Consider the following 72,089-nt stretch of genomic DNA (forward strand, 5'->3'; position numbering starts at 1 on the left):
TTCCATCCCCTCTCAACATTATATATTCTAATATGGCTTCCCCGAAAAGAATGTTTGTTCCAAAAAATATTTAGTAAAATTCACAACAAATACAATTTAACTCCATTTCCCTAATAACTTGTGAATTTCCCATATCCTATCCCAACATAAAGCTATAAATAAAGCACCTAAAACCTAGCCATAAATAAAGAGTCGTCGGCTGAGAATTGTGAGACATAGGCCCAGCTAGTCATCTGGTCAATAATTGACTAGTAAATATCTACCAAGCATATGACAACGATTAGCTGCGGAGAACCTCCCCCTCCTGAATAATTACTTTTTGGACCCGCTAACATCTTAATTGTGGAAACAGGCAACACCCACTTCCCAAGTGTCACTTGGGCTAGGCTTTCATGAGGCCTTCATTTTAACTTCATGACTAGAGAAATTTCATGATCTAAATTGTTCAATGATTTGTTGGATCTTTGGCAATTACTGCTTTCATTTCTGGTCTTGCCTCCGTCACAATGTTCAGAATCAATCCCCAATCTACTCATGGCATATCCCATTACCCATTTTGTCTTCCAAGTTGAATCTATTTGAGCAGAAGACATTATCAATTGAAGAGATAACGGTGATCATTGGAGGAAAATGGTCATCAGTGGTCACGTGGTAATGTGACTAAGGTTTGGTTCAAAGTGAACTAATATATATTAACGTTGGAGTTAAATATATCATTTTGAATAGTTGAAGGGTTTCTTTTGACCCAAAAAAATTTTAAGGGCTCATTTGATTTTTAGTTAATGGTTTAAGGGTTCAAATGGGTCTTTTGCCTAATAATTATCATGGTAAGTACTTATTTTTTTGGTCAAAGGTACAAATAAGCCTCTGAATTATACTCAAAAGTATAATTAAGCCCTTAAAAAAAGTTTGGGCGTAATTGAGCCCCATAGTTTTTAAATAAGACTTCTAAACTCATGGTATAACCAATTTAAAGATCTTGACGACGAAAAAAAAAAGAAGAATCAGAAAAAAGTTGAAAGGGATGGCCTACTCATCAAAAATTCATAAATTGGCAAAAAAACAAATGGTTTAATCTCCCATAAAAACTTCATTTATTCAAGAACCGGAATCGAAATGGAATTTCAAAAACTATAACATACAAATTTCAAATTCAAGTCATTTTGTACCACTAACCAACATAACAACACAAAGATATTAGTTGATTGTTGAAGCAAAACAATTAGCAAAACCTCATATAATCAAATGGGCATAAAATCTGATACCCAAACATATACAGAAGAGCATTTTAGAGAATAGCATAAATAAAATGTTTCCTCTAAATCCAGTTGAAACCATTGCTTATGCTTCTCAGCTGTAATAACAGGTCGGCAAAAAAATGCACAAGTAAGAATTTCAATCTATTTTGTTTACATTGCAAGAAGCACACTGCATCAAGAGAATAACCTATGGGCATATACTTGGATTAAATATATGCAAAGCTGTAAAACAATCTTTGACCTAGGATCTGTAAGAGCTTTGGCTTTTGAGCCCTTCCCTTTCCATCTTGGTGTCATTTAGTTATCCTTCAAACAATTAAAGGAGCTAAAGATCAACAACAACACAAAGAGAGAGAGAGAGAGAGAGAGAGAGAGAGAGAGAGAGAGAGAGAGAGAGTGTTTGTGTGACACCAAAGCAATAATAAAAAGTCGCAGAAGTCAATTAAAGCAAAAAATTAGAAATTGTAAGGAGAATTGCAAATATTGGCTTTTGATTTCTTGGGGAATTTTGGAGAAAGTAAGGCATTTGGAGATTTTGGATTTAATTTGAGAATTTAATTTCTATTTTGCAGAGCCCATGTATAACGGAGTCTAATATCCGTTAACCTAGGGCCTCTTTAGTCTATTTAAAAACTATGAGGGCTTAAGTGTACCCAGACTTTTTTAAACGGATTAATGACACTAATGAATATACTTCTAGGGTTTATTTGTACCTTTAACATATCTTTTTTAAATATCATTACTATTTTCATTATTAACTCAATTTTCATAATTTAAATAATTATTTTATTTAATATTTGATTACCAAAACTCAAGCCCTATGTAATTAAATTTATTACATTACTTTTAAAATTTACTAAAAATATAATTGTTATTTCTTTAATGTTCACATATCTCATGATTTATATATTTTTAATCATAGATATTTTTTTTCCATTTTCACAATTCTTAGTATGCTATATGAAATGTTATACATTAATTTTATAAAATTGATGACTAGAGTTTTATTAATGTCACTTAATCATATTTTATAGAACTAATTTAGAAAGGGATTGATAATTTAATTTAAAATAAAATAATTAAAAAAATTTACAATTTGTTAATTATTATAAAGTGTGATAGATGAATAATTAGTAAGATTATTATAGAAATAATTTAGAAGTGATTGATAATTAATTTAACTTAAAATGAAACAATTAAATAAATTTGAAATTACAATTTTACAATTTATTAATTATTATTAAATGTGATTGATGAATAATTAGTATATATATATATATATATATATATATATATATATATATATATATATATATATATTATTTGGATTAAGGTGAGACTATCAAAATTATAATGTGGCTAATTTTTATAATTACTAAAAATTTATTAACATTAAGATGATTTTAGTTTGAAGAGAATATTAGATATATTTCACTAATGCTTATTTCAATTCTTAAATTTTGATAAATTTCTTTTTAAACGTTTTTAAAATTTTTATTGTTTCATTTTATTATTAAAAAATTTAAGAATTATATATTTTATAATTAAAAAAATTGAAAATTATATTACAAAAATTATAAAAAAAAGATATTTGGATAACATGAGTTGGCCATTCTCTATATTGCTAAAAATATTTATGCATTAATTAAATTACTTATTAATTATTGTGCTTAAAATTTTTTTATCATAATAAAATATAAATAACATCTTAAATATATGTTATGAATATTTTGTTTTAATTTTATTTTATCTTAATTTTATATGAATTTTCTTTCTTATTTAATAATTTAATTTTCATCTATATATTAATTTTCAATTCAATCAATACATATTTAATTGTTAATTATATTAATTGATAATATCACATTACTTTGAATATCTCTTTACATTTCTCATAATGGTTTGGAGTCACTCCCTTTATTAGTATCGATTTTACCCATTAATTATTTTAAAAAAATTTCGTAAAAAATTACTCATAAAAAAGGAAATTGGATGAATTTTTCAAAATAATTTACTTAAATATTAATTAAGTAAAAAATAGAAAAAATAAGGCAATTAGTTTTTAAATAAGAGGTAATCTCATATTTATATGAGTGAATGTGCATTATTAGGGTTTATTATATAATTGCTCTTTCTCATTAAGAATTTTTAAATTGTAAGAAAAAGTTGATTACATAACCATTTAAGGATGAAAATGAATATGTTTAGCCATTGAGGGGGTCAGCGTACAATAACAAAAAGTTTAAGGGCCAAAAAGTAGAAACAAAAATAAATAAATAAATAAATTTATGATATATTTTTTTTGCTATTTCTCTTCCCTCCACATCGATCACAAACTAAAAATTCCCTCTTTCCCTCGTTTTCTGCTCTCTCATCTCTCGGCGCCCACTTTCCCTCAAAAACCCTCCACTCCCACCCTAAACCCCACACCACTTTCTCTCTTAGATCTCCATTATCTCCGTACCCGATTGTCTTGGGCTCACTAACCATGTCTGGTAGTGCTCGAGCCTCCACTCACCCGCCGACTGCGGCTGCTGCGGCGGCGGCGCCTCCGGGTGGTCCGATCCTGCCCCCACTGAGACGGCACCTCGCCTTTGCCACAATGAAGCCTCCGTTTGTCCCTCCCGATGATTATCATCGTTTCACGTCCCCTACTACTAATAGAGCCGCCGCTGATCGGGAAGCTGAGGGCATTCTCGTGAGGTCTCCCGTGAGTGTCGTTTAATATGCCATTTGGTTAATGTGATTTTTGAGAAGTAATTCTGTGGACATTTGATGTGGGTAATTTGAGTTGGAAATGATAGTGAAATCGTTTTTTATGCTGTTTGGTTGCTGAGAAATCGAGGGGAAGTGGGAAAATTAGGAATCCGACAAAGTCATTTGGGGTTAAAAGCCTTAAACGGACCATCACCTAATACTTTTACTCCCTCTATATATAAAATTTTCGCGTTCTTTTAATTGTATTTGGTAGCTTTTATTTGATAGAATCTTATTTTTCATATCAACCTCGAATCCTCGATGAGAACTTAGCTCTTGTGAAATGTAGCTGAGTTCTATAGAGCGCTAATTAAATTTCAAATTTCTGCTGTTTTTCAAGTGAATTTCTGTTCCATGGGAAGTAAGGATTGTGTCTCAACGGCACTGGTTTCTCAAGTGATATCAATTAGTTTAATAATCCTTTTTATATTCCTTTCTTTCTATTAATCTTTCCTATTTGATTTGGTTCTAGATTCTCAAATTACTTATGCGTACGTATATGTCTATACTGCGTGCTTTGATAAGTGCACATTCCTTTTGGTTGAATTGTAATGGATTTTTCTTTGTCTTCTATTGGGGAGAGCTTGTATGCCCACAGTTTTTTCATTTCTGTTTGCTGCATTTGTTTTGGATTCCAAAATATGATTACACCTTAATACTTAACCAATGGGGGAAGCTTAAGTATCCATCATTTTCTTAGTTCCTCCTGCTTGGATGAATTCCTGATTGTCGTACATAAACTCTTCTGTCAGTGATTTCAGCTGCTTAGAAAACATTTTTAATGGGGTCTACGGTTTCTTCTTCGTCATTCAGTTGTCTGGCTTTCTGTTAATTATTATTGGACGTATGTTTCATTATCATAATCTCAAAATGAAACATGTATCCACTAGTTTTTGCTTATGTATTTAAGTAGTATCATGATTTATTTGTATTTTTCTTGTCATTTAACATAATTCTGCATTTCTTTTAATGTTTCTTAGCTCTTAAAACGAAAGAGTGGCTCTGATGAAAATGGAGGTGACTCTAGTGAGTGGGCTAGCAGTTCTGGATTTGGTGATGTATCTAATAGTCCCTTCAGAACACCTGTGTCTGCAAAAGGGGGAAGGAAATACAACAGATCAAAAGCCTCAAAGGGCACTAGGTCAGGACCTCAGACCCCAGTGTCAAACATTGGTGAGAATTTTTATTTCCCTTTATGTGTTCTTGTTTCCTCCTTAAAATCTTTTACATGAGCTTCAAGAGAGCTTAGTTTTTGGAGATAAGGTGTTGAATCATTTAAATTAATTTTCTTCAACCCTTGAATAATGTGTTCGCATGCTGCAGGGTCTTTACTCTGCTGAAGATCACCAGCAAAGGAGAAACCTAATGATTTAAATTTTTGTGAACTTGCAGATTCTCCCTCGCCTCTTACACCAGCCGGTAGCTGCCGTTATGACAGTTCCCTAGGTAATCTTGGAAGTGTTAGCATTATAGTTGGATTATATTTAATTTAATTTAATTAATCTGGTCATCTTAGTTAGCTGTAACTCTTATCTATGCTTATAGAGAAAAATGTGTCAACATTTCAGGTCTTCTGACAAAGAAATTTGTCAATCTAATTAAGCAGGCTGAAGATGGTATTCTTGACCTAAACAAGGCTGCAGAAACTTTGGAGGTGAGCATATTTCTGAAAGATGCTTCCATTATTGATTACTTGTATACATATTGAGGGCTTTTCATTGAAATAGGTGCAAAAGAGACGGATATATGACATAACAAATGTCTTGGAAGGAATTGGTCTCATTGAGAAGAAGCTCAAGAACAGGATACGTTGGAAGTAAATTTATAGCAATAAGCTTCTCAAACATTCACAATAATTATTTTTGTTATTAGCATTTGATTCCACCAGACGTTTTCCGTACACTGGAACTAATGTGAGGATTGATTGAATGGTTGATCAGGGGTGTTGATGCTTCAAGGCCAGGGGAGGCAGATGGTGATGCTTGTTCATTACAGGTAAATGGAAGTGGATGATGCTTAATCATTGTACAGACCAGATTAGTTTTCTTTTCCTGTCCTTATTATCATGGGCTTTATATTTCTGTTCCTCTTTATTTTGACTTCAGAATTCAGACTGTTCAGAGAATGTTAGTTGAATTCTGGAATATCCCCTAATTTGTTGTCCATAAGTCCATGCAAATGATGACATGGAAAATGACATGAGAATTGTATAACGGCCTTTCTAGAGTGACAAGATTTTATCTTGTGATTTTTTTGTGCAGGCAGAAATTGAAAAGCTTTCCATGGAAGAGCATGGACTAGATGATCAAATAAGGTTACACGGTCCATTCCCTTAGAGCACTTCATGTTGCAATCTTCAATCCATTGGATGGTGCTGACTTTCATTAACTTTTGCAGAGAAATGCAGGAAAGATTGAGAGAATTGAGTGAAGAAGAGAACAATCAAAAGTAAAATAATCTCCAACCCAGCCCTGTATCCCATAAATTAATTCAACTGGTATTTGTGTGCTAAACATCACTACCATTTTTCATTTGCCAACAATTTCAGGTGGCTTTTTGTAACTGAAGAAGACATTAAGAGCTTACCTTGTTTCCTGGTCAGTTTATTCTGACCATTTGTTTTTTTAAAAATAAATATATATATTTTTTTTCAATTGTGGCGCTGATTTATTTGTTATTCTTTACTAAACTTCCAACATTCGTTTTGACAGAATGAAACCCTCATAGCAATTAAAGCTCCCCACGGAACTACCCTGGAAGTCCCTGATCCTGCTGAGGTAAGTCAAGAAGAACACACACACACAGAAAAAAAAAAAAAGAGAAAAGTTGGCTATTTTATGCTCTATATTTCATTTTCTTGATGCATATGCTGACTAGCTTTTGTAATCCAGGCTGTTGAATATCCACAGAGGAGATACAGGATAATCCTCAGAAGCACAATGGGTCCTATTGACGTTTATCTTGTAAGGTGTGACCCCCTTCTGTATATCCACTTTCGACTTATGTGTATTTATGTATATTGCCTCATAAATAATAGTGAATTACCATTTTGTGTGAATCATGTGATGGAAATCTAGAGACTTGTATGTTATGATATTCTTTCCTTTTCTATTCTGCCTTCCTTTCTTAACATTTCCATCCCGTTCTTACAGTCAATTTGAGGAAAGCTTTGAGGAGATGAATGGTGAGCCATCTACCAGGATCCCACATGCTTCTAGTTCTGGATCTAATGAAATCCCAGCAAAAGAGATAATCAATGAGCAGAGAATCCAGAAGAGGGATGAACTTCAGGTGCAACAAGTTAACAATTCTTTCCTTGATCTTGATGCTTCACAAGAGCTGACTGGGGGAATGATGAAGATTGTTCCCTCAGATGTTGATGTAAGTGTACTTCTGCTGATTGGTTTTTCTTAATACTAACTTTTTTTTTCACAAAAGAGATTGGTCATGATTTATAGATAATGGTGAGTGTAAAATGGCTTCATATGAATCTCTGGTTTCAAGCTCAGTCATGCGTCAAGCTTTGTAAATTCATGGCTGGAGTGATCCACATTAGAATAATATCTTATTAGAAGTAAACATGACTGCATGATTTCAAACAAGCTGATTAGAATCTTCTTTGCTGTTTTATGAAATTCTTTCAACCTGCTCAGGTACAAATTGTAAAATCTGTCATACTATTTTACATTTAATCATTGTATGTGAAACCTATCTATTCATAGTGCCAAATCCAAATTTTCTTTTGTGGGTTGTGTGAAAAAAAGGGACCCGGATGTGTTGTCAATGTTCGTATTGAAGATTTTTGAGACAGTGATAGATAGATAGATCCCAATGGATTAAATTATTAGTTTTTAGACTTATCCTAGTGGATACGTGAATCCTTTCCAAATTTTAATTTAGTTACCTTTGCAGAATGATGCAGATTATTGGCTTCTTTCGGATGCTGATGTTAGCATTACAGATATCTGGAGAACAGACTGTATCCTGCTCAAAAATTTCCCCCCATTACCATTCCAATCCCCCAATCAATTTTGTTTTTATTTTGTTGAGTTAAACGATCAAATCCTTGACTAATATTTTAGCAAATGTTGAATGGAGTGATTTTGAAATCCCTGATGTCCCCCAAGGGCACAAACCTCACCATCTGGGATAGGCGAATCACCATCTGCTGGAAACTCTACTCGGAGATAAATATTGATTTGGCTAATGAGCTAAAACGAGAAACTCATGTCTCTATAAAGCAGCACATTACAATGCCATCAGTTACTGCTTAATGTGCCAATGAGTTGCCTGTGGAGCGGAAACTGGAGAAGCATTTTGGAAGAAGTTGACAAATGGTAAGCTGTGAACTAGTCCTATATAGTAGTGTTTTGTTTTTCTGAGCTTAGAGGTCCATCTGCAAATAACTTGAAAATATGAAAAATGAATACCGATTAAAATGGAGGAATGATCATTTGTGGATTTGGATGGTGGTAATGGACATGATACACAGTTGAATCTACAAGCTGATCTGCTATAAGAAGTGTTCACAAGAAGGTTGGGTAGCAATATCCCCTCCTTCAGAATTGATTTAATTCAATTGTAACTTCAAATAATTCATTGGACTTCAATTGTAAACATTGCATACCCCTTGGCTATAGGATTATGGCCTTTTTTTTGGCTGATTTGACTTTTACTTTTACTGCATTTCATCCTTAGGTTTTCAATTAAAATTTGATGATTGATTGAACCTTGGAAAATCAATTTCTGCCTTTTTTTAATTCATCATCCTCATCCTCATCCTCATCATCACTATTTTGAACATGTCGAGCACAAAACACTGGTCTGATGCCCTAGATTGTTATGATACCACGCTTTCCTTGAAGAAAATATAAATTAACCATAAAAGCAAGTCCTAATGGTAACTAGATTTGCTTTATAGTCTCATCATAGTTCAGTTTTATGGTCAGTATTCAAAAGATAATTCTTGAAAGTATAGGTTGAGGTCGAGTCCGTGGCGAAAAAATTGAGGTAGGTCCATCTATCAATGGACTAGTTATTTGGGATTTCATAATTAGTTGTGGAGTATGCATGAGTGTGGGTTATATGAGAATAAGGACTCCCTTAAAGTTGATATAGTTTTAATAGTTGTCATGGTTTGAACAGTAGTTTGTTTTTATTATTAACTCGTATATGCGCGTGTTCTACCTCAGATAAAAAATAAAGTGAAAATACATTGTAAATTTGTTTAAAGTTGAATTTGTTTGTGTGAAGCTGATTCTAACTTTTATTGATTATAAATTCAAAAAAAATAAAGAAAAAAAAATATGGATTAAAATTTTTATCACAAGGTTTTGGTATGTACTATTAGAGTTATTCTCAAATTAAATCTCCTTTTTATGAAATTTTAAGTTGATTTTTCACATTGACATAATGTATTTAAAATAAGTAAATTTGAAATATTTTTTTTAATGAAATTGAATTTTAAATAATAAAAAAAGGGAAGCTTTTATTTTCATTAACTGAATTAGTTCTGTTAGGTGATAAAAATATTTTATTTTTTGTTGAGTTTCTACCACAAGATGATATGGTTGATAAAGAAAGCCACACACAAACTGGCAAAGGAAAGAGGGCCGCAAACTAAAAGCAAACACAAGTAGTTTTTCTTTCTCTTTTGCTTTTGTCCTTTTTAATGATTTTTTGGTGACCAAAATATGATGATTTGTAATTTAGTGTTGTTTCCTTCTCATGTACCATAGCATTTCTTGAGGGAGAATTGGCTGTTGCCCATTTTCCTCTTACAACTTTTTCATATGAAACTCGTACAAACTTATCCGCCCCACAGTCATTCTCACATGGATCAAAATTTTTGAAGAAAGCCTTTGTTCATCCAAACTTTCTTCACTTAAAATTCTATGAAGTAGAATATATTTTTTTTCTTTGTTTTTTTTCTCCTTTCCCTCTAATTCAATAGAAGGGCTTTCTGTTGGCAAAAAAATTTGAATATATATAACAATTCAATTTTAGCTCAGTGTATTAGAGCCGTCTTTAAAACTTTGAGGTATTGAGTTTGAATTTTAGTAGAAATTAATTTTATATATAACAGTTTGATGTAGTCATTCCATAATGTGTAGTTTTAATAGAGATATTTTCATTAAGTTTAAAGGGAAAATAAAAAATCTTAATTTTTTTATAATGATGCTGAATGAATAAAATCTGCGTGAGAGTCTGCACATGATGGCAAGAGACGATCTCACTTCAGATCTTCTCACCAGACTTCAAATATTCAGCTCATTATTTTTATTTAAACTATTCTTTCTTGTATATATTTCTATCATGTTAAACAGGTTTCCCTACCCTTATGTATATCTATGCAAAAACTCAAACTAAATATAATTCTTTAAAATTTCGTAAAGGTTTGAAAAAATACATGTAAAATTTAAGTAAATAAGCTTAAAAAATTATCATAAAAGATATGTATAAATAAGTGCCCAATAGAAAATTGACCTAAAAAAAATTGACCCTAAAATTTGCAGACACATTCATTGCCTAGATATGTACATAACCACTAGGGATGTCCCAATCGGCCAAATCAATGAGGGCTCATTTTGTAATGTCTCAATTGGGTCAAATCAAAAAGAGCCATCAACGCGAAAAGTAAAGGCGAGAATACAAGGCAAGATCATTAGAATTGAAATATTGTTGATTAAAATGAGAGTGGCTGAAAATTTATAGAGACATTAGAAAACAAATCTCGGATGAGACTGGATAAGCCTCTTGTCTCATTGACAAGCAAATGCACCATGAACATGGAAAATGAAAGCCGCTCAACTTAATTGGCCATTCTTAGTCATCAAGGGAAAGTGATGCTTCGTTAAAAACAATTAGTCATCACTTTTTCTTTTTTGTCCATTTCCAGCCCTGCTTCTGCGAACTAACCATGCAATGTCTTTTTTTTTTTTTTAGCGAAATTAAATAGTTGGATTCTCGAATTAAGACTTTCAAGTTAGTGATATACTTTTAATCACTGAATTAATTTAAATTAGGCTTATTTAATTGCATTATTGAACTAATGATATATCATGCATATATAAATATTTTTATATTTTAAAAAAATTATCAAAATTCAGAAAATGATTTCATATTAGAAGTCATTTTTTTTGAAAATTAAATTTTTTTTAATTAAAAAAATATTTTCCGTCATTCTATTTTATAATTAGATCAAATGTTAGAAAATGTTAAAGAAATAATAATATTTTTTGCAAAATAAACAGATTCTTAAATATGGTATAAATTTTTTTATTATAAATAATTTTAATTAAGATTTAAAATTGAGATTTTTATTATAAATAAATAAATATGATATAAATTGTTTGCAAAGTAAACATGCAATTTTTTTTTCACGATATTGAAGAAATGGAGACTCAAATTTAAATTTTTTAAATGAGTAATATATTTTTAATGATTGAATTAATTTAAGTTAGGCTTATTTAATTGCATTATTAAACTAATAGTATACCATACATGTATAAGTGTTCTTACATTTTAAAAATAATTATTAAAATTCAGAAAATAATTTTTTATTTAGAAAAAAAGAAGTGGTTTCTCTTAAAAATTATTTATTTTTAAATTAAAAATTTTTTTTATTAATTTATTTTATAATTAATTTAAATGTTAGAAATGCAAAAAAGAAAAAAAAACTTTGGCAAAATAAATAGAATTTAAATATGATATAAAATTTTTTATTATAAATAATTTTAATTAAGATTTAAAATTGAGATTTTATAATTTTGAAGGCCATTTTAATATTATTAAATTAAAACTTATTAACATAATTTATGAGAAACGTAATATATACATATTGATAATTACAAAATCATAAAATAAGAAGATTATATATATAAATGGTGATACATAAGAATATTGTGCATCCCTTTGGCACGACCATCCGTCCATATTAGGGGTGAGTATTTGGTTCAAATAGAATTGAATCGAATCAAACTGAATTAAATCATAAAAATTGAATTATATAATTTAGAAATTAAACCGAAATGGATGAAAAATCAAATCCAACCGAATCATTCTATTTCAATTCGGTTAGGTTCAAACCGATCGATTTTAATATTTGATTAATTTTTTAATTTAGACTTGATTTTCAAGTTATTTAATCTAATTTTGACTTTGGTTTGAACCTAATAACCATTAATCAATGAAATTAAACAATTTATATATATATATAATTACATATAATTCATAAATTCCCCATAAAAATAAATCAATTAAAAAATCGGTTCGATTCGATTTGAATATATAAAATTACTATTCGGTTCAATTTTATTTAACCAATTTTTTTCTCTTCAAAACCAAACCGAACCGAAATAACATAAATTTTTATAATATAAAACCGAACCAAATTGTTTTAAAAACAAAACCGAATTACCAAATTAAAGAAATTCAGTTCAGTTTATTCGGTTTGAACCGAATAATGCTCACCCCTAGTCTACATGGGTCCATTACTTTATTTATTTTTTTTTTTCAAGATCCCATTTGGATTTGAATCTGGTCAACATGTAAATGTTTATCTTTCTGCTTAAATTATATAATATTTATTTAGTACATATTTGTCACGACCCAACCTATGGGCCGGACCGGCACTAGGACCTGAGCCAGCCTAAAGCCCCCGAGGCCCGTAGTAAGCCTTAACTATTCATTAACCCAACTCTAAGGCCCATTTGGGCCCAATATCAAGAAAACAAGCGGATGAGTCCCCATAAAATGGACTTTCCAACGGGGAGTTTTCGACTCACCCGACCTGTAAACACAATAAACAATCCATTAGGGAGCTCAGCTCACCCTCCACATACTCATCAACATAATGATAAATGGGAGCTCAGCTCCCTCATCCAATCCATCAAACAGACTTAAAATATTAAGTTTACAGGTCCAACATGAATATAATATTACAGACCAATTTCAAATAATTACTGCTAACACATGCGGAAATTCTAGGAGTAATTAAAATTACACAATATTGATACACAACTGCGAGGTAAAAAGCGAGTTAACCTGAACAAAATATCCTCCTGTGGCTGTAAAAATTTTTGAGCAGGAGTGAGCGTTCGACTCAGAGAGTAAAATATCAATCTTAACTATAATCTCTATAACTATCTGAACTAATGCAACCTGTAGAGTGAAATGTAACATCAACATCATATTCACATCATAGCATCAAAAAGGTAATTTGGAGCACTCACACACCCTGTAGTATCAATCATAACATATGGGAGTGATCCCCTATCTGACTCTCTTAAATCCAACGTGCCGAATTACTCAAGCTCGGACTTCCACTTAATAACCAAATCGAGGGTCCCAGAATTACTCAAGCCGTGACTACCCCTCGAAGGAACAGGTCCCAATTACTCAAGCCGTGACTACCCATCCTGTCCATAGTCCACACCACATCACACGCACGCATACTGCTCCAAATTACCACAACAACATCCATAGCATATTAACAGTTATGAATGCAACATAAATCGTGCCTAGAGTTTAACTAAATAAATATATGCATATAAGTGATGCATGGGCATGCTGAACATATAATAATATCGAAATTATAATTAAAATTAATATTTTACTCACAGACTTGATGACAAATTACTGTGTGGCGGAGGAAGAAGGCATCGGCTCACCTGACAATCATATTACATTTATTTAATACAATCTGACTCAATACAAATAAAGAAAAAGACCAATTACGTCCTAAGTCGTGCCGAAAATCCGGCAGAGTCTCCCCTATACCTAGGACCTACCCAACCTGCAAAAGGGCTAAAAACGCACTTCTATACTCACAATCCATACATCAACAGTTCAATCATATCACACAGCCCCTCCTGGGCCCATCAAATCAATCATCCATCACAATACGCAAAATTTCAATTTAGTCCTTATTATTGATCATTTTTGCAAAAGCGCCAAACAAGCTCTAAAAATTATAAAACTTTGCCTCATGTCCTTAGCAATATTACTAAGCTATTGCAAAAAGAATCGTAATTTTCTAAGCTACCACGAATATTTTATGGATTTTTAATCCTATTTAAGCACTAGAAAATTACGTAAAAACTAGGTTCGGGTTTACCTTTGCCGATTCCGACTTCGGGGACGCGCTCGGGACGTCTGACAATGGGGGGCTAGCCAAAACCTCGGCCCAATTCGGAGACTTTTCCGGTCACTGGTCTGTCTGGCCGGAAATTCACAGATCCGGATAACTGTCGAATTTCCGTGAATTGAGGATACCTACACGAAGCCCAATAATAATATATAAAAAAATCAGGGGTGTTACATTCTTCCCCCCTTACAGAAAATTCGTCCTCGAATTTTACACAAGGTAGAATAAAATACATTATTACACATTGAACAGATAAGGGTACTTGCTACGCATGTCCCGTTCTAACTCCCAGGTGTACTCTTCCACTGACTGGCTCCTCTACAAAACCTTAACCATAGGGATCTGTTTTGATCTTAGCTGTCTCACTTGGTAGTCACTATGGCTACAGGTTGCTCCTCAAATGTCAAGTTCTCCTTTAGTTATATTACATCCGATTGTAGTACATGAGAAGGATCGGGAATATATTTCCTGAGCATGGAGATGTGAAACACGGGATGAACGTGAGAAAGGTTGGGTGGTAGCTCTGGCCGTGAGCAAGCTGCTCCAACTCTATCAGTAACCTCAAAAGGTCCAATATACCGAGGTGCCATACTTGCCCTTCTTTCCAAATCTCATGACTCCCTTCATTGGAGAAACCTTCAAGAATACATAGTCGCCTACTGACAACTCCACATCCCTTCGTCTGGGGTCTGCATAACTCTTCTGCCTACTGAAAGCTGTTTTCAATCGTTCTCTGATTAAAGGAACTATCTCTGAAGTGTACTGCACTAGGTCTACATCATGCACCTTCGCTTCCCCCATGTCTGTCCAACACAGAGGAGACCTACACCTTCTTCCATATAGTGCCTCATAGGGTGCCATCCCTATGCTGGAATGGTAACTGTTGTTGTAGGCAAACTCCACCAAAGCTAGCTGATCATCCCATTGACCTCCAAAATCCAAGACACTCATGCGAAGCATGTCTTCCAGTGTTTGGATCGTCCTTCAATTTGTCCCGTGCATGCGAGGGTGGAAGGCATCTTGAAGTTCAAGCGTGTGCCAAGTGCCTCCTGCAACTTTCTCCAAAACCGAGAAGTGATCGGGGCCCTTTGTCGGATATTATGGGCCGGAACTCCATGCAATCGACTATTTCTCGAATGTAGAGCGGGCATCTTGTGCCAGAATATGTTGTCTTCACGGTAAGAAGTGAGTGATTTGGTCAAGCGGTCTACAATTACCCATATCGAATCATATCCTCGCGTGGTGCGAGGCAACCGATCCACAAAATCCATAGTGATCATTTCCTACTTCCATTCGGGATAGGGAGCTCTTGCGACTTCACGACGGTCTCTGGTGTTCAAACTTCACCTTCGACCGCGTCAAGCACTTGGACACAAAGTCCGCTATGTCTCTCTTCATGCCATTCCACCAATAGCTATCTTTCACATCATGGTACATCTTGGTGGAACCTGGGTGGACACTGTACAGTGTATAGTGTGCCTCTCGCATGATTTCATTCCTGAGGTTGTCTACATCGGGCACACATATCCTAGAACCTTGCACTAGGGCGCCATCATTGGCAAATCCAAACTCACTACCTTCGCCTTGCTGTACTCTTTCTATGATCTTCATCAATTATTGGTCTCTGTGCTGGGAAACTCTAACTCTGTCCCTCAAGTCCGCCTCACCAAAAGTGAGCCAACAATACCCCCTCATCTGACAGATCTAGGATTAAACCTTGATCCATCAACTCATGTACCTCCCGAATCAACGGTCTCTTCTCTACTGAAATGTGCGCCATGCCTTAATTCTAAACAAAATACTTCATGTGTTCATTCTCCTTAATATAATCACATATACTGCCTATAACTTTCCAAACTTCAGCCTCAACTTTTCCCATTAGAAACAATTTCTTCTATTGAAACTCATCCATAAATAGTACTTCCTCTAGCTCATAATTTAAAACGATTGCAAACCTTGGTAGCTAACTCCATTTGACTCCTGTCACAATTCTGATCGTCCTTTCATACTTAACACTAGGTATGCACTTACTGTCATTCTCATATCAGGAAATTGTGTATGAATTGGTGCCTACCAAACTCTCAAATAACTAGGTCTCCTTGACTCTGTCTCCGTTCCTTATATAACCCTCTAGAACCAATAGCACAAACTAAACTTGAAAAGAAAGAAAAATATCCTCTTATATTCAACTACGCCCGATTGTGCATATAATAACGTTTAATCTATGTTTCTTGGTCTTTCTCTTCAAATTTCATCATCTCTTAGCACAATTGTGCTCTACCTATAAGATATCATCTGCATGAACACTTTACCGTACCATTGTCCTTCCTGACATAATATTTTATAATTTATTAACTTTACTTATACTCGACCAATGATTCATATCTATCATCGTTTATATTGTGCCCTTAACTTTTGTTGATTCCTGAAAGATTTCTCTCACTAATAAATTCTTCCAACACTAATTCCACCCTTATCTAGGGTCATTAATTTGATCCTTGAACTTTCTAGTGATTTATAACCATCTAGACTTGTCACTTTTCGTTCTACCCCTACTATTGTCCTGTCGTTATTGCTTCACTACAAAGTGATTCTGATCACACTAAAAATGTTTGCCTGACATTCATAACGAACCTCTAACTACCTTCTCACTATCTCAAAAGTCTAACCTAAAACCTATGTGTCATTATCTATCATTCTTTTCCTCTCATCATACCTATTTGATCCCTTAGACTGACTTTTATTCAACTTACTGCTTACTAACTTCTCTTTCTCTACCTATTTAGGTAGTCTGCAATACCATCGCACACCTTCTAACATTTACTCATTATTATTGTATTTCATACCTCCATCACTTTTCTCACTAATGTGGTCCCATTTTGGATTTTCCATCCTTGTCATTCTCCTTACCAAGAATAACACTTAGCCTATCCTATATCTTAACTTTGTTCCTTTTATTATGCGCTCTTTAGGTTGTCCTTTCATTTATTTCCTTTGTCTTACCCAAAATAGAACTTGACTATTCTATCCCTGGTTCCATTCTTCTTCCTAACATAATAGCTGTACTTGCTAACTATATCTTTCAGAGTCTCTATCGCGTTATCATATGTCTGTGCTACTCAAATTTGGTCCTTTGACCACTCTAGCTAGTACTCCCACTAGCACTTAGATTATATTGCATCTGTAATCAATTATCCCAATTTTCATTCTACACTTTCTCTGTCTACTGGCCTTCTGTGATTTATCTTCGCTAATTTATTACTCTTAACACTATTATAATTAGATTATACTACTGTTTGAAGAATATGAAGTCAGAAAGGAACTCAGGAAATTGCAGTCATACCTTTATCGTATGATTTCTATTCTTATCCTTTAGCTTACATAATACCCTTACTACCTCGAGAACTGATTCTGCAGTAATTTTATTTATTATTATTTTTATTATTATTATTTTCCATGTTTACTCAATTCCAAAACTTAAGATTTCGGGCACCCAAACCCGTCATCCAATTCAAAGGATTTACATCCATCGTGATCTGATTATATATGATTCCTATAATGGAACTTGTATCCTCTCCGGATACAGAGCCAACTACTCTCTACCACACTCTACGGTCCATCCGTACTATTTTGTGGGTCACCATTATTAGTAATAACTTTGATCCCTTACGAAAGATAGGACTATACCTAACTTGTCGCAACAAAGGTACTACATTTACCACCTTGCCCAAAACCATGTCAAACTAATGTCTCTCTTATCATATCATAGCTCTGTAAATCATAAATTCATAGTTTCGACCTTCTCTAGGTAGTAGGGTTGTACTTTATTCCATACTGATACACACAAGGTATACTATTCTCACTAAACTCTAAGCAAAATGTTTGTCATACTGCAAAAACCATCCAAAATTCCATACCGAAGACTAGATGGTCCCACTCTATAGGTGTCACCTTTACATTGCAACTCTTACTGTAACTCTAGCTCATGCTAGGGTATCAACTCTAGTTACCACCCAAGCTGTAACCTTCGATATTCTAGCTCTAGATCCCTAACCAGAGTTCCCAACTCCTTTGCGGATATAGAACTGCTCGGCATTCTTGTACCAAAGCAGTACTGCAACATCCTCATCATAAGCACTCAGTGAAGTACGCAACTCTACACAATAATCTCATGTCGATCTGTAATCTGCGACGAGCAGGACATCGAGAATATTGTATAGTTACTACGATACGTCTGGCGGACTAGGTCTCTTAATCTCTTATCTCTCTTGAATCTTCTATTATCATAAACTTATTACATGCGGGTCATTCACCGATGACAATGGTATCCTCATCCTTATCTAGGGCATTGTACTTTCAAGACTCACTTTTATGTACTCGTGCCTTGCGAAATGGGCACACCATTTAAACCCATCTTGTGAAAATATAGTATTTATTGGATACGTGTTTCCAAGGTAGATCTCAATAAGTTTGCTAAATCTATTTCATGTTTCTATGTACTCCACGAAAATCAAGACACTAAGCGAGGTAATCTTATATTTCCGAGGTATAACGTAGAATCTAGAAACAAAGAATTACAGGAAAAGAAATGTAATCCTATACTCGCATGTGACTCTAGTAGACTCTTCCCAACACTTTAGATGAACATTCCCTAAGAATCTGGAGCCTAAGCTCTGATACCACATTTGTCACGACCCAACCTATGGGCCGGACCGGCACTAGGACCTGGGCCAGCCTAAAGCCCCCGAGGCCCGTAGTAAGCCTTAACTATTCATTAACCCAACTCTAAGGCCCATTTGGGCCCAATATCAAGAAAACAAACGGACAGAGTCTGGCCATAAAATGGACTTTCCAACGGGGAGTTTTCGACTCACCCGACCTGTAAACACAATAAACAATCCATTGGGGAGCTCAGCTCACCCTCCACATACTCATCAACATAATGATAAATGGGAGCTCAGCTCCCTCATCCAATCCATCAAACAGACTTAAAATATTAAGTTTACAGGTCCAACATGAATATAATATTACAGACCAATTTCAAATAATTACTGCTAACACATGCGGAAATTCTAGGAGTAATTAAAATTACACAATATTGATACACAACCTGCGAGGTAAAAAGGCAGGTTAACCCAGAACAAAATATCCTCCTGTGGCCTGTAAAAATTTTTGAACAGGAGTGAGCGTTCGACTCAGAGAGTAAAATATCAATCTTAACTATAATCTCTATAACTATCTGAACTAATGCAACCTGTAGAGTGAAATGTAACATCAACATCATATTCACATCATAGCATCAAAAAGGTAATTTGGAGCACTCACACACCCTGTAGTATCAATCATAACATATGGGAGCTGATCCTATCTGACTCTCTTAAATCCAACTGGTGCCAATTACTCAAGCTCGGACTTCCACTTAATAACCAAATCGAGGTCGATGAATTACTCAAGCCGTGACTACCCCTCGAAGGAACGGGTCCCAGCGAATTACTCAAGCCGTGACTACCCCGTCCTATCCATAGTCCACACCACATCACACGCACGCCAACGCACGCACACTGCTCCAAATTACCACAACAACATCCATAGCATATTAACAGTTATGAATGCAACATAAATTGTGCCTAGAGTTTAACTAAATAAATATATGCATATAAGTGATGCATGGGCATGCTGAACATATAACAATATCGAAATTATAATTAAAATTAATATTTTACTCACAGACTTGACGACAAATTACTGTGGCGGCTGGGTGGAGGAAGAAGGCATCGGCTCACTGACAATCATATTACATTTATTTATTACAATCTGACTCTATACATATAAAGAATATGACCAATTACGTCCTAAGTCGTGCGAAAATCCGTGAGTCTCCCTATACCTAGGACCTACCCAACCTGCAAAAGGGCTAAAAACGCACTTCTATACTCACAATCCATACATCAACAGTTCAATCATATCACACAGCCCCTCCTGGGCCCATCAAATCAATCATCCATCACAATACGCAAAATTTCAATTTAGTCCTTATTATTGATCATTTTTGCAAAAACTGCCCAAACAAGCTCTAAAAATTATAAAACTTTGCCCCGCGGTCCTTAGCAATATTACTAAGCTATTGCAAAAAGAATCGTAATTTTCTAAGCTACCACGAATATTTTATGGATTTTTAATCCTATTTAAGCACTAAAAAATTACGTAAAAACTAGGTTCGGGTTTACCTTTGCCGATTCCGACTTCGGGGACGCGCTCGGGACGTCTGACAATGGGGGGCTAGCCAAAACCTCGGCCCAATTCGGAGACTTTTCCGGTCACCAGTGCATGCGGCGGAAATTCACGAATCCGGACAAGCCGAATTTCATGAATTGAGGATACCTACACGAAGCCCAATAATAATATATAAAAAAATCAGGGGTGTTACAATATTCAGCTGAATATATATAAAAATAAAGGATGTAAATTTATCTAAGAGCATTATTAGGAGAATCAGAAAATGCCCTCAAAGAGCCATATTATAAAATAATTAATATATTATTACTCTTAATTGCTATAACTTGGCAGCTTGGTGTTCCACAATTTTGTGCTTACAAAGAATAAGGAGAGATGTTTTAATTTGATTTCCACTCATTTGGTTCATTTTTTGGGTTAGAGCACATGTCTTTCTCCTCTATGCTCTATGGTGGAATTTCAAGAATCCTATATCAATAAGACATGGTAAAAATCACTAAATAAATTGAGTGAATATTAGTCGGTCCATTTTCATCTCTTTTAAATATAACTCATTTCATTTCCTATTTCAACTATATTATACATTATAAAGAATATTGTCAACTACATAGATAAGATCCCAATATACATGCAAATTTCGTGTCTGAAATCTAAATACAAGAAAATAATGAATAAATATCAATTTTATATGGAAAAAAAAGGATACAATTTTTATTGTGGAATTTCTTAGATAAAGAAATTCAATCCTTTGATTCTTTCCTTTGGAGAGTGTGATTCAAGAGCTTAAGAGCTTGTTCTTGAATATGCGGGGAAGACTTCTTTGATTTGGGGAAGACGGACTTATAGAATTTTGGTAATCTTATTGCTTGAATAAAAAATCTGTAGAGCTTATAATTTGTAACTTGGATAAAGCTTCCATAGTTTAGACTTGATCTTCTGATATTCTTTTAATCCTCTTTTTGAAGAGTAGGCATCTTTATTTATAATAAATTTGGGAGGAGATACTTAATTATTAAATGTCACTATTTTATTGGTCAACTTGTTATCTTTTTAATAAGTGACATGCATACTTTAATTAGCCATTTATCACATTTACGATAATAAGTAAATGGGCTTAGAAATTAATTTTAAAAAAATTACTAAATTAAATTTGTGAGTCCAAAAACCATGTGACAATTTGTATTTAAAATTTAAAATTTTCATTCCTACGCCCTGACAAGAATTCCTTTCTTTTAAATTATATATTCTTTTTTTTTTCTTAGATCGAATCTTTTTTTTACGCAATAGTCCTTTATTAATGAGCATAGCCAAATAATAATTTTATTTATACAGTGTTAATCATCTCAATTCTAATCTAATTAGAAACTTAACTTAATTTAAGAATGAAACTATAATAAAAATTATATTTTATCTAGATAAATCTCCTATTGAGAAATATTTCTTTTACTCAATTTTATTAGAGAGAAATAATGAAACGATTTTTTTTTTTTTAAATAAATTCTACTACAATTTTTTAATCAACAGAGCCAGGATAATTGATTCTCATGATATACTAAATATTTCATAAATATTTAAAAACAACAGATGAATTTCATGTAAGTGCAATTCTACTCAATTACAATGCGACTGAAAATGATATATAAAGAAAGGCAATGGGAAAATTAAATTAAGATGATTAGTCATGTGCCCAAACTCCGATAAAGCTTGAAATCTCTAGAAAATTGGATCAACTGAACACCAGCAACCAGCTGCCGTGCTGGGGTCACTTGCCTCATATATCAATTAGTCACGTGTATTCAAATTCACCTACTTCGCATGATGGTATTGGAAGAAACTAAATAATTAGAGCATATATATATATATATATATATATATATATATATATATATATATATATAGGAAATTGGGAATTCAAATTTGATGTAGATCTGACTAGATCATCACATGACCTAGAAATGCTTCTTTGAAGCCCCTTGCAGATCCACGTCCTAAAATCTTGGCAGATTTTTTTTTTCATTTTGATATTTTAAATATATTTTAAATTATATGCAAATCTCATTTTTTAAAATTATAAAATTTTGAATTCAAATTTTAATTAAAATTAAAAAAATATATAACTTTTAAAATTTAATTTTTTTATTACACAATAAATCAATTACAATTGATAGATTCCACAATAAGAGGTAGCTTTTAACTCATTCCTCTACAAAAAACTTTTGATTTAAATTCTAGGATTTTTCCTACCTAAATCCAATTTGTAACACCTACCATTTCTTGATATCAGAATTTCTGTCTTAAATGAAAAATTCTAGCGAATTTGAAGATTCCACGAATAAGGGAATGGGGGTGGAAGTGTACGAGTATATATTTATATGTGTGTGTTTGAAATGTTCAAAATGTGTTTAAAAAAATAAAAAAAAATGTTTTAATGGTTTTGATCAAATAAAAATTTTCAAGTTCATGTTTAGGCAAAATTAACTTCGGCAGCTGAATAATGAACTTTTAGTAGTCGAAGTCCCTTTTTCGGCTTAAATTTCTTTTTGGATAAAATGGACTTTGGCAGCCAAAATTAAGGCTTTCGATAGCCAAAAGTCCCTTGACATTGAGCATATAAAAGGGACCAAAACCCATTTTTCTGCCAAAACACTTGGATTTTCTCTCCTTCTCTCTCTCAACTGCTGGAGCATACAAGGAGCTTTGGGGCTTTGATTCTCTCACCTCCAAGCTCCAAAAAAGATGTAATATTCTTTTCTTCTTAATCTATTATGCAAATCTAAGAAAATTGATGAGAGATTAAGTTTCTATAACTTTAATTTCATGTAAAGTTATTTTTAAGATGAGTTTTGGGAATTTTATGCATGTTAGGGTTAGGATTTTGTGATTTATGTTGATATTGTATGTTTTTATTATTAGTTTAGTCATGCTTAAGTGTTATGGACCTTAAATGGCAAGTTCCCCTTGATGGATTTGAATAAATCCACGAATATGCTGTGTTGGATTTGGGGAAAACTTAGGATTTGAGTTTTTGATTAATTTATATGGTATTAAACATGATTTTAAATTGTTTTAGGCCCTAGAGATGTGTATATGTGTTTAGATTGAGTTTTGAAACTTTAGAGTGAGTTTGGGCGTTGATGGGAGAAGGATTCTGCAGGTTTTCAACTTGAAATTTATAGAAATTCTTAGGTTTAGCTGCCAAAAACTAAAGGTTTGGCAGCCAAAGGGTGCAGTTTCTCAGAAAATTTAGAAACTTTCTAGGTTTGATGGCTGAAACCCAAGACTCCAATAATCGAACTTGATTATGCCCTTTTAATTTCTTCTTCAATTATGAGATTCCAAAACTTAATTTCATGGTTCTTAAGGGCCTAAAATAAGTTGTTTATTATGTGTATAAAGTTTTAGAGCCATGTATAACTCTCTATGGTTTGATTTTATAGGATTGGGCTTGAGGGACTCGCGATGTTAAGGATCCGATGATAGCTACTGTTCGAGTTAGTTAGTTGATAGGCTACAAAAGACAAGTAATTATAACCTTAAAAAATGTAAATTTTTAAATTTAATTTATGTCATCCTTATGTATCATGTCATATTTTATTTAGGATGTATGTATCTAGAATACGAATATGTTACATAATTGCATATTTGCTTTTGGTACATGATGGATTATGGATGACCCGCTAACTCCCCCCATGTTTATGATTATGTTATGTTATGTATGTTATGGATCCATAAGTAAATCCCATGGGGAGATCTTTACAATGCCCCATCAGGGGAAATCTATAAGTTGCTCTAGGTGCATAACACATGTCATGTTTTAAGCGAAAGTCCCGAGGGGCCTCTATATGAGCCGGGCACATTGGATTTGGAGAGTTACTGGTGACAAATCTATCATAAGTGAAATATTTATATTGTGAAAACCCATTTAGATGATGCATTGCATATGTATGAAATGAATGATATAATTAATGTTAGTTAGTTTACTCACTTAGTTTGTATAAGGGTACCCCTTTCCCCTAACCCCTAGATGTAGGTTTGCAGGATTAGAAGAGATCTTTAAAGAGAGGTCATCAGAGAAAGTTTTAGTGCTCTTCTTTATGTATGATGTATGGGTAGATGGATGTGTAAAATGTGAATGGATAGTACTGTACTGGTAATGATAAAAAATTAGAGTTATGTAATATTTTAAATATGAATATTTATGTTAACTCTTTTGGGAGTGTATATATTGAACCATTACGCTTTAATGATTTTCTATGTATGTTAAGGTTCAAATTATAAACTACTTTTATATTAAAGATGTTTATATATGAATGAAAAGACTAAAGTTTAATGGTTTGAAATATGTTTAGATGATAAGATAGAATATGTGTATATTTTATAGGTTTTAGGCTTATTATGAATTCCGACAGCCTTAAGCTGACCCGATCTCTAATTTTGGTAACGGCTTCTATTTTAGGTTGTTACATGGTCTATCATAAACTCAAGATATAAAATATATGATGAAATTCATCTATTAAATATATAAATCTCACATATTTATATTTTGGATTTATGATAAATTCAATTTAGATAAAAATCTCCCTAAATTCTATATTGAGTAACACATTCATATTTTATTTTGTTTTTATCTCTACACACTAAGAATTTATTTAAATTTTTTAAATTTAAGATTTAATGAAAAAAACTAAAAATAAAGTTTAGTGACTTCAATTTAACATTTTTCTCAACAGTATAATAATAATAATAATAATAATAATAATAATAATAATCGACAAACTCTAAAAAAAGTTTGAGCAGGGAAACCTTAAATAAAATTGGGGCAGCAAATAAGAGAGAGGCAGCCAATTCCAAATTGTCAACAATGATTTCCATTATTAAAGTAAAAGATTTAAAGGTGTTTTTTAACTTGCTTTTTGTAGCTTATCATACGTTTCTTGCGTGTCCATAATTTCTTTTCTTATTAGCAGCTTTACCCTCATATTATCCTCTTTTCTATATTTTCCCCATAAATTTTTGCATATTTAACTATACTACTATAGCTTATGAGAAATTTTCAACTCTAGGGAAGAGAATGATTTTATTATTATTATTATTATTATTATTATTATTATTATACTTTTTATTTTCCCTTTAAATAATAACATTAAATAATAATATGAAATTGTAGGATACACAACAAGTCAAAGAAAATAACATAAAAGAAAATTATTATTTAATTTTTTTATTTTAATAATATTAATTATTTGATTTTCTTATTTTAAAGAATACATTTGTTAATTTTTATATTTTTATCTTATTTATTCTTTAATCTCTCTAATTATTTTAGATATTAAAGAAATATGAAAAGTCTAAAGTGTCCTAAATTTATAATTTACTTTTATATTAAATTGCTTGAATTTCGTTTAGTTTAGTAATTTAAAAACACAATTATATAATTTTTTTTATTTTTAAAAAATTAAATTATTTAATTTTTATAATAATAATTTCTCCATTCTTTAATAATATTGGCTAATAAAAAATTTGATTTAAATTGAATGAATGAAATAAAAAAAAAGAGACTAATTAATATATTTTTTAAAATAATTAATTTCGTTAAAATAGATTAAAGGGATTAAATAGTATTTTTTATTAAAAATAAAAAGCTAATTTCACCCATAGTCCCTCAGCTTAATTGGTTATATCAGTAATGTCCCTCAATTTTAATTTATATCATAAAAATTCACTAATTTTGATTTGAGTATGGTTAAAATTTTTGTGACTTATTATTACAAGTTTTTAGGTTAACTTATTATTAAATTTCGTTTATGGTCTCTTAACTTCGATAAATATACTGCATACATCCCTCAATTTTAATTTATCTTAAAATATCTATAAATTATACAAAATATACTAAATAATAATTAAAATTGGATATATTATTTTGCTAATTTAAAAAATAAAGACCAAACTATATACAGAATCAACCTATATAAAAAAATTCACACTTAATTAGGGTTTAGATATTTTCAAAATAAAGTAATAAAGTAAAATAATTATATATTATTAAATTTTTCTATAAATTAGACATAAATCTTTTAGATATTAACTTAAAATAAAATTAAAAAATAACATTTTTATCATAAATTAAATAATTAATTTTAAATAGCATGATTTTATTTTAAATAAATGAAAAATAAATGAAGATTTAAAATTTTAAATTGACTATAAACTTGAGAGACAATTATTAACCTATTTAAGATAGTGTTTGGTTTGATTACTTACTTTTAACTTTTGACTTAAAATATATTTTTAAATTTATAAGTTAATTTAAAAATAAATAGTTAATTATTTAATAAAATTATTTAAAATTAACTTTTAAATAGTTTAAGTATTTAGTTAAAATGTATTTAAAAGTAATATAATTTGTTAAAATGAAAAAAAAAAGAATATATCATTGAATATTGTGGTTGGTAAAATAAGAATAATATTGATATTTTAAAAAATTATTAAGATAAGATATTCTTTTACTTGGTTAAAATATAATTTTAAAATAAATAAATAAATTATAAATAAGTGAATATTATTTATAATTTTTAATTTATTTTAAATAATTTTTTAAATTTTAAGCCAAATTAAATGCTAATATAATTATAATTTTTTTTATTTATAAGTTAATTTAACTGACTTATAAGTCAAATAAATACTCTTTAAATTGAGAGATAATGAGTAAAATTTAGTCATAAATTAATCTAGAAGTCTATAATAGCAAATTATAGAGATTTTAGTGATAATTAAAATAAAATTTAAAGATTTTTATGGTATAAATTAAAATTAAGGGACGATATTGACATATTATCTAAGTTGAAGGATTATGAATAAAATTAAACAAAAACAAAAGTTGGTACCAAAAGTAAATATCGAAAAACTTATGGGGCGGATGGAAAAAGGCCCACATGAGATAAAAGACGAAGGCAACAAACGCCAACGATTGGCGGTCCAATAGCATTCGCACCTCACCACTACCAAAACGAGCCGCCGTTGCGACAAAAAGAGAGAGAGGGGGTGTGTGTCCCTTCTTCTCTTCTTTGAAAATCTTTCGCCATTATTTTTAGCGGCCCCCTTTCTCCCTCTCTCTCCATGGATAAAGCAGGGCCTCAACCAGCTCTACGCCGCCGGAACTCCATTGCCACATCTGTAGTCATACCCAGTGAGCTTGCTATCCCTTCCAAACCTCTCCACACCTCCAGCCTCCCTCCTCACCACACAAACGGCAACGGCGTCGCCTCCTCTCCACCACTTGACTTCGAGCTGTCCTCTTTCAAATCCTCCTTATCTTACACTTCTCTTAAGGACATCCTCCCTTCCACAGCCGTCAACTCCCCCACTGGCGCTGCTTCCGCCTGCGGTTCCGCTTGCGAAATTTCTATTCGCAACCGCCTCGTCAAGCAGGCGGCGTGGGCCTACCTCCAGCCTATGTCGTCGTCACCGGATTCATCGAGCCAACACTTCCTCCGCCGCCTCTGGCTGCAATTTTCTGTGCGCAACCCCATCACTTCTTGTATTCGGTTCATTAGTCTCCATGTGATTCCTAGTATTACCAGAACCTTTGATCGGATTCTTCGTGCCATTCGGGTCCGGATGGACAGATAGCACTGGCTGATGGTTTTTTGTAGTAATTCAAATGCTGTAGCAGTTCAGTGTGTGCTCTTAAATTTGTACACTCAAAGATTACAAAGACGAGCAAAATCATGAATATAAATCAAACTGGATTCAGAAATGAAGAAAACAATTACAAAGGTGTTTTTTTTCTTTTCCTTCTATCTATAAGGTTTGACTGGTTTTTGTACAATTTGGTTTCAATCTTCAGTTTTGGATTGGCTCCTAACGGCGGAGCCTCATTCGGGCCCGTTGGAGCTTGTCACTGACATCAGATTCAGGGGCGGTGCTTGGGTCCACCGAAAGTACAACTTCTGTTTGTTCGTGGAGGTGGACTTGAACGTGGTTGGATTTTGGTGACTCCGAAACTGCACGGTAGATTGTGCTGCTGAACAGCTGTGGTTGCTACTTCTTGTTCTTGTGCTTGCTCATTGAGGGCAGTTCACTTATTAGACCCGGTGGTGCCGGGGGTGCGCTGGGTTCGTACTTGCTCGCCTTCTGCAAGGTTGGTTAACAGTATCGCGTTTAGTACTCTTATTGATTGATTTAGTTTTGTTTTGTATATTATAATCATGATTGATTACATATTGAATAATCCAAGCTCTGTTTCTCAATGTGTGGGATTTGCTTGATAATGGGTAATAAAATTTGCTAAATCACAATTCACAATCTTCAATTTGCAGATGAGGAAATGAAATAATAAAATCAGTAGTTGTATAATTGACAGGCTGAGGATTGAGGAAGAGTGTCAGGTTGCTTATCTGTGATGCAGGGGATATCGGAAAGGAATGATGAAGCTTATAAGCTTGAAAGACCCAAAGAAAGATTGGGTCGAATTTGTTGGGTGCAAATGAGAATAAGCAAGTCTTAATAAAGGAACCAACCGAAGGATTCCTTATTGAATATAGCAAGTTGTTGCTTGCAGATATCAAAGTTGTTGCTTGCAGCTAGGTTTTAGTGTATATTTGAATCTTTCCCTTGTGTCCACTAGGAGTAATGGGATGATCTTCTGTGCTTTTGTATAGTTTGTTCAAAAATTTTTTACCTTGGCGCGTTTGCCTGAAAATTTTCCTGGTTGAGCAGTCAAGTACTCAAGAACTTGAAAGAATGCACTCTGCCCCAAATCTGTGCAGTTTTGCCAATAGTAAAGTGCAAAGTCCCAGGCTCTAGCTCTCAACTCCAGTAGCTTCCTCTCGATATCGGTTTCATGCCTTGTTACAAAAGGCCTCAGCAAAGTTTCATAGATGTAGCCAGTTCCCTACATAAGCAAAGGTTTCCCATTTCAAGTTTTCGGAAACTAAGCTAATAAAATTATTCCCTAGATTACAAGCATCTTCTTTTACATACCTTTGTTTTTGGATACCACAAGCAGATAAAGAGTGCCAGCTTAATCTCACCATACATTGGCAACCTTCACCATAAGATGAGCCCAAAATCAAGCAAAATTCATGTTAAGTTGCTATAAACACAAATTTACAGAAACAGAACTCTGCTTACCATGAAACAAATGTATCCCCTATCCTCTCACATATAGTAAGAATTGCAATAATGACCCTGCAAAATCAATGAGAATCACACTTCTAAGAAGACCGATGCAAAAGAAAGCCTTAAAAGTCAAAAAGCATGCTAATTATGAGACACTAGTGTGGATGAAGTATGTTTGCCCATTTCCTCATTATGACAATGATATATCAAACATTTTCACAAGGTCAGAAGTTGGAAGTTAGAACTGAATTAACTGATCACAACTGAATTAACTGATACATAATTGCAATGAGAATTTATCGAGAAATCATTCTCATCCGTTATAATCCATAACCCCATCAAGAATAAGCCTAACATGCAAACGGTGGAATCCTCAATGGCTACATGCCCTTTCTTATAATATTTGACCAATTCTATTGCAATCTTGGCCTATCACTGGCAATTTAGAATGGCAACCTAGAGAAAAATATAGTTGAAAACATAGAATATGTTTGCAATTCCCCGGCCTATTACTGGAAAATTTGAGAAAGATATTGTTGGTCAAGATTGAATTGTATTTCTTGAGTGAAAACTTAAACAAAACCAATTTCAATCTAAAATTCCTGGCTTAAATGAATAATAAGGACTTACCAATATTGACACCAAAATCGAAGTTCTTCTTTTTCAACTCTGTTATTCTCTATAGATTTGAAACATTCAAAAGCAGGGTAGGCATACCCAAAAAGCAACCTGGCACCCCATAAATCATAATAAGCATCAAGAAAAGAACATCAAATCCCAGAAATATAATTTAAAGAAGAGAAAAGGGTAGATAAAGTTACACAAAGAAAACAAAGAATCAAACCAAAACCAAAAAAAAAATAAAAATGAAATGAAATTGGTGATCAGTGACATACAGAAGACATCTGGTGACAATATCTCCTAACATCCTTAATCTCTAAAGTATGCACCTGCCAAATTCCTGTACAACACCGTTAAAAACTTTTCTCATCCAATCCATAAACCAGGCAAGAGGGAAGAAGAAGAAGAAGAAGAAGAAGAAACAGACATCCATCCGAAAAAACAAAACAAAAAAGAAAGAAGTTTCACCTGTATATTAATATAGACCAGAATGATGAAAGAAACTTTCGTTTGAAGAAATCAAATTACTGCGATCAAATAAGAAGAAAAAGAAAACCATAAAATCAGTGACCCGAGTTCTGATAGATTAAAAAGAAACATCAAGATTACAAAGATTCTTGAGAAAAGAAATGAGGTTTAAACCTTCTATTGTTTCCTGTGAAATGCTAGTGGAGATGGATAAAAAAAAATTTCGCAGAAACGTGAGAGCAGATGACGGAGAAGGCAAGAGAAGAGGTCTAATAATGAATGTGCATAGAATAAACTAATTCAAATCTCTTTATATATATGGTAGTGGGTAGGGGATTTCTTGGCTCGGACGCCTCTGCTAGTATTTTACACGCAAGTCAGGGGAGGTGATTACCTGGGAATTCTTCTAATGGGTTTAGTCAACGACTTAGAAGTTCTTATTTTCTGTTTGGGTAGTTTTGTCATTTTACTCATTCACATTTAAAAAAAAAAAAAAGCCGTTGACCGCAGTTCTTATGGGTTTTTATTTACTTTAATTGAATTATAATTTTTTTATATCAAGTATTTTCTATATTGGTTTCTCGACTCACGAAAAAATCCTTTCAGAGTTTTATCTCTGCATCTAAGGTTGAACATTCGATTAATTAAATTGAATTAAATTAAATTTTTAAATAATTAAATTATTAATTAAATTATATCAAAAAAAAATAAAATAAAATAAATAAAAAAATAAAATATTAAATCAATTATTGATTATAATCGAATTAATTGTAAAAAATAAAATATATATTTTATATTATTAATTATTTAATAAAATATTAATAAAAAGATATTTATATTTTTTTTATTTATAAAAAAATTATAAATATAATTTAATATTAATAAGATAATAATTATAAGTTAAATATTATTATAAAATTATAAATTAAATATTATTATAAAATCATTAAAATAATAATTATAAATAATATAATATTAATAAAATTATAATTAATATATTAATTAATTGAAATTTGATTATTTCGGTTATTAAATAAAAGATAACTAAACCAATAATTAAAAATAAAAAATTTTTATTATTACTAACCGAACTAAATTTATTCTTACCGAAATAATTGAATTTCATTTATTCGGTTTGATTATTTTGTTATAACTGAATAATGCTCACCCCTAAATGCATCTAATACTTATGAATAATTAAATTATGATTTTTAATTTATAAAAATATTTTTAAAAATATATATATAGTTCTAATTAGCATGCCATGTAGCCTAATCTACATTCTGGTGTTGGATTGATTTCCATTTAATTTTGGTTCAATTTATATGGGTTTCTAGAAGTTTAATTAAATAATCCCATCCGCCATGCAAAGTTCTCAACAATGGGCATTACACTGCCAACTTTGAATCTTCAGACTTGTTCATAAATTTCTAATGTAATTATTATAAAGAATCCAGATTTTGGTCTTCATTTTTCTTCTTCCCAAATGTGTATTAACTTTGAGGATGGCAATTCCGATCCAGATCATATATGCGTTTAATTATTAGTCAATAATTAAATTATATTTAAAATGTTTTCAAAAAGAAATTATGTTAAATATAATATAATTTTAAATATTTAATTTAAAAATATTTTATATATTCATAACACTGACTTGATTTAATTTTTATTAATTAATTGACTTGACTCAATAAATAATAATAATAAATAGAGACGGTTCGGAAAGGTCACGTTCTCTTCCTTAGCTTAGAATCTTCAAATGGCAGAAGGGTAATTTGGATATTTAGTCATTCGTTATGACTTATTGGCAGAAGGGTAATTTGGATATTTACTCATTCTTTATGACTTATTCCTTATGAAAGAAGTATTCTATTATATATATATATATATATATAGAGAGAGGGAGAGAGATTTTAATTATTTTTATTATAAAACTTTTATTAAAAAGTTTAAGTGGTAAAAAAAATAAAAATTAAAATTAAAATAATTAATAAAAATATATAAATTAAATTACTAATAATTAGGTGCATCAACATAAATAATTTTTTTTTGATATTTTATTTTATAGTATTCTCACATAACATTTTTTATTATATATAATTTATAAATTATTTAATAATTATTTTATTAATATTATAATGAATAGATATTATTATAAGGTAGTTTATAATATATTAATATATATTAATTATATATATTTATATTTATATTTATATTATATATAGTTTGATTTTAATTATTTTTATTAGAAAATTTTTATTAAAAAGTTTAAGAAATAAAAATAATAAAAATAAAATTTAAAATAATTAATAAAAAATTTAAAATATTATGTTATTTTTATATATTAAAATTAAAAAATATATAAATTAAAATTATTAATAGTCACGTGCATTATTAATAGCAATTTTCTAATTATAAGATAAAATTGATACACATATAATAATTTTATTATAATCATTAATTATGATAAATTTCATGTGAATCTCAATATGATTAATTATTATAATTAAATTATTGTATGCATATCTTTTTATGAATTTTCTTTTTTTAAAAAAACTTTTTTAATATATCAGAATTATAAAATAATTTTATATTCAATCAAGTAAAAAATCATATAAATATATTTATAATAATACGTTTCATATTTTATAGTAGGACACATCATTATTTTAAAAATATATCAATTTATAATTAAATGAGTATATGTACCATATGTATATAAATGTCACTTTTTTTTAAGAAAAAGATTAAATAAATCCTTATATTTTTAATAGAGATTTAAATAAATTTAAAATTAAGTTTTAGGCTAAATAAGTTTGGGTACTTTCTAATAAGGTTAACTAAATTTATACTTAATCAAATATTATTTTTTTAATAATAAAATATTATTTTTCTTAATTTTAAATATTAAAAATTATTTATTAATTTTAATTAAAATTAACAAAATAATAAAAATTATTTAAGATTAAAATTATTATTTTTAATATTTTATTATTTAAAAATAAAAAATAACATTTTATTATTAAAAATAATATTTTATTAAATATAAGCTTATTTAACCTTAATTAAATATATATATATAATCTAAAATTTAATTAATTTGACGCTTAACTAAAAATACAATTACTTTTTTTTTCTTTGGAGGAGAATGGAGCAAGTTGGGGACTATGACGTGGTTCTTAAATAAAAAAGTAGGACCCATGTTGTCACTCAACACGCCACCTTCAAAGTGCAATTACAATAATCTCCTTCATCCTTTGTTTATTTGTTAATAATTATTATTAAGATAGATTACGATCAAATTTTTATGTGATATCAAAATTAGTTAATTTCACATTTTTAAACTAACTAAATTTTAAAAAATAGAGGCTGACTAATTAATTTTGACATTAGTATATATTCAAAAATAATAATTCTCCTGATTTAATTTAAATTAATTTTTAATGTAAAAGATACAATTCATTAAAATTAAAATAATTTATCATTAGTTATAATTTAGGACAGTGCTCACAAATAATTGATTGAACTTATTAACATGGAATTGATCTGAGAATGTTTGAAAATTCTAGTTTTTGGGATTTTCTAGAAAGAACTAAAAATCAAATTAACTTGGAAGCGACTTAATAACTAATTTCTAGAACAAGCAAAGTCTTTTTTTTTATATATAATTTTTCTTTTTTTTATTTTTAAAGTTGATGTTGATGCCAAGAGAGTTGTTATGTTAGGTTCAACCCTTTAACCAACCAATGATCAAACTAATGCATAGAAATTGTGAATTGAAGTCATGAACCAGTCAACATTTTAGCAAAATAATATGTTATGAAGAAAGAAAATGACTCAAATGGGTTTTCAAAGTGAATAAATTTTAATATGGACCTGGTCATCTGATTATACTGTTTTTGTTTGGGTTAGTTTGCCTTGATACCTTGGAAGCATCCCCTTGATTCCTTTGCATAATCCACAATCTAAAAGTCTATTAATCATTTTATTAAATTAAACCACACCCCCCACCCCACCCCCCCCCCCCCCCCCTTCTCTCTCTCTCTCTTTTCTTAGTGGGTAATAGTATGTACAATTAAATCTTATGAACAGCCGACCCTAACTAGTAAATTACTTGATTATTTAGAAAGAGAGAATAGAGTACTAAATGATGTATTGGATGGCCAATCCAATTTCCATCCCTAAAATAATATTTGTTGGAATAGGAAACAAGTATCAGTATTCTTCAATTATGTCATTGTGGAATCTTTGTGATATTGTTTGGGATTCTTGACTCGGAATCGGATCGAATTATATCTGAAATTAAAGAGAAAAGAAGAGATCGGTGGCCTGAGTTAGGCCACTCTGAGGCTCGAGTCAACTAATGTTAAGAGAGTAAATACCAATTAAAAAGAGTATATAGAATTACGAACCTTGAATATCATTGTGACCCCTATTTATAGAATATAAAATAGTGCCTTTTTTCGGATTACTCGGAATTTTATCTGTTTATGCCAACTCATTCCACTTTGCCTTTTATGGATGTACTACCTAGCATGTCTTACATTTCTTGCGATAATATAGGACACGCTTCTTTCATGTAACTAACTCGTGCTCGATCACTCTTTTACCTGTTACAACTGTCCTAACTGAATAAATATTTTATGCGAACTATTTGAACATCTGATATCACATCTGAACATTCTGTAGGTTGTTCATATACCCAATGTCTCATCTGAACACTCTATGAACTTGTCTGAACATGTGATGTTTATCCGAATGCGTACTTAACAAGTGATCTATCTTTTTCCGAACTTAGAGATCCGAACCATTTATCTTTTAGAAATCGGGTCGTACCATATTATTAGTCCCCCCAACAAGTTCGAATCTTTCAGTTTGAATTGCCACTTGTGAAAGCATGTCGTTATTAATTGTATCTGCCAATTGTACCTTGAAAAGCTAAAAAAACAAATGTTCTTTCCAATTTCCTAGGTGAATTTTTGGCATTTATTTTGAATTTTAAAATTTTTTCAAAAATGCCTATATAATTACCCCTTACGGAAGTGACAACCATTTGCCTTTTACTTCATAGATAATTTCTCCCTCGTTCTTAAACAACGCAGTCCTCTAGTGATCTTTCTGATGATGGGCAATAGGTCTCCTTTCTTTCTCCACCTTTATTCTCTTCTTCTTTTCCTTTTTTGAAAATGAGTGATAAGAACAGCCAAGAAACCTAAGAGATACCTACTGAAAATACTAGGTTCGAAGATTCCTTGTTAGCAGAAGTGGCTAGCAGCCCTTCCCTATCGATGAAAATAGAGTTGGAAACAGTGTAGGCGATGGTGACACGCAGGCACCAGTTGTAAAGGTGGTAATTCATCAGCTCCCACCTTTCCTTCTAAATAAGCAAAACCCAAAAAGACCGTGACTGAGCTCCTAAGCATGATGAAATAGCCACTGAAATTGATCCTATGGAGCTACCAGTTCTAATGTTTTGATACCATATCCCCGAAGAGCAATATGAAGTGGAAGCGTGTCAAGATCATATCTGAGCCAATCACCAATTTGAAGGAGGAGATCAAGTAATCATCTATGAAGAATAGCTCAATGATGGACTAAGGTTCCCCTTGGATCCTTTCTATATCAAGGTGCTACAATAATATCAACTGTTGATAACTCAACTTCATCCAAACTCCTAGCGACTACTAGTAAGTTTCTGAGCAATGTATTGAGCCAAACACCTAGCAGCGATAGAGAAAGTATTTGCCAACTTATATCATTTGGGAATAAGTGAAAATGAAGAGGCAAAAAGGAATGACAAGTTTTGGTTCTTCCAAGCACAATTGAACTATTAGCTATTTGTCGATCTTCCTTCCTTACTGAAGAACTGGAAAGGGAGATTTTTTATTCTCCACAATTGAACCCGAATTGGGTGGGAAGGAATTCCACGAAATTGGAACTATTAAGCAGATAAAACTAAAAATATGCCCCACCTGAACCTAACTAAAGATATATCAGTAGTAGAGCTAAAGGAGCAAGGGAAGAAAGAGTGCTTTAAAATCGCTAATTTTGTAAAAGCCAAGCTAAATTGGTGGTTTAGTACTTATCTAGCAAAAATGGACACCCCTATGGAGTTGGCTGATTTTGGTCCTGCCCATGGTATTCCCGAAAACTACTTATCTCACAACTGTGATGCTTACTAACTGCTTTTCTATGCAAAAATGGCAAGCAATCAAAGGTAAGAAACTGCACGATTAATTAGAGAATTAAAAAAGAAAATGGTGGCCAAGCTTGGTCGAACTCCTCTAGCAAAGAAGAGCCGAACTAAAGAACCACCACCTCCTACCATGCCTACTGCACCTAATCTCATAGGTTTGCCAACTGGCCTTATTCATTCCACTAGTGAGCTAGCTATGTCTACCTCCTCCTTTGAACATGTGCTCAATGGGAATTTACTAGTCTCTCTCGGTTCCCAAATTTTAATCCAATCACTTAGGCAAAATCGCTCTGTGAAGAACAATAAGGATTTTGCCTAGGTTCTGAGTGCTTTGGTATGTTTATTTAAAGACTGAAAGTGATTGGAGAAAGAGAGCCTACAGGACATGATGCTCTACTCCAACAGCTTGAAACTAGAAGCTATAGCCACCGATCACATGGCTCGAGAAAAAATTTTCCATCTTAAAGTCACCTTCCAATAGATGGGTCAGGAAAACATGGGGTTAAAAATCCAGCTTGTAGCTTAGAATTCTCAAATGGAGGTGCTTTCCAATAACGTCAAAGCATCTGAAGCCACTGTCCACAAACTATAGGAAGAGTTGGAAGCAGAAGAATTAAACTTAGAATCGGAGAAGAAAAAGACGATCAAACTGGAAGGGCACTTGAAGTCCTCTGAGACTAAAGCAAATAAAAGGGTAGCCACAAATTACATGGATGCTCGTAATGATTTGCTAAAAGAGCTGACCAAGAGATGCCCTAATGAGGACTTCACTTGGATGGACGAGCTAGCACCAGAAGAGAGTGAAGGGGAGGGAGGAGCTAATGGCTCACAAAATCCATCTATTTCTGATCATGTTAGGATTGATCACCCCACTAATTAATCTTGTAACTTTCTATTTTGAAATCAATGAAATATGTTTTCTCGATCTCTATTGGTTACCAAATTCTTAAGTTTTCATTTTGTTTATTTTGCTAAGCAAGCTACATAAAAATTTGAATTCGACTCATTAACTTGGATATCACTTCCTTTGAAGTAAACTCACCTAATGAGAATTTTATTCTAGTGCCTTAAAAACTTTGAATGGACAAGATATCGCATGTAGTGTCTTTTGAAGGCTTGGGGCAAAAAAAATCACCACAGCGCTTTTTAATGCATTTGAGAGATTATCTTAATATTCACAGGCAAGAGATCACCATAGCGTCATGTTATGGCATTTGTGGGCGAGAGATCACTTTAGTGCCATATTAGGGCATTTGTGGGCAAGAGATCACCTTAGTGCCATGTTAGGGCATTTTGTGGGCGAGAGATCGCCTTAGTGTTTAGTCACATCAAATAGGTAAAAGTTTTTATTGATAAAATTTGCATAAATTATAGATATTCCATGCCCACGATAGATCACCACCATTAAGGTAGGCAATCTTATAAGAGCTCGGGTAGATGATTTTAGATATAACATAGGGACCTTCCTAATTACTGTCGAGCTTGTCGGCCCTGGTTACTCCTCTTAAGACATCAGCTCTTTTCATTACTGAATCGCCTACTATGAAAGATTGGCACCTCACATTTTCGTTATACATTTGAACCATCCTCTGTCTATACTCTGCCATTCGGATGTAAGCACGCTCCCATATGATTTCAACTTGGTCGAGATTGAACAGAAGATCATCTTCATTTGCAGCGACCTTAGGGTTCTTAGTCCGAGCACTGAGCACAGTAATTTCTATAGGAATAACAGCTTCTGAGCCACATGCCAAAGAGAACGGTGTCTCTCTAGTTACTGATCTGGGAGTAGTTCAATATGCCCACAAAACATGTGCCGACTCATCTGGCCACCTTCCTCTTATAGGAGCGGAAGCATGAAAAACACAAGTTTATATCATTGAATTCAAAAATTTTTCACCTAGGGTCATATGCATCATGCAAGATTCATTTTTATCTATTTGATTTCAATGATAAACAACATATTAAAACTCTTTTAATATGTCTTTGGATCTGTAGTTGCCATTTAAGATTTTAGAATTAATCAGATTAATTTTAGAACCCTAGATTAGATCAAGAACAAGTGCACTAACCTCTTGATGCACTGCAGTGTGTTTGGCACCTTTGGGATGCGTCTTTAGAACACTAGATGTTGTCCCTTTAGCTTGTCCACACCAAGATCACCTATGATAGCCCTTGAACAGCTTCTAAAGCTTTTTCTATGAATTAGAAAATCAAGTTTTGCCTTTTGAGAGATTAGAGATGTAAACAGAACACTAGAAATGATTTCTAGCAATTTTAATTCAAAAGAATGTTGGCCAAACTCTTTGAATTGATGAGAGATGAAGAAGAAGAGAGGATGGCAGCCTCAAGGGTGGCGGCACAAAGGGAGGCAGCAACTGGTTGTGTTTTGTTCTTTCATCCTTACACTTATATAGCTAGGTCATCACTTAAAACCCTTACCACATGTCACCTTCTGATTGGCTCTAGGTTTAATTGACCCAATCACATTGTGCCAAGTGTCAAACCTATATTTAATCTTAATTTTAATCATCTTACATGATTAAAAGACATTTGGCAAGCTTATGTATAGTGCCATGTGTCACCATGAGACCATCTCATGGTGCCACATATCACCCTATGAATGACCAAAATGCCCCTGTGTCTTAATTTTGAGTTCTCAACCCAAAATAATTATTTCTCTTCTTCTAATCAATTTATATCAAATATAAATTAATTAATTAATCTCTATTAATTAATTTCTTATTAATTAAATTCATATTTAAACACTTTAAATATAAATTTAACTTATACTATACATCCAATAACCTAGATTTGGTTTCAAGTCATGCTAGGGACTTTGCAATCTAATTGCAAACCAAACATATTTAATTAATCAATTAAACTCTTTAATTAATTAATTAAATCATATTTAATTTGATGATTACTTGTATATGTGTGTGACTTACTAGGCTCATTACTAATTGGCAATGAGACATGATATCAACTCTTAATATCATCAAAACTCTTTCTTACCATAAATGATTTCTCTAAATCATTTTATGCACCTCATAGACCATGGTTAACACCTAGCATAGCATGCCATGGCCACCCTGGTTGTTCTATGAGGAACAGCTATAAATGTTTCATCAACGGGTGTAGGTTGACTAGATGGATCTATAGCTATCTGATCTATTGGTTGGTCAGAATTCTCCAATTCTAACTCTATTTGCCTTCCTTTGCCTCCTTCTTGAACAAACTGTTATTCAAGAAATGTGGCATCTCTACTCACCACAACCTTTTGTGATGTAGGTAAATAAAAATAATATCCAAAAACTATCTTTTGGATATCCAACAAATCGACCATTTTCTGATCTGGTCTCCAATTTATCAGTGTTCAGCTTTTTGATATAAGCTGGACAACCCCAAATCTTAACATGCTTAAGACTTGGTTTTCTTCCATGCCATATCTCATAAGGTGTGGAAAAAACTGATTTTGATGGAATCCTATTCAGAATATATAAAGCTGATTCTAATGCAAATCCCCAAAAGGAGATTGGCATATTAGTATAGCTCATCATACTACGTACCATATCCAATAGGGTACGATTTCTCCTTTCAGATATACCATTCAGCTGTGGTGTTCCTGGAGGAGTCAGCTGGGAAACAATGCCATGTTCTTTCAAGTATTCATCAAATTCAGTACTCAAATATTCACCTCTATGATCTGATCGAAGAGCTTTAATACTCTTTCTTGTTTGATTTTCTACTTCAGATTTAAATTCTTTGAACTTTTCAAAGGATTCATGTTTGTATTTCATTAAATACAAATACCCAAATCTTGATTTATCATCAATAAAGGTAATAAAGTAATGAAAACTGCCTCTAGCCATTTCCTTAAATGAACCACGTACATCACTATGTATTAGCTCTAAAATATTTTCAGCTCTTAGCACTTGTCCAACAAAGGGTGATCTAGTCATTTTGCCCTGAATGCAAGATTCACAAGTTGGAGTAGGCTCAGAGCCCAATGAGGATAGAATCCCCATTTTCTCCAGTTTTGCAATCCTATCTTCTGCAACATGACATAACCTTAAGTGCCAAATATATTTTGAACTTGAGTTGATTTTCACCATGGCATTGCATTCATTTAGATCACTTGCATTCATTTTGTGTTTGTCATTATTATCCAAATAATAAAGGCCATCATTCATATAACCTGAACCAACATATTTATTTCCAAAATAAATATTGCAAACATCATCTATGAATTGAAATTCATAGCCATTTTTAGTCAAACTAGATATAGAAATGATGTTCTTAAAAGCATCAGGTACATATAAAATATTATCCAAACACAAAACATGTCCAGACATGTAAAAAGATTTAGATCCTATGGTTAAAGCTTCAACAGTTGAGCCATTGCCAATCCGGACTCTAACATCTCGAGAACGTAAGCTGCTATTATTTGCTAGTTCCTGCATATCATAAGAAATGTGAGAACTGGCACCAGTATCTAAAACCCAAGCTATAGATGAACTATGAGTATCATCAGAATGTAAATAACAAGATATGGACCTACCTTCCAAAGGTGTATCCTTCTTGTTCTTCAGAGAAGCAAGATGCTCTGGGCAGTTCCTTTTTCAGTGCCCATCCTTCTGGCAGTAGAAACACTTTCCTTTGCCTCCATCAGCTTTAATTTTCCCTTTCTGTTTCGCTATTTTCTTGGAAGGACCAGGATTCTGAGGTTTCTTTTTCTTATTGCCCTTCTTCTTGTTGGATTTTCCAGCAGAAGAGGATGCAATCAAAGCTACCTCCTTTCCTTTATTGCCCAGCATATTCTTTTGGGCAATAACTAGCATGTTGAGTAAACTAGCCAAGTTGCATTCCTGTTTAGTCATATAGAAATTTGTCACAAAATTCCCAAAAGACTCAGGAAGGGACTGAAGGATCAAATCTGTCTGTAGTTGGAAATCCATGTTGAAGTCAAGATGTTCCAACTGCTTAATCAGCCGAATCATCTTGTGGACATGATCCCCAACATTTTGTCCCTCAGAGATCCTCATACAGAATAACTGTCTAGATATCTCATACTTAGCATTCCTGCTGTGCTCACCATACAACTCTTGTAGGTGAAGGAGGATCTCACTCGCACTCTGCATGTTCTCATGCTGCTTCTGTAACTCATTACTCATAGAAGTAAGCATGTAACACTTAGCTCTCATATCATGCTCCTTCCACTTGTCCAAAGTTCCATATTCCTCTGGAGTGGCCTCTGGAGGTAAGGGACCAGGAACATTTGAGTCTAGAACATATCCTATATGTTCAAGGTTCAGGACAAGTTTTAAATTTCTTAGCCAATCAGACAGATTAGGTCCTGTCAACCTATTGCGATCAAGTATGCTTGCAAGGAAATTGGATGGTGGTGGTTGTTCTGTGCTCATTATTATCAGAAAATTAACTGCAGAAAATAACCAGATTAATTAGTAAATATATCATGTAATTAACCAAAATGATTATGGTATTTTAGTCAAATTGGTCATCCCACTAACTTAGCAAATCCTACACTTCCAAAGTAGAAAATAAAAATCCTAGTTGGATAGATTTCTAGTGGGTGATTGAATTCTTATAATTCTATTGATCATCCTTAGGTACATCCATTATTGGAATTACAATAAACTATAAGTGAGCAACTCCTTGCCCATCACATCTCATGTGAGGTTCAATCCTTCACCTAGCCCCTAATGCTCAAAATCTCAGGTACATTCATTATTGACTTATCTTGCATTAGTTATGTTAATCCCATTGAGCCAGTAGTTATGCAAATAATTTTAATGTCCTCAGGTACTTCCAATATTGGCCACCAAACCATTTACATATTTATAACATCTCATGCTTAACAATTATTCTTAAGAAAATCTCTTAAATTAATTGTATCATATGCAACTATTTAAAATTTCTTAAAATAATTGCCCCAATAGAGGCCCCATGTTATAATTACTTTAATTATAGCATATCCAACTTAATCATTTGTTTGGAAGATTTTGTAGTCGTCCTAATTACTATTATGGTCTCACTTTGTATATTATCCAATTAGCATGCATATATCATATAATTGCATACATTCCCATACATCTCATGCATTTATGGATAATAATTAAATATAGTATGATCATGGACTTTTCTAAGGGATTTAATTCTGAGCCACCAAGAATTGAATCAAGGCATTCCTAGGTGCATTTCATTCATTCATTTTATAAGAGTTGCTGAAGGAGTACATAATCAATACTTGATTATGAATTCCTCCCACTGGTCCCACCAATGCTCTTGACCTCCTTAATCTTCTTACAATCCAATTACATAGTAATCCTTGGCATACCAAGGCGAATTTACAAGAACTAAATAAATGAAATTACAACCCAAAAATGTTACAACCTTTATAATACATGCCCCAAAATAAATTAAAATAAATTAATTAATTTATAACCCAAATAAACATAAAAGAAATAAATCCAATCACATTGGTCTTTTATAGTCCATGATCATCCATCATGCATATCACTTTTTAACAATTAAATAAAACATACATACTTAAATTAAATTGAATATGTCATATTCAACTTAAAAATCCAGATTTGAATATGATTCAAAGAAATTTAAAAATTCATATTTGAATCACATTCAAACAAATTTAAAAATTCAGATTTGAATCATATTCAATCAACTTTTAAAATTCAGATTTGAATCACATTCAAACAATTTTAAAAATTCATATTTGAATCACATTCAAACAACTTTTAAAAATTCAGATTTGAATCACATTCAAGCAACTTTAAAAATTCATATTTGAATCATATTCAAACAACTTTTAAAATTCATATTTGAATCACATTCAAACAATTTTAAAAATTCAGATCTAAATCATAATTTAATTGTGTGATTAAAACTCCTAATTAAACATTTTAATTAGTCATAGGATGAGCCTTAAATCATGTAACAATTGTAGAATCCAAGGCCAAACCAAGAGCACACTATGGGAGGAGCCAAACCATGCGCACCCCATGGTGCACTCCACCATGCCGCCACCTTGTTCATTCCAACCAGCAATGAATTGAACAACTTTTGATCAAATCACACAATCAAATCTCATATTGAATAATCTAAATGGCAAATATAGTGGCTCTGATACCAATTGTAGTAGTGGAACCATGAAAAACACAAGTTTATATCATTGAATTCAAAAAATTTTCACCTAGGGTCACATGCATCATGCAAGATTCATTTTTATCTATTTGATTTCAATGATAAAAAACATATTAAAACTCTTTTAATATGTCTTTGGATTTGTATTTGCCATTTAATATTTTAGAATTAATCAAATTAATTTTAGAACCCTAGATTAGATCAAGAACAAGTGTACTAACCTCTTAATGCATTGTAGTGTGTTTGGCACCTTTGGAATGCGTCTTTAAGACACCAGATATTGTCCCTTTAGCTTGTCCATACCAAGATCACCTATGGTAGCCCTTGAACAGCTTCTAAAGCTTTTTCTATGAATTAGAAAATCAAGTTTTACCTTTTGAGATATTAGACATGTAAACAGAACACTAGAAACGATTTCTAGCAATTTTAATTCAAGAGAATGTTGGCCAAACTCTTTGAATTGATGAGAGATGAAGAAGAAGAGAGGATGGCAGCCTCAAGGGTGGCGACACAAAGGGAGGCAGCAGCTGGTTGTGTTTTTTTCTTTCATCCTTACACTTATATAGCTAGGTCACCACTTAAAACCCTTGTCGCATGTCACCTTCTGATTGGCTCTAGGTTTAATTGACCCAATCACATTGTGCCAAGTGTCAAAACTATATTTAATCCTAATTTTAATCATCTTACATGATTAAAAGATATTTGGCAAGCTTATGTGTAGTGCCATGTGTCACCATCTCATGGTGCCACATGTCACCCTGTGAAATGACCAAAACGCCCCTGTGTCTTAATTTTGAGTTCTCAACCCAAAATAATTATTTCTCTTCTTCTAATCAATTTATATCAAATATAAATTAATTAATTAATCTCTATTAATTAATTTCTCATTAATTAAATTCATATTTAAACACTTTAAATATAAATTTAACTTATACTATACATCCAATAACCTAGATTTGGTTTCAAGTCATGCTAGGGACTTTGCAATCTAATTGCAAACCAAACCTATTTAATTAATCAATTAAACTCTTTAATTAATTAATTAATTAAATCATATTTAATTTGGTGATTACTTGTGTATGTGTGTGACTTACTAGGCTCATCACTAATTGTAATGAGACATGATATCAACTCTTAATATCATCAGAACTCTTTCTTACTATAAATGATTTCTCTAAATCATTTTATGCACCTCATAGACCATGGTTAACACCTAGCATAGCATGCCATGGCCACCCAATCAGTAATAAGGTTTACCTTAAATGAACCTATAATCATATGTTACCATGCACTAGAATCTCTCTGTTACAAAATCCCAACTCAAGCTGGAGTCATGGTTTATGTCAAACCCCATTTGCTATGAATATTATGTTCTCTTTTAATTTCAGTTCTTGATTAAAAAGATTTTCTCATCAGAAACTCTTTTCTGATTAAATCTATCTGTCCTGGCTAGGAACTTGAAACATCAAGAACAATTAAATGAACATAGGATTTTATCCCTATTTACTTAGAGGAACAGATTCCATCTTGATCAACGCCTACCTCCATATATAACTAGTAGGAGCCAACACATGCCCATATACCCATACACAGTACAAGTATGAAAGTAGTATCAAACTCAAACCACCTATATACAAGATAACTGTGTTATCTCAGGCCTAAAAATTATATGCACTGATATGATTTATGACAATGCATTGACAAGAGTAAACTCCATGTGCTTGTCATAAATGTCACTGGTTCGGCCTACTTATCATGTAAAAGTGCCTATCATGTTGATGCATACATTTTGCATAATCATTTAGGTTTAATTTCATAGCCATTTTATTTGATTATTAGTCACTTTTAGCTAATTTCATTAGTTATTTAGTTAGTTTTTCATAATTGTTAATTTTGGATTAATTTGTAATTTTTACTTTGTTTTGTAGGAAAAATGGTGTTTTTGAAGGACTAAAAAGAAATTTTGCCATTGAGGAGTGACTTCTACAGCCAAAGATGTTAAAAACAAGTTTTCAAATGGAAATATGCATTGACAAAATTGCGCATAACTTGCCGCATAAGCTATGCAAATCCGCATGAGGAGAAGAAACACTGTTCCAACACTTGCCGAATTGTGCATAAGGAGAGTGCATAGCTTATGCAGATTCGCGCCTCCCTTATGCAATCTCACGGAAATGTGCATAACCTATGCGCCAAGTCATGCAGTTTTGCATAAGTGAACGAGAATACTGAATCGCATAAGGGACTGCATAACTTATGCAGTCCACTTATGCAGTCCCACAAAGGTTTCATTAATGAGCTGGCAGAAGATTCCCTCGGAAAATTCCTCCTAAAACACACCATTTTAGGGCTCCATGTCAAAAAAATGCTATAAATAGTCCCATTTCCCATTTTAGAAGTGGGGAAGCAAGTAGAGGAAGAAAAGGGATAGGGGAGGCAGCAGCTGAAGAGTCACAATCATCTCCCACTCCATTTCCAACCAGATTTGGAGATTTCTTTCTTTTCTTACATTTTTTCTACATTTCTAGTGTTTAGTTTCTTGTTTCTTAGCTTAGATTAAAGCTTTATTTCCTTATAAACTTAGAATTTCTTGTAAACATTATGGATAGTGAGTAGTTTTACTTTGATTCTGGAGTAAGGGATGTAATATTTAGTTATTTTTGTGGATTTGAACTGGGTTAGTCCCAATTTAATGAATTTATGAGGTTTAATCCATTTCTTGTGTGCTTATTCACATGCTTAATTAAGGGCCCCATTAAGTTATGTTCTTAATCCTTGGTTGAAGCACCGAAAGGAGAAAACCAAGTGATAGTTAATCAAGAAATTGGACTTAATTAACTTATATCTAGAAATAGACTAAGGGTTAAGAGGGTTTTAATAGATTGATTAAATAACCTAATGGGTCTTGGTTAATTTTAACTCCACGAAAGTAGGATTAAGTTAATTAAGGCACTCTTTGTCTCACTCGAAAGAGTTTTCAAAGGATTTTAGAATTAATCTCCTTTAAACCCATAAATTTCATGGATTGGGCTAGCTAGGGAAAATCCCAAAATGACTTAAATATGAACTCTTAACTCCAGAATCGTCTTTCATCAATTATTGCTTGAAATTTTACTTTTGAGTGTTTAGTTTAATCTCATTTTATTAATTTTCATTATTATCAATTTCTTTATTTTGCGAATTATTAAATTAGTCATTGTTTGAATTTAGTTTTGCATTTTCATACCTTATGCTTCAATTTCCTAAATTTCTTTTATTAATTTGATTAAAATACAATTTTAACATATTTTATTTTACATCAAAAATTCAATCATTAACACAACTCCTCGTGGGAACGATATCTTTTTCTATACTACTTGAACGACCCGTGCACTTGCGGTTGGGACACATCAAGTTTTTGGCGCCATTGCCGGGGAGTTGTTTGTTTAAGATTGAATTCTTGATTATTTTAGTTGTTTATAGTTTTATCTTTGTTATCTTTTCATTTTGTGTTTGTTTGTTTTTTTTTTAGGTACTCTTAATCTTTTATGAGAAGAGCTAGAAGCACAAGTGATACATCCATATTATTTAATACTGAAATTGAGAAGTTTTGTAGAGCCAACAAGAAAGAAACTAGAAGAAGAAAAGAAGCATTGAGAGCAAATAAATCAACAAGAAATGGCTGAAGAAAGAGTTGGAATTGGTGGTGGTAATGCTGGAAATAATCGAAACAATGAAAATGCAGCTCATGGTGAAGAAGTTGTAAATGCTAATGTTCCTAAGGGAAGTATGATGGATCATGCATTTCCTCATTTTGATGACTTAAGAGAGAGTATAGCAAGACCAAGAATTGATGCAAATAGTTATAAGATGGATTTTGGAGTACTACAAATGATTCAGAATTCTCAATTTGGAGGTCATCCTTCAGAAAATCCTTATACTCATCTTAAGAAGTTTGTTATGATCTGTGACATGCAAAAGCAACCAGGAGTGTCTGATGATGCAGCAAGGCTAAAATTGTTTCCATTCTCTTTGAAAGATAGAGCATTGGATTGGCTTGATTCTTTACCTCACAACTCAATTACAAATTGGGAGCAGCTCACTGATGCATTTCTTGCCCAATACTTTCCACCTGGAAAAACTTAAGAGTTGAGGAATCAAATGATTGCTTTTAGACCAAGAGAAGATGAGACTCTTTATGAGTCATGGATGAGATGGAAGGAGTTGGAGAGACAATGTCCACATCATGCCATTCCTAAATGGATGATAAACCATAATTTTTACACAAATGTCACTCCTGCTATCAGAGGAATCATTGATGCTCAAACTGGAGGGGAATTCATCATTAAGCATGAAGATGAAGCTTATGAGTTGTTAGAGAAAATAGCAAATAATACTCATCTTTGGAGTAGTCCAAGAGGACCAGCTCCAACTCAAAAGAGGCAAGCTGCTGGAATGTATGAGCTTGATCCATTCAACATGATCAATGCCAAATTTGATGCACTCACTAATGTCCTTGCTAAGAAAATGGAGGATTTAAGTATGCTAGTCAGTTCATCATCATGCTCTGGGAATTCTCAACAAGTTACTTATGTAGAAGGAACAATGAGCTGTGGAGTAGATTATCCTTCATATGCTTGGAGGAATCATCCAAATTTTTCATGGGGGAATCAGCAAACTCAAGCTTTAACTCAGAACTTTCCACCACAACAACAAGGACATCAATACCAACAACCTTGGCAACCACCACCTAGTTTTCAGCAAAAGAATGCAAATTCTGCACCTCTACCAAAACAGCAAGAACAAAGTTTCACCACAGAGGCTTTATTACAACAAATTCTTGCTAATCAAACTAAGCGTGATGAAGAGATGAGAGAGATGAAAGCAAGGCTGGAACAGATGCAAACACACAATAGGATGCTGGAAAATCATATTGCACAACAAGCACGCTCATCAAGTACCAAATCTATGGGGAAACTTCCTAGTCAAACGGAAAATCCAAGGGAGCAATGTCATGCCATCACACTGAGGAGTGGTAAAATAGTGCATACTGAGAAGAGTGAAAAAGTTGAGAAGAGAGAAAATGAGAAAGATGTTGAGAGAGATGAAAAACAAAAGAGTGAAAAAGGGAGTGCAAGAAAAGGTAAAGAGGAGGTTGGAGAGAAAGAAGAGAAATATATACCTCCAGAGCCTTACAAGCCATAGCTTCCCTTTCCACAGAGATTTCAAAAAGCCAAGATTGATAAGCAATTTGGGAAGTTCTTAGAGGTTTTAAAGAAGCTATATATAGATGTGCCTTTTATTGATGCTCTTTCCCAGATGCCTTCTTATGCTAAGTTTTTGAAAGAAATTCTCTCAAACAAAAGAAGACTTGAAGATTATGAGACTATAGCCTTAACTGAGGAATGCAGTGCTATCCTCCAAAGGAAACTTCCTCCAAAGCTCAAGGATCCAGGGAGTTTTTCAATTCCATGCCACATTGGGGAATCATGTTCTATAAAAGCTTAATGTGATTTAGGGGCTAGTGTAAGCCTTATGCCCCTCTCCATCTATGAGAAGCTCAACATGGGAGATCTTAAGCCGACCCATATTTCTTTTCAGTTAGCTGACAGATCAATTAAGTATCCTGAAGGGATTTTGGAGAATGTGCCTCTGAAGGTTGAGAAATTCTATATACCTGTTGACTTTGTCATCTTGGACATGGAAGAGGATTCTAATATCCCAATCATTTTGGGGAGGCCTTTCCTAGCTACAGCTGGTGCTTTGATTGACGTGAAAGGTGAGAAGCTTACTCTCAGAGTCGGAGAGGATCATTTAGTCTTCAACATTGGCAATGATAAGAAGAAGCAACATGAAGATGTAGACTCTTGTTTGAGAATTGATATAGTTGATGAGTTAGCAAAAGAACACTTTAGAAAGAGCTATCTGAAGGCTTCTCTTGAAAGTTGTCTTATCCATGAAGGGAGTATCAATGATAAAAATCCAAAAGAGGCTGCATTTGTACAACATTTAAAGGGTAATCCACCTTGTCATATGGCATCAATCTTTCAATTTGAGCAAGTGGAGAAAAGTGAGGTCAAGCAACCATCTCTCAAAGAAAAAGATACACCAAAGGTTGTCAAGAAAGAAATGGTCGGATTTTTAGACAAAGCAACAAGGATCTTCTCATGTGATGTAAAGAAAATGAAGTATAGATTCATTAAAGCACCTATTGGAAACAGAGGCAATAAATTCCAATTCCAGCCACCATGAAAATGACAAAAGTCCAGCTAAGGACTATAAATTAGCCCTCTTGGGAGGCATCCCAAGTCCTTTTATTTTTATTTTGCTGATTTACTTTTACTTTCATTACTTTTGTTTTTATCTTGAATCTCCCCAAATTCAATTTTTGACATTTGTTGAATTTTGTCCCTTGTAGATGTATTTCAATGGAGGAAGGTTGGTGAACTGCTGGGGAGTGACCCTTAACCTGAAATTATGTTCTTTAAATCTCCTACAAATTGATTGATTTTTGCTGCATAACCAGTGCAGGGTCTGCTACCTGGTTTATGCAGAGAGGAAAAATGAAATTTGCAGCAAGGAAAGGTCTGCAGCAGATGAATTATGTCCTTGGGTTGCTACCTGGTTTATGCAGAGCAAAAAAATGACATTCTGCAGCAAAGAGGGTGTCTGCAGTAGATGGCTTACGTTCTTGGTGAGGTTGGGTGTGTAACTTTTAAGTAAATGTGCTTTTAATATTAATATGGTGGTAAGTGAGCCATTTTTGCAGTTATGAGCTTATTTGAGTTGTGGGATTTAAGGTGGAAATGCTGCATTTTTCTTGGCATGACTTGGGGAGTTCATCATTTGTGAATAGATACAATTTTATGCAGATTTTATTGAGTTTTAATGTGCTAAATGTTGATTTGCAGAATTTGAGTTAAAATGGCATGGGTCACAAATGCCTTTTATGCAGGATCCATCTTCTACAAGCTTGTGTGATGCATTTTTGATGAACTTTGTATATATTGATGTGTTTTTGGTGAAAATTTCTCATGGTTTATGCTTCATGGAATTATATTTCTTCATTCTAGGGTATTTTTCACACTTGCAAATCATGTTCCATTGCAATCTTAATGTTTTTGAATTGTGCATAAGCAACTGCATAGCTTATGCAATCCTGCATAACCACAATTCTTGCCATTTTCATTCATATTGCAAAGTGCATGAGAAGAGTGCATAGCTTATGCAACTCTGCATAGCCTAATTTTGTCAAATTTCATATTTTTCGAAACCTGTATAAGCAGAGTGCATGACTTATGCACATTTGCATAGCTTCAAATTCTTCATTTTCTCTCTCTGCCGAAGTCTGCATAAGGAGGGTGCATGACTTATGCACTTCTGCATAACCACAAACCCAAAAATCAAAACCTGCCGAGGGGTGCATAAGCAGAGTGCATAGCTTATGCACAACTGCATGACCACCAACCCAAAATCTCAAAACTTGCCGAGAGGTGCATAAGCAGAGTGCATAGCTTATGCACAACTGCATGACCACATTTTCCAAACACCAAAATCTGCCGAGACCTGCATAAGGAGGGTGCATAGCTTATGCACTTCTGCATAACCACCAACCCCAAATTTCAAAACCCACCGAAAAGTGCATAAGCAGAGTGCATAGCTTATGCACAACTGCATGACCACATTTTCCAAAAATCAAAACATGCCGACAGGTGCATAAGCAGAGTGCATAGCTTATGCACTTCCGCATGACCACTCTCCCTGAAAGTCAAAACTTGCCGAACAGTGCATAAGGACAGTGCATGACTTATGCACTTTTGCATGAGCTATTTCTCTGAAGTCCAAAGCAAGCCGGAACTTGCATAAGTTAGTGCATAAGCTATGCACTCCTGCATAATCAGTTTTTCACACCTTTTTATTACCCATCGAAACATGCATAAGAGAGTGCATAAGTTATGCACAACTCACTTTTCACTTATGCAGTTTTTACACAAACCCTGTTCAAATCAAATTTGTTTTCGACACCATTTTTCCCACCTCCACCTCCCGATATTCCTGTTCACTCCTTTTTTCCCCCACGTCCATTTATTCCGGCATTACCTCTCCTCTTCTTCTCCACTCCTATTTTCGCTGCATTTGCCCTAACTTTTCTCTGCATCTTTCACTTTGTGCATATTTGTCCATACTCTGTATATATTTGCATGCCTCTACTGGTGGTTGCACATTTTCCCTTGCTCATCATCATGCAGCAGCTTTTGAATATACTGCATAGGCTATGAATACCCTTATGCAAATATTTTGCATAGCCTGTGCAGTCCTCTATGCCACTCATGCAGAACCGCATAGCTTATGTACCTGTTCTAGACAGCACTTTACTCTGCATAACCTGTGCAGCTTCTTATGCATCCCCATTATATCTTGAATTCTCATCTGCTCCATACCAGGTAACTCTTTCTTTTTGCTCTTAAATCTCACAATTCCTGGTAATTCCTGTTTACTTTGAGTTTTGATAATGCACTACTTGAGACATTGAGGACAATGTCTAATTTTGAGTTTGGGGGTACACATTTTGATTTTTGCTTCATTTTCTCATTTTGAGTATAGGAGCATCTCATCCCATTCCATTTACATATATTGTAAATATTTTACATATACATCCTTACATACATATACATAACACATTTACACACACATTATACATCACTTAGAAATTGTACACATTGCACACAAATAGACTTCCTCCATTTAGTTAATGCATTACTCATTTTTAGGAATCATGCATCATGCATTAAAATCTTTTGCCAAATCCCTTGAGTATTGAAAAGCTACCTATGAGAGTGATTTGACTTACCTTTAGTTGGGCTTGTGGATTGAAAGTCTCCTAAGAGGTGCAAGGTTTTGAAGTGTCTATCCCTTGCCTATATCTTCTTAGCCAAAAAGCCACCCAACTAGTCCTTTAGAGATTGGAGTGTTTAGAGGGAGTTATTGGATATAAGGTAGTCAAATGATGTCTCACCAATTTTCTAAACCTTTCAAGGCGAAATACCAGCTTGTACTTGAAAAGAGAGATGATTAGGCATTCTTTGATTTAAACCTTCTCATTTTAAACCTTTGGCCCTTTTCCTAATTAAAATTGACCCTTGCAAACCCCTTTGAGCCTTTTTACCCCTAATTTTTCTTGAAATCCTTATTGTTACCTAGCCAATGAACCAAACACTCCAACCTTTTTCATGAGAATAATTATTTATAACATTAGGTACATAAAAAAAAAACAAAAAAAAAAGAAAGAAAAAAATATATAATAAAAAGGAGAAGAAGTGCTTGTCATCTTGTAAAAGTGCTAGTATATGTGCTTTTCACCATTGTCATTCAAAATGAAAGAAATCCACCCAAAGTATTAAAAGAAATGAGTTTGGGGGTGGCAATTTTAGGGACAATCATCAAAAGAAAATGCAAGATACAAGTCTAAAGAATCAAAATGTCCCTTCATTTTTATGTGTTTTGTAAACTATGCTAGCACTTGACAATCCTCATTGTGTATTTCTCTTTCCCATATAAATAAATAAAAAAAAGAAAAAAATATAATAAAATAAGAAGTGTACCTTATGTTTCAAAATTGAAAATATTCTCATGCTTTGAATCCTTTTTACCCATCTTTCTTCTTAGCCTCATTTTGAACCCCATGGCCCCATTACATCCTTAAAAAGACCTTTGATCTCTTGATAGTACTTGCTACATTAGTGGAGATGGGAGTAGGGAATTTGCCTATGGGATTGGAAAACTATTCATTCATTCATTCAATTCCATCATTCCATATAGAGACACTTTGACTATTGATTGTCCTAGAATTCCTTTTGAGCATGACTCTCTCTTTTGATTGGTTGGTTTGGGGATTTTGAATGATAATTGACTTGATGGCTAAGCGGTGAAAGCTTGGATAAGCATTAGATTCTTTGCATTTTGAAGGATGGGTATATGGATTGCTGGTATGGCTAAAGGTGTGTTAAGTTACTTTAATAGGTGATTTTCATAGCTCTTTGGATAAGGCACCCTAAAAAAATTTTTGCATCACATTTTAAAGTTTGCTTGAGGACAAGCAAAAGCTTGAGTTTGGGGGTATTTGATGCATACATTTTGCATAATCATTTAGGTTTAATTTCATAGCCATTTTATTTGATTATTAGTCACTTTTAGCTAATTTCATTAGTTATTTAGTTAGTTTTTCATAATTGTCAATTTTGAATTAATTTGTAATTTTTACTTTGTTTTGTAGGAAAAATGGTGTTTTTGAAGGACTGAAAAGAAATTTTGCCATTGAGGAGTGACTTCTACAGCCAAAGATGTTAAAAACAAGTTTTCAAATGGAAATATGCATTGACAAAATTGCGCATAACTTGCCGCATAAGCTATGCAGATCCGCATGAGGAGAAGAAACACTGTTCCAACACTTGCCGAATTGTGCATAAGGAGAGTGCATAGCTTATGCAGATTCACGCCTCCCTTATGCAATCTCACGGAAATGTGCATAACCTATGCACCAAGTCATGCAGTTTTGCATAAGTGAACCAGAGCTAAAATCGCATAAGGGATCGCATAACTTATGCGATACTTATCTTGATCCCACAAAGGTTTCATTAATGAGCTGGCAGAAGATTCCCTCAGAAAATTCCTCCTAAAACATACCATTTTAGGGCTCCATGTCAAAAAAATGCTATAAATAGTCCCATTTCCCATTTTAGAAGTGGGGAAGCAAGTAGAGGAAGAAAAGGGATAGGGAGGCAAAGAATGAAGAGTCACAATCATCTCCCACTCCATTTCCAACCAGATTTGGAGATTTCTTTCTTTTCTTACATTTTTCCTACATTTCTAGTGTTTAGTTTCTTGTTTCTTAGCTTAGATTAAAGCTTTATTTCCTTATAAACTCAGAATTTCTTGTAAACATTATGGATAGTGAGTAGTTTTACTTTGATTCTGGAGTAAGGGATGTAATATTTAGTTATTTTTGTGGATTTGAACTGGGTTAGTCCCAATTTAATGAATTTATGAGGTTTAATCCATTTCTTGTGTGCTTATTCACATGCTTAATGAAGGGCCCCATTAAGTTATGTTCTTAATCCTTGGTTGAAGCACCGAAAGGAGAAAACCAAGTGAAAGTTAATCAAGAAATTGGACTTAATTAACTTATATCTAGAAATAGACTAAGGGTTAAGAGGGTTTTAATAGATTGATTAAATAACCTAATGGGTCTTGGTTAATTTTAACTCCACGAAAGTAGGATTAAGTTAATTAAGGCACTCTTTGTCTCACTCGAAAGAGTTTTCAAAGGATTTTAGAATTAATCTCCTTTAAACCCATAAATTTCATGGATTGGGCTAGCTAGGGAAAATCCCAAAATGACTTAAATATGAACCCTTAACTCCAGAATCGTCTTTCATCAATTATTGCTTGAAATTTTACTTTTGAGTGTTTAGTTTAATCTCATTTTATTAATTTTCATTATTATCAATTTCTTTATTTTGCGAATTATTAAATTAGTCATTGTTTGAATTTAGTTTTGCATTTTCATACCTTATGCTTCAATTTCCTAAATTTCTTTTATTAATTTGATTAAAATACAATTTTAACATATTTTATTTTACATCAAAAATTCAATCATTAACACAACTCCTCGTGGGAACGATATCTTTTTCTATACTACTTGAACGACCCGTGCACTTGCGGTTGGGACACATCACATGTTTGTTATATGGCATGAGACTCACCATTCCATTTTATTTATATTTCATATAAATAACTTGGAAACAAACATGAATATAATCTTACTGGATAAGTCATGTCCTTATTGTGAAGTATCCTCGATTGTGAACCTATTTATGATACTTTGTGCTAGAAATACTGTCACTCATATTCTTAACAACTTAAGAATAGAATTTTTAACAAAATATCAATGGACCTTTTCTATTACACATAAATATATTATGTAAACGGAAAAGTGAATATGCATTTTATTAATAAAAGATGTACAAGATATATACTAAATGATATGCTCTAGGGCATACTACTAACACCTCTAGCTTTGTCCAACCTCCACTTTAAGCCATTCAAAATAGTACAATTAGTGACTTCTGTCATTCCATTGGTTTGAGGATGATAAGTGGAGGCGAACCGGAGATCAATGCCCTACTCTAAGCAAAAAGATCAAAATTTACAGCTTCTAAACTGAGTACCATTATCAGTTATAATTACTTTGGGAATGCTAAATCTACAAAAAATATCACCTTATTAATAGTGATAAGCTGTGAAGCTTCTGCCTCAGCCCACTTAGTAAAATGATCAATGGCCATAATGACATACTTTCTAGATCCCGAAGCCTTAGGAAATGGTCCTAGGATATTAATTCCCCACTGATAGAATGGCTATGGACTCCCAATAGCTGATAACTTCTCTACCAGAGCTTGAGGGATAAAGTTATGCTCCTAGCATTTTCTGCATTTCTGAACCAATTTCTTAGCATCGTCTACTGCTGAAGGCCAAAAATATCCCTATTGCAGACTTTTTTGGTAATATTTTGAGCACCTTCATGACTACCACACTGTCCCTCATGAATGTCAACCCAAATTGCTAACCCTTCCTCAAGAGTGATACATTTTAACCAAGTTTGCAAAAAAGGACCTTCTATGAAGCCATCCATCCTAATTACTATAACTAGAAGACTTATGCACTATCTTTCTTGCTTCAAGAGGATCAACAGGTAATACCCCTTTGTGCAGATAACAAAAAATTAGGTTCATCCAAGTGGTGCCAATGTCAATTGGTAGTGCTTCTTCTTGATCAATGGTTGGGATAGTGATCTCTTCCAAAGGTATGGGCTAGATTAGGTGCTGCTTACCTGAAGCTACTAACTTGGGTAATGCATTAGTTTCACTATTCTCTGATTTTGGAATTTGTAGAATGCTTACCTCTCCAGAATTAGGTTGGATCTCTTGTATGTATCTTTGAATTCTTGCTTCATATTTTGCCAAATTTGGATATTTATATTGAAAATTACCCTAGTATTGATTAATAACCAATTATGAGTCATAATAGAAAATAATGATGTTTGAAAGCCTTACCTCCCTTATAATGCGAAGTGCCATTAACAATGCTTCATATTTCAGCACATTATTTGTTGTTTGGAAGACTAATCGAGCTGTGTACTAGAGTTTGATATGGCAAGGTCCTTCTACCATGATGTTGATCCCTACTCCAATCAATCATATAGCGCCATCAACCCAAACCTTTCATTTTTCCCTTGCCTACTTGTCTTCCTGTATTGATGGCATCATTTTCACAATGAAATCTACTAACACCTAAGCCTTGAGCACCGTTTTAGGGACATATCTGATGTCGTAGGCACCCAATATCACCGACCACTTATCCATATGATCTGAAGTCTTTAGGCGATGCAATATCTTCTGCAGTGAATAATTAGTTCAGACTTTAATAGTGTGTGACTCAAAATATGGTCTTAACTTGGTTACCACGAAGGAAGATTTTTCCAATGCTGGATAGTTAAGCTTTGCCACTTTTAACACTTGGCTAGTGTAATAGATTGGCCTCTATTTGCCATCCTCCTCCTAAACCAGAACCAAACTAACTGTCTCTTGAGTAACTGTAAAATACAAAAATAGGACTTTCCTTGGCTTAGGCGACTCAAGAATGGGTTTGTGAGAAAATCTTTTAACTCATTGAAAGCTACCTGACAATCATCACCCCATTTAAAATGCTTACTTACCTTCAAAGCTTGATAAAAAGGAAAACATTTCCAAGTTGAACAAGACACAAACCGATCCAACATTGTTACATGATTGTTCAACTTTTGAATTTCCTTTATTTTTCGAGGTAGTTTCATCTCTATGATTGCGTTAATTTTCTCTAGGTTAACTTCAATCCCACTCTCTAATACCATATAGCTTAAGAACTTCCCTACCTTAACTCTGAATGTACACTTATCTGGATTTAACTTCATGCCTACTTTGTCTAATATGTCAAAAGCTTCCTTGCATGATCCTCCATTCTCTTACTCTTAATAATCATATCATCTACGTACCCTTCCGCCATCTTTCCAATCAATCCTTCAAACATTTTATTCACCAAATGCTGGTAGATGGCTCTTGCCTTATTTAATCCAAATGGCATAACCTTATAGCAATACACCTCTAAATCTTTAATAAATCCAGTCTTTTCTTCATCATCTGGGTCCATTTTAATTTGGTGATATTTTGAAATGGCATCGACTAAGGAACACACAGCATGTCCTGTGGTTGAATCCACCAGTCGATCTATTGTAGGCAAAGGATAATGGTCCTTGAGGTAAGCTCGATTGAGGTTGGTAAAATCTACACACAGCCGCCACTTGCCATTAGACTTCTTAACCAATACCACATTAGCTACCTAAGTAGGATGTCACACCCTACTCCTCGTAAGATGTAACATGTTCCCGTAGTACACCTAATGAATTATCGTACTTCACCTACCGGTAACCCATTAAATACACTACAAGGGATTTTAAAATAATTTTCTTACTTTTGAAATTGGTGGGTAAAAAATTTTTTTTTCCAAATATTAAAAACCTTCATTTAGAGTCCAAACATAAATCAAATTTTTAGATATTTAAAATCTCAACGATTTTTATAAAAATTTCGGCAGAGTGCCGTCTGTATTTTGAGAAAACAGTTCTTCAAAACCTAAAAATAGAAGCACTCCCTGTGACACCCCTTATCCGTGTACAGTATATCCGAGTAAGCAATGTCACACGGTGTATCGGCACCCTTTATTATACCTTAATAAATTTTTTTTCATGGTTTTGAATATAACTTGTGAAATATAATATATTTGAGCCATTTATCGAAATTATAATTTATTTGAGGTTTCAAAGATTTTAAAGAAAATCCGGCAGAGTACCGGCTAAAAATGGAGAAAACAGTTCTTCGGAACCTGTGAAAAACACTTCCAATATTCATATTCAATCATTCTCAAACTTCAATATCAAAATCTCAACAATTTTCAATTTCAGTTCTCAATCATCCATCACATGTGATAATCAAGTATAAATCACAAATAAACATTCTCTTTTCCATTCACAAACACAATTCTCATTATTTACATGATCATCAAAATACCTTTCATAAGTTCAACTACATATGAGAAAATAAAAATTTAGTTACAAAATACCAAAATGACACCTAGTGTCCTACCAATGCAATCGCAGGTTGAGGTGACACGGACACGTGCGTAATCTGCAGGATGGACTCACCCACCATGGTCTATCGGGCTCACGATCTGTATCTCCAGAACCTACGCGTGGCAAAAGCAACGCGCTAAGCAATAATGCTTAGTGGTGCAATAATAAAATAAAAGAAAATAGCATAAAATAAATATGTATATGTCTTATTTGTTTTGTATCTGTTATATTCATTTATTTCTTTAACTTTGCCCATTTTCATTCATTTGGTTGCCCAAGTAATCTATACTAGACGACTGGACTGGATAAACGGGTAAACTGGCACTGGGTATCTAGTACCTCGGGCCGTAACAACATCGGTCACATATGCATCTCCCGTGCATGTAACAGCTAATAAGTCAGATAACATCGAGCACAAGGCCAAATCTCAATACAAGGTCAGAATGGCTAAAAGCCATAAAATCACAGAATGGCATATTGCCATGTGCAGTACTGCTAACTGAACCCTATTGGCATGCCAAACTATCCAAACCAATCTTGTTAGGTATACTAGGGCATTTGATACTTTTGAATTCTTCAATTTTTAAATTTCAAGTTTTTGGTGTCACTATTCACCTCATTGGTCAACAAAAATGTTGACTTTTGGATAGAAATAGGTACATTGGTTTTAACACTCCCAATGTACCACATTTTACATTTAAAACTTGTTGGAATTGAGCACCCATACCATTTCTAAACTTAAAACCAAGAGGGCAGAATTTTTCAATTTTTGAAGCCTAACTTTACTGTTCCATTAAGCACTGTTGCAGTGGGAATTTGAGGAAATGGTAAACATGAAAGTTATTCCTTATTTTGTCTAGTTGAATTTTCTTTTTTTAATCACTCCATTTGGAGTTTTGTAGCTCCAGATATGGTCCAAAAACCACAGCTGGCCGGATTGGAAAAACTGCAGAATTACCAAATCTACAGTACCATGAACAGTGACTGTGACTACCATTTTGGTTAGGTTCTGGTCATAATTTGGGATAGGTTTCTTCATGAAAGTTGTTTGTCTATGTCTTAACTTTTTGCTGTAAATATTTCAGGTCAATTGACCATTTCTACAGTGAGTTATGGCCAAATGAACAGTTACTGTTCATTTGGTCATTCTGCAGAATGGGCTTGCAGGGTACCCGGATTGGGGCCAACTTATGGTCCTCTTGCTTTGGTCTTTTGGGCATGGTTTCTTCAGCAAAAATGTGCCATTATAAGTCTAGTTTCATGTCCAATTGGCCAAATACCAATTGGACCAACACAGCCAAAGATATGGCAGTCCAAGTGGGCTGGAATCACAGCCACCCTGCTGCACTCATTGGGCAGCATACTCATTCACTTTGCCATGCTATATTTCAGTCTAAATTATGGTCAAATTTCCTCAAATGGTCACTAATTGACCATTAGAATGTTCTTTAACAATTTCATAAGCCAAGTCCACATTTTACTCTCAAAACCCTAGTTTCCATTATAAATTTTCACAACATGCCTTAATTACTAACTCATTCACTAACCACATGCATACATGCGTTAAACATGATCTCTAATCCACTTTAAGTCCATCAAAACACTCCATCATTGTTCCTTACTTAGGGCTGCCAAAATTCATGGTAGGCATACATACAAATTTGGTTCATTTAATTCACAAATTCATGTTGATTTCAAGTCCCTAACATGGAAAATAAGGGTTTTAAGTAGATAGGTGCACTAACCTTTAAGTGGCACTTCTTGGACTTGTATTTTCCTTAGAATTTCTTCTTCTTATGGCTGCCTAGAGCTTCCTTAGGGTGTGTGGATTAGTTTTAGTGAAGATGACTTAGGGTTTTGGGGAGAGGTTTAAGAGATTTTTAAGCTTGATTTAAGGAGAAAAATGGAGGGTTCTTGGTTATGGTGGTGCGGCTGAATGAGGAAGAAGATGGCTGAACATTTTTTTAATTCTTTGGTCTTTATTTATCCCTTTTATTAGTTAGTCAAATGGTTGTTTAAATATGATTGGTGGTAGCTTTTAAATGACATCATCAAGATGTCATAATTTGCTTTATTTTTTATTTTTCTTTTCTTTTCATCACTACTCATTTTCAATTTAATTTTTAGTAATGTTTCTTCATATTTTATGTCATATTAATTATTTACTTAATTGGACAAGTCGGCCAAAAATCACCTCCGAAGGCGAAATGACCAAAATGCCCTCCGTTTGGCTTAACGGGTCAAAATTGTCTGTACCGATTGAAAAATTTTTCTAAATATTTTCTTGGCATTATAATGCCATAGGAACCTCAATGACCCTTCTCTGGAGTCCCAATAATTATTTTATGAATTTTTACCCGGGTCTAGGGCTCCTAGTTGCGAGAACCGCAACTTCCTCTGGGTTACCCATCGCTTGGGCACCGGCTCATTTGATTTAGTTGTATTTTATTTCTAAAATTTTTACTAAATTTTTCTTATTAATATTTGAGTTAATTATGGTTCCTGACTTTAGTTTAAATATTTTTCTGGACGTTCTAGCTGTCCGGACCGACACCGGTCACCGAAACAGTAGAATGTATGGAGTTACTACCGGGAGGGTGTTACACTCCCAATATATTTCTCAATCACAACTCCATTTGCAACCACCAAACTTCAAATCAAAAGCAATAGCAACACTTCAATTTAAAATCCAAATTTCAAATCAAGAATTAATATCTCAAAACATTTCATAACTCATGCACATTGCATTTTAAATCATTAATTTACAATCCTAAGTTAATTTACAAATGCAAAATCTCAAAAATAATATTATTACAATTTTATCTGTACAACTGCTCAAATTACAGAGATACATATGCATACTATCATATTTACATCAAACTAAACTACCAGGGTATAGATAAATACCCGTACAAAAATTCTTCAATTGTGCTCCTTTCTAACTGTAGCAGCTCGCTCTGCTGCTATGTCATTTTCTCTATCTGCGACAGCAAGTTAAAGCTATCGCTGAGTATATAAATACTCAGTGGTGTACAATAAAGCATAAAATGTATAATATAAAATATTTATGAATAAATCATCATTCAAAAATCTCATAAACGCATTTCACAATTTTTTTTTCAAATCACATTTATAACAAATCATAATTTTCAAAACTTAATATAGCACAACTTGATCAAACAATTTAATAAACATAGTATTGCCAAACAATAACACAACTTAGGCCATGACACAAAATTTCCAAACATGTCGTGTGTACATCACGACAAGGCAAACTTACCCACTAATCGAAATCAATGAGGGAGGTGGCTAGCTAGCTAATGAGTACTCATCCGAACTCATCCCTCAGACTGGGAAGCCAGAGAGGGAGGAAAGTGATCAAATATCAAACTCACCCCACAAGTGGAGAAGGAACATATTAATATTGTCATGCCAAGTGTGAATTAAAAACAATTTAAATCAAGTTATTCAAATATTTTATACAATTCACAAATCATATTTCATTCTAAACTTTTCATTTATAAAGTAGGCAACACACTATTTTTCAAATAATATTTTCAAAGCCATAATAATCAAAATTATTCACAACATTTATTTCAAGAATTGTCAAGTAGAAACAAAGAATTTTAAGTTTATTGTGCACAAACCTTAAGCGAGTCGCCTCTTGGCCTTGACTCGATTCCTCGGGTTCTTTCTAGGTGTTCTTTTCCACTGAAACACACACTCTCATAGTATTTCAGTATCATAACTTAGCATAATTCCAAAAGTAAATTTAAATTCACTTTTACCTAGCTTTAATGTGCTAAACTCGAAGTTCTTTAAATTTTGTGTTTCGGGGTTACTATTCACTACACTATTCAAGTCAATTTGTTGACTTTCTAAGGCTTAGTAGGTATGGGAATTTCAATTTTACTCACATACCACATTTTGGTCACTAAATTTATTAGTTTTGGTTGTTTACTCAAATTCTAAGTCTTTTAGGCAATTTTGCAAATTTTCAGTTTTGGTGTCTTAAGTTACACTGGTCCATTGGTCATTTTACTGTTAGAATTTGGCAAAACTTTCTTTATAGAAAATGTTTCCTATTTTCTTAAGTTTATTCTCCTTTTTGAATCACTCCAATTGGAGTTTTGTAACTCAAGTTATAGCCATTTGAACCATGATTGCCGGATTGGACTTAACCCAGATTTCTGGGCAAATTTTGGTTCTGGCAGTTTTAGGTCACCAACTTTGGGTGGCCAAATGACTTGGTTAATGGCATAATTTGGGTTTGTGTTCTCTATGAAAGTTTTAGGTCTATATCTCAACTATCCACTGGTAAAATTTCAGGTCATTTACACCTACCTAAGTCAAGTTATGGCTCATTTGGTCAGTTTGCACAGGTCAGACTGAGAATTTTCGGATTTGGTTAATTTGTTCACTAGGTTTTGGTCACTTTTTGGGCATGGTTCCTAAATGAAAATTGTGTCATTTTATGTCTATTTTCTTTCCCAATTGGTCTCATACAAATTGGACTTGTAAATTTTCATTTTTGGTCCCTCAAAGGGACCTTAGTCCTACTGCCTACAGCATGACCACATGGAATCCGAATTTAACCTCAACTCCAACACTTCCAACACACTTCATTTGGTAAAAAATAACCATTTCTCACCTCAAACTAGGTCAACCACATCATTTCGCCATTTCTCCACATTTGGTCTCTGAAGCCTTAGGTGTCCAAAACCCTAACTCACTAAATTGTTGTATTTAACCAAATCTAAGCATATCAATCTCACTACCACATTCATACAAGCTTGCCTAACATATTAAATTCAATCAAAACACAAGCATATGCATAGTAACCCTAGTTGGCCGAATTTTCAGTTTGGTCCTTCAACAATTGATTTCATTTCATTTCTTTAACTTCTAAGTTACTTTAAGCTACAAACACAACTAATAATCTAAAATTTTCAAATTAGAGTTCTCACCTCCACTTGGATTTGGATTCTCCAATTTCCTTCTTCTTTTCTTCTTTCTTTTTTTATCAAGTCCTCTATCAAGGCTTGAAATCAAGGTTTAATGTTGGAGGTTTAACTTTCTATGGTGGAATTGTGGGTTTGATCAAGCTCAAAATAAGCTGTAATGGAGGATGAAGTGAGGGAGAGAGGAGAGAGGCGGCAAAATGGGAAAGAAGAAGACCTTTTTGGTTTATTTTTTTCTTTTCTTTTATCAATTTATGCTCTTAAAAGACCACAAAAATTATCCAAAAATTAATTTTTAATTATAATGTTTATTGCATCATGCATGATGTCATCACCTTTTTTTTTCACTTTTTCTTTTTCTTTTTTTTTTCTTTTTTTTTCATTAGTTCTTTAATTTAATTCTTGATACCAAAATTTTCTTTTCTCCGATTTTATTGGACAGTTAGGTCAGGAGTCAGCTCTCGGAGTCAATTGACTAAATTGCCCCTCGCCGGTTCAATCCGATTTGCAAATAATTCAAGATTTTCTCTGGATCCCTGACCTAATTATTTGACCGGCTTAACAATTCTATTTTGTGATTTTCTCTTTTCCATTGTGTTCACAATAGTCCTAAGGACCGCGGCGTCATATTTTATGGTTTGAAATTTGAGTTTAAATTGACCTCGCAGTCGTTCCCGAGAAGGTCACCCATTGTTGTGACTCTCGGCTCATTTAACTTCTTATGTTCTGTTTTTCTTATTTATACTTAACTAATTGACAATCACTAATTATTTGTGTTTATGGCTTATCTAGTTATCTTAAGTGTGGTTCTAATTCTCTTAATTGTCTGGACTGACACGGGTTACTGGAACAGTATAATTTACCAGACTATGCAAATAGGGATGTTACAATTCTTCCCCCCTTAAAATAATTTCATCCTCGAAATTATGTCCACTATCTGTCCTCATATAGTCATTCATGTTGTTTTCTCATGTTTTTCTCACATTTCTACATAGCTTTATAATCGGAATAATGGTCCATAGCACTTTAACCAACGCTATTTACTCATCGATTGCTTACCTCGTGTGTCATGTTCCTTATGAGCTTCTGTCATAAGTTAGATTCAAATTCATTTCAATTTTTGAGGTAAGCAAATCTGTGTGCTAGTGGATTCTCTTTTCTAGGACCTCGTGTGATCTTATAGGTGAGAACTTAGTTTTACTCTTTTCTTATCAAATCTCTTAATCATTTGATGTAACCTTCAGTTTAGTTTAGAATATTTTAGTCTTTTCTTGTTGTTGTTTTAGCAATTATTTTCTTTTGTAGTCTTTTCTTTCTTGGCCATAGGTCTATAACCATTATCTTACCATCTCCATTTATGACTAAAGCCTATGTGCCATTTTGTACTATCTTGTTTGCTTTGGTTTAACTTATTTCTTTCTTGATAAAATAGTTCGGAATATCGTTACGCATCTTAAGTAAATTGCTTGCCTTGGTGGCAATTCCTCATCTAGTATTTTTCTCATTTCTTACTGTTCTATTTATTTTTATCTATCGATATTCTATAGCTTATTTTGCACTGATGTGTAGTCATTATTTTCTTTTGTACTGAACTATAACCTTTCAATATTCTAACTTTAGAGTTTTAAATCCCAGGTTAGGATTTTCAAACTCCTTTCCAATAAGAAAACTTTATCTTATCATAACTGTACCAAAACAGATGTCGTTTGCAACTATTCTTATTCTTGTGTACTATTGGGTAGTACGTAGCTCTACACAATAAATCCCAAGTCAGTACTGTAATCTGCAGCTTACAGCACAAACATCAAGAATATTGCATAGTTACTACGATACATCCCAATAGAACAAACTTCCCTATATCTTATTTCTTTTAAATTCACTAATATCTTGAACTTATTTTGATTATGGTACCCACTGACATCTATCAGCAGTAATACCCTTACCCGCATCTAAGATAACTATATTACTATAACTTACTTTTAGGTTCTCTTTCCTTACATAATTAGGCTTACTAATTAACTTTACAAATTCTTGTGTGCTAGTAAATACTTTTCATTGACAAACTCTTCCAAAATTAATTTTAAAAAGACTAGTCACTAACATATCAAATTTGATTTTTTTTTTTATACATATACATATCTCAGTTAAGAATTGAGAAAATACCAGCAACCATACCAAAAGTATCATCCTCGTCCCTCTGTCGCATAGTGTATACTCTCATTGGAGCATCACCTTGTCCTGGTTGATTCACAGTACTCTGACTTCCAAGTGTGCTACCCCTACCTCTGCCTCTGCCTCTACCAACTGTTGGTAAACTCTTCGGGGTAGAAACTTGGGCTGATCCTTCTACCATGGTAAATGATCCATAATGGTGTGGACGTATGCAATCCTTAGCAAAATGACCAGTCCCTCCATAATTGAAATATGCTTCTATAGCTCTATAACATACTCCACTATGTGGTTTACCACAAGTCTTACAAAGTCGATCCGATAGCGTATTTCTGCATCTCTGTTGAGTTTGCTGATCGGATTGGGATGGTTTCTGTCTAGAAGATATACCTCTACCCGATTCGCTCGAGCTAGATCCTCCAAAATGTTTTCTTTTCCCAGAGCCACTCTCGGTAGCTTGACCAGTAACCTTTTCAGTTTTCTCTTTCTCTTGTGTACTCTTTTTCACTGCCCATTCTGATTCTATCCTTTCTAGTTCCAGGGCTTGTGAAATCAATTTAGAAAAATTCTAGTGTCGGAACCCTACCACTTGCATTCTCAAGCTAGGCCTCAACCCAGCCTCAAACCTTTTACACCGGTCTCTGGGGGTGGAGACTAAGCTTCCAGCATAATGGCTTAGCCTTGAAAAGTCTCGCTCATACTCTGTTACAGTTCTATCCCCTTGCTTCAAACTTAAAAACTCTTGCAACTCCATGTCTACATAAGTACCAGGGACCCACTTTTGCCAAAATTCCTTTAAAAAGTCTGCCCATGTGAGGACTGGTGGCTCTACCAGACTGTAGGGGATGGTCTTCCACCACTCATATGCATCCCCTTGTAGAAGTGATACTGAATATTCGAACTTCAACTCTTCAGCACACTGTAGTTTTCTGAAAACCCGTTCCATTCTCTTTAACCACTGTTCTGCCTCCAGTGGATCCACAGTACCCTTAAACTCAGTGGCCTCAAATTTCATTAATTTTTCATATTGCTGAGCCGAGGGCTGTGGTTGTGCTACAGGTGCTTGCATCTGAGCTTGAGGTGGCACATTTCCCGCCATTTGTTGAAAGAACGCAGCCATCTGCTGTGCAAACTGAGTAGGAAACTGCGGTGCCTGAGGAGGAGATGGAGTGGTTAACCCACTCACATTCTGGAGTGCTGAGGCTTCTCCTCGGGCCTTAGCCTTGACAGATTGCTCTACGGAATGATCTCCCTCTTCCATTCTATTTTCCAGAAATTTTCTACTCTCTAATAACAAACACAAGGAGATTGACCTCCGTTAGTGCATATTCATGATGTAAATATATCATATGTATCAAACATTTGAGCAGTTGTATTTACCGACAAAATATTTCAAATTCACAGTTCAAAATTTATTTTAAAACCTTGCTCTGATACCACTAAACATGTCATACCCTACTCCTCGTAAGATGTAACATGTTCTCGTAGTACATCTAATGAATTACTGTACTTTACCTACCGGTTACCCATTAAATATACTACAAGGGATTTTAAAACAATTTTCTTACTTTTGAAATTGGTGGGTAAAATTTTTTTTTTTCAAATATTAAAAATCTTCATTTAGAGTCCAAACATAAATCAAATTTTTAGATATTTAAAATCTCTGCGATTTTTACAAAATTTTCGGCAGAGTGCCGTCTGTATTTTGAGAAAACAATTCTTCAAAACCTGAAAATTGAAACACTCCCAATATATTTCTCAATCACAACTCCATTTGCAACCACCAAACTTCAAATCAACAGCAATAGCAACACTTCAATTTAAAATCTAAATTTCAAATCAAGAATTAATATCTCAAAACATTTCATAACTAATGCACATTGCATTTTAAATCATTAATTTACAATCCTAAGTTAATTTACAAATGTAAAATCTCAAAAATAATATTATTACAATTTTATCTGTACAACTGCTCAAATCACAGAGATACATATGCATACTATCATATTTACATCAAACTAAACTACCAAGGTATAGACAAATACTCGTACAAAAATTCTTCAATTGTGCTCCTTTCTAACTGTAGCAGCTCGCTCTGCTGCTATGTCCTTTTCTCTATCTGCGATAGTAAGTTAAAGCTATCGCTGAGTATATAAATACTTAGTAGTGCACAATAAAGCATAAAATGCATAATATAAAACATTTATGAACAAATCATCATTCAAAAATCTCATAAAAGCATTTCACAAAATTTTTTTTTCAAATCACATTTATAAAAAATCATAATTTTCAAAGCTTAATATAGCACAACTTGATTAAACAATTTAATAAACATAGTGTTGCCAAACAATAACACAACTTAGGCCATGACACAAAATTTCCGAACATGTCATGTGTACATCACGACAAGGCAAACTCACCCCACTAATCGAAATCAATGAGGGAGGTGGCTAGCTAGCTAATGAGTACTCATCCAAACTCATCCCTCAAACTGGGAAGCCAGAGAGGGAGGAAAGTGATCAAATATCAAACTCACCCCACAAGTGGAGGAGGAACATATTAATATTTATTGCCAAGTGTGAATTAAAAATAATTTAAATCAAGTTGTTGACACTATATTTCGGCCGATCCCCAGAATCAATAAACTTCGAAACCGAACCAAGTCTCCCTTTGCCAGCCAATTACATTTCCGATCTCTCCTTGCCATTTAACCACATTTCCGATCTCTCTTCACAGAGAATTGAATCAATGCTAAGTCCTCATATCAGTTAAAGCCTTACCGGTCTCTCAAATCACTCACCGATCTCTCAAGCCAATTGTCAAATTTCCTGACCAGTCAACTACATTCCCGATCTCTCTTGTCAAACAAAATTGAACCAACACTAGATCTTTATGTCACTAGTTTTATTGCCGACCTCCCTTTTAAAAGTTTAGGAATAATCAAGTTAAGGTTCCAATTCGGTTTAATGATGATCCCGATCTTAAATGTTCAAGCCAAATTTCCAATTTTAATCAAGTCCCGTTTAGCGTTGGTTCCCTGCCGATCTCATGCTTATTGTGTTTTCCGACCTCTTACACTTAGATTAATAATCACTTTTAGTTATTTCAATATACTCAGACAATCAAGTGTTTAAATAATTTAGAGATTTTTCGATCACATTCATTCACTGGACAAAAAGAAGACTTCATTTCATATTAAAGTTTGTACAAGTCATTCGGCTGGAGGATCACCCCCAGCCTGATCTACATTTGGCTCATTTCCTCTCTCACCATCGGCCTCCTCCTCGCTTTCCTCTTCGTCTTGGGGAGCCAGGTCGACCATCCAGGAGAAATCCTCTTCGGGGTAACGCTTCTTCAGCTCGACCAAGAGATCCCTGTGAGCACTCACATAAGCACCGGCCTCCCGTGTCATCGCCTCTTCTTCTTTTGCTCTGAGCTCTTCAGTAAGGCGAGCAACTTCGCTGGCTCGGAGCGCCTGAACTTCGCCGCTTGCCATACCTGCACAAAGAAGAGGTCAGTGAGATCGCTAAGGTCCTGAGATCTGAGATGTAGAAAATATCGATGCCGAGGTCAGAGAGCTGAAGCCCGCGATCTTGGCTGGTGACCAGCTGTATAGTCCAATGGTGCAGCTCGGCCGTCACTGCATCTAAACAAGAAAACTTCTCTCAGCCTGCCTGATCCTTCAGCTCCATCACTATTAATCCTTCTTCTCTATTCAGGGTGATACGCTTCGGGAGTAAGGGGCCCTGGTGCCGCCAGCTGTGAGCAAAACCCTCAGTCATTCGGTATTTTGCTCCTCAAGATAAAGAAGTGGTTCTTCCAATTCTTCAGGGAGGAAGGCAGGTCGGTAAAAAGCCCACAATGGGGTTTCGCCTGGAAGAACCAATACTCGTCGTCTTTTCGACGAGTCAGCCGATGTAGTTCGGCGAATACCTTAACTGTAGGTCTGATCCCTTTAGCTCGGCAAAGGCCCCTGAAGGCTACTAGGATCTGCCAGCAGTTCGGGTGAACCTGGGCTAATTATTTGACTGGCTTAACAATTCTATTTTTTGATTTTCTCTTTTCCACTATGTTCACAATAGTCCTAAGGACCGCGGCGTCATATTTTACAGTTCGAAATTTGAGTTTAAATTGACCTCGCAGTCGTTCCCGAGAAGATCACCCATTGCTGTGACTCTCGGCTCATTTAACTTCTTATATTCTGTTTTTTTAATTTATACTTAACTAATTGACAATCACTAATTATTTGTGTTTATGGCTTATCTAGTTGTCTTAAGTGTGGTTTTAATTCTCTTAATTGTCCGGACCGACACCGATCACTGGAACAGTATAATTTACCAGACTATGCAAATAGAGATGTTACATAGGATATTTAACTTCCCTAATAAACTCGACCTTTAATAACTTATTTACCTCATCCTTGACCACTTTTTGCCTATCTAGGGTGATCCACCATTTCTTTTGCTGAACCTGCTTAAAGGTCACAGAGGGGTTGATACCCCTTATTTGCTCCTGACTCCAAGCGAAAGTATTGACACATTCCCTTAGAATCTTGATGGTTGCCACCCTATCCGATTTTTTAGAGCAGTTTCAAGCTTAATGCTCTTATCTAGGAATAATTGTATAGCCTCGACCTCATCAGCTGGGTCTGGGGAAATATGGTACTCTTACTTTTAAAGTAGATTAATCGGAAAAGTAGTTCTAGTAGCCACTTTAGCGAATTGCTTGTAACACGCCTGAGCTGACTATTGACTCCCCCAAACTATAGTAATTCCCCTTATTGCAGGTAAGTTCATGCGAAGGCAGTCCATGTTAATCAAAATTCCATTACTATTTAAAATAGGCCTTCCCAATATTATATTATAAGACAATGGAATGTCAACAACTACAAACTCAGCATAAATGTTCCTTTGAAAAGTAGTGTCACCTAACCCCACAGTGAGGTTAACTGTTCTTGCCACCTAAACTGTTTTATCTCTCAATCCAATCAAAGGATAAACCACTTTGGTGAGATCCTTTCTTTGTAATACGAGCTTTCATATACTTCAAAAGTTATCAGATTGATCGAACTGCCAATATCTACTAAAGTTCTCTTCACAGTATACTTGTTTAACAAAATATTTACCATTGAAGGGTTAAAAGGGGGATGTTTTACCTATTTCAGTCCTTTGCACTAAAAGTGATCAATTTCGAACATAAAGTTTCTTTTTCCATTGAGAGAACTTTTAATCTGTCACTGTTGTCTGCCAATCTCTTTCCTCGATACTTGCAATCATTAGGTCCCCTGGCAATGAAATTAATGATGCCCATAAGCTCCCCCTCATAACTTTTGTTCGATTCTTTATTTGTCGAACTTTCTTCCCTTCTACTTCGTGAGCGATCATCTCTAGCAAACTTTTTCACACTTCCTTCTCTTATCAGTTGTTCAATCTCAGTAGTGTGACCATGAGTAGTGTGACCATGATCATTATGAAAATGATGATATTTGGATTGATCCCTTCTTCCAGCACTATCGGGCTTAAGCTTCCTTTGCCACTTAATGTCTGGACCCGTTCTTTGGATCCACATGAGCACCTTTGCCCTTGACTCATTAAGAGGTGTGTAAGTTCGATATCATTCCTTTGCTTGCTTGAGATCGTGATCTTGACTATAAGGTTACCTATCACCACTATAGCTCTTCCTTTCATACTTCTTGTTATTCTACAAAGATCGCTTTTCTTCTCTCAAGGCTGCACGCTCATTGTCAAGTCTAATATATTTTTGAGCTCACTCC

The 72,089-nt window shown here is 33.6% G+C and overlaps 3 protein-coding genes and 1 non-coding gene across 4 annotated transcripts; 2 read left to right on the forward strand and 2 right to left on the reverse strand.

Moving 5' to 3' along the window:
* The first annotated feature begins 3,581 nt into the window (after positions 1–3,581).
* On the forward strand, positions 3,582–8,777 carry LOC110631963 (transcription factor E2FA). Its single transcript, XM_021780018.2, has 14 exons — positions 3,582–3,969; positions 4,997–5,189; positions 5,409–5,462; positions 5,585–5,670; positions 5,744–5,832; positions 5,957–6,011; positions 6,278–6,330; positions 6,414–6,464; positions 6,565–6,613; positions 6,728–6,793; positions 6,908–6,984; positions 7,169–7,397; positions 7,929–7,995; positions 8,099–8,777. Exons 1-14 carry the CDS (start codon positions 3,748–3,750, stop codon positions 8,167–8,169), a joined length of 1,362 nt encoding a protein of 453 aa, XP_021635710.2. The 5' UTR covers positions 3,582–3,747; the 3' UTR covers positions 8,170–8,777.
* Positions 8,778–27,378: 18,601 nt separating this feature from the next.
* Positions 27,379–28,701, forward strand: LOC110632026 (uncharacterized). The gene has a single exon (XM_021780116.2). The coding sequence runs from the start codon at positions 27,514–27,516 to the stop codon at positions 28,024–28,026; it is 513 nt and encodes a 170-aa protein (XP_021635808.2). The 5' UTR covers positions 27,379–27,513; the 3' UTR covers positions 28,027–28,701.
* Positions 28,126–30,927, reverse strand: LOC110632025 (HVA22-like protein j). Its single transcript, XM_058147400.1, has 8 exons — positions 30,781–30,927; positions 30,607–30,665; positions 30,414–30,478; positions 30,148–30,246; positions 29,530–29,586; positions 29,380–29,443; positions 29,078–29,290; positions 28,126–28,530 (listed from the first exon to the last, which is right to left on the reverse strand). The coding sequence occupies exons 3-8, from the start codon at positions 30,443–30,445 to the stop codon at positions 28,438–28,440; spliced, it is 558 nt and encodes a 185-aa protein (XP_058003383.1). The 5' UTR covers positions 30,446–30,478; positions 30,607–30,665; positions 30,781–30,927; the 3' UTR covers positions 28,126–28,437.
* Positions 30,928–48,108: 17,181 nt separating this feature from the next.
* LOC131180449 (small nucleolar RNA R71) lies at positions 48,109–48,216 on the reverse strand. The gene has a single exon (XR_009149221.1). It is a non-coding gene; the product is annotated as a small nucleolar RNA R71 (small nucleolar RNA).
* Between the last annotated feature and the right edge of the window lie 23,873 nt (positions 48,217–72,089).

Source organism: Hevea brasiliensis, chromosome 5, assembly GCF_030052815.1.
Source record: "Hevea brasiliensis isolate MT/VB/25A 57/8 chromosome 5, ASM3005281v1, whole genome shotgun sequence".
In the NCBI taxonomy this organism is placed as follows: domain Eukaryota; kingdom Viridiplantae; phylum Streptophyta; class Magnoliopsida; order Malpighiales; family Euphorbiaceae; genus Hevea; species Hevea brasiliensis.

Excerpts from the sequence above, each read along its gene's own strand:
- LOC110631963 (XM_021780018.2), top strand. The coding sequence starts at position 3,748 with ATGTCTGGTAGTGCTCGAGCCTCCACTCACCCGCCGACTGCGGCTGCT. Across the intron at positions 5,190-5,408 it reads GACCCCAGTGTCAAACATTG|ATTCTCCCTCGCCTCTTACA; the intron begins GTGAGAATTTTT and ends GTGAACTTGCAG. Across the intron at positions 5,671-5,743 it reads AGGCTGCAGAAACTTTGGAG|GTGCAAAAGAGACGGATATA; the intron begins GTGAGCATATTT and ends TCATTGAAATAG.
- LOC110632026 (XM_021780116.2), top strand. The coding sequence starts at position 27,514 with ATGGATAAAGCAGGGCCTCAACCAGCTCTACGCCGCCGGAACTCCATT.
- LOC110632025 (XM_058147400.1), bottom strand. The coding sequence starts at position 30,445 with ATGTTAGGAGATATTGTCACCAGATGTCTTCT. Across the intron at positions 30,247-30,413 it reads ATTGTCACCAGATGTCTTCT|GTTGCTTTTTGGGTATGCCT; the intron begins GTATGTCACTGA and ends ATGGGGTGCCAG. Across the intron at positions 29,444-29,529 it reads GGGGATACATTTGTTTCATG|GTTGCCAATGTATGGTGAGA; the intron begins GTAAGCAGAGTT and ends CTTATGGTGAAG.